The sequence below is a fragment of the Bidens hawaiensis genome, unplaced genomic scaffold, assembly GCF_021521415.1.
Source record: "Bidens hawaiensis isolate Kalapana, Puna unplaced genomic scaffold, B.hawaiensis_p1.1 tig00017951_1, whole genome shotgun sequence".
NCBI classification, from domain to species: Eukaryota; Viridiplantae; Streptophyta; class Magnoliopsida; order Asterales; family Asteraceae; genus Bidens; species Bidens hawaiensis.
In genome coordinates this window covers 108,160-180,248 of record NW_027492710.1, presented here as the reverse complement: position 1 = coordinate 180,248, position 72,089 = coordinate 108,160, and the positions used below count along the sequence as shown (strand labels likewise).

At 35.0% G+C, this 72,089-nt stretch overlaps 2 protein-coding genes and 4 pseudogenes across 8 annotated transcripts in view; all 6 read left to right on the top strand.

Moving 5' to 3' along the window:
- The first annotated feature begins 16,946 nt into the window (after nucleotides 1-16,946).
- Nucleotides 16,947-23,356, top strand: LOC143555059 (2-alkenal reductase (NADP(+)-dependent)-like). Its single transcript, XM_077044692.1, has 5 exons — nucleotides 16,947-17,305; nucleotides 21,859-22,036; nucleotides 22,113-22,279; nucleotides 22,395-22,477; nucleotides 22,758-23,356. Exons 1-5 carry the CDS (start codon nucleotides 17,081-17,083, stop codon nucleotides 23,137-23,139), a joined length of 1,035 nt encoding a protein of 344 aa, XP_076900807.1. The 5' UTR covers nucleotides 16,947-17,080; the 3' UTR covers nucleotides 23,140-23,356.
- Nucleotides 23,357-24,993: 1,637 nt separating this feature from the next.
- On the top strand, nucleotides 24,994-28,575 carry LOC143555044 (2-alkenal reductase (NADP(+)-dependent)-like; annotated as a pseudogene). Its single transcript, XR_013139137.1, has 6 exons — nucleotides 24,994-25,072; nucleotides 25,584-25,727; nucleotides 26,579-26,753; nucleotides 27,421-27,587; nucleotides 27,698-27,780; nucleotides 27,941-28,575. The product of XR_013139137.1 is annotated as a 2-alkenal reductase (NADP(+)-dependent)-like (transcript).
- Nucleotides 28,576-36,540: 7,965 nt separating this feature from the next.
- Nucleotides 36,541-41,602, top strand: LOC143555061 (2-alkenal reductase (NADP(+)-dependent)-like; annotated as a pseudogene). The gene is made up of 5 exons (XR_013139143.1): nucleotides 36,541-36,750; nucleotides 38,756-38,933; nucleotides 39,898-40,064; nucleotides 40,169-40,251; nucleotides 41,137-41,602. The product of XR_013139143.1 is annotated as a 2-alkenal reductase (NADP(+)-dependent)-like (transcript).
- Nucleotides 41,603-48,915: 7,313 nt separating this feature from the next.
- On the top strand, nucleotides 48,916-52,463 carry LOC143555058 (2-alkenal reductase (NADP(+)-dependent)-like; annotated as a pseudogene). The gene is made up of 5 exons (XR_013139142.1): nucleotides 48,916-49,227; nucleotides 50,173-50,350; nucleotides 51,049-51,215; nucleotides 51,349-51,431; nucleotides 52,049-52,463. The product of XR_013139142.1 is annotated as a 2-alkenal reductase (NADP(+)-dependent)-like (transcript).
- Nucleotides 52,464-64,655: 12,192 nt separating this feature from the next.
- Nucleotides 64,656-69,312, top strand: LOC143555057 (integrin-linked protein kinase 1-like; annotated as a pseudogene). The gene is made up of 12 exons (XR_013139141.1): nucleotides 64,656-65,093; nucleotides 65,172-65,246; nucleotides 65,329-65,452; nucleotides 65,532-65,619; nucleotides 66,507-66,627; nucleotides 66,725-66,804; nucleotides 66,935-66,997; nucleotides 67,095-67,213; nucleotides 67,704-67,789; nucleotides 67,876-68,000; nucleotides 68,802-68,933; nucleotides 69,017-69,312. The product of XR_013139141.1 is annotated as an integrin-linked protein kinase 1-like (transcript).
- Nucleotides 69,313-70,795: 1,483 nt separating this feature from the next.
- Nucleotides 70,796-72,089, top strand: part of LOC143555056 (uncharacterized) — a 5,973-nt gene continuing 4,679 nt past the window's right edge. For 2 of the 3 annotated variants that reach the window (XM_077044691.1, XM_077044689.1), the window contains exons 1-2: nucleotides 70,796-70,925; nucleotides 71,041-71,077. The gene's annotated coding sequence lies outside the window, so the exon portion shown is untranslated. Of the gene's footprint in view, nucleotides 70,926-71,040; nucleotides 71,078-71,992 lie in introns of those variants that run through there. The other variant, XM_077044690.1, reaches the window with a different exon arrangement.

The window sequence follows — 72,089 nt, the reverse complement described above, 5'->3', positions numbered from 1 at the left end:
AACAATCTTCCCCTGAATGTAGTTCTCATAGGAAGCAATAAAAGAAGCATAGAGACCAAACTGCTCTTCAGCAGACTTGACACTCATAGGCATCTTGGAGTAGTTGTTGCTGGGAATACTTGGAGAGCAACTACTCTTGCTTACCTGGGGTTGAGAACCACTCGATCCACCTGCTACATAGCAAACATCACCATTTGTGTTGACTGACACATGCCCCTCATGTGATGAATTTGCGTCCGACTCTCCCTTCGAGTAGTAGGCAGCAGATTCAGTCTTCGATCCTGAGCTAGTGTTGACTTTAGCTCCATACATACCTGGATCTTGAACCTGATCCATAGGTGTCTCTTTTCTGACCATGTTAAGCTCAAAGGTTCTGAGCTTGTTGACTGCCGTTTCTAGATCATATGTGGGAAAGTCTTTGTCTTCCCTCATCAGCACAGTGTACATCTCCCATTTTGGTGGGAGAGCATCTAGAAGCTTCTCAACTATTTCTTCTTCTCGGTAGGAAATTGAATAGTTGCTCAATTCAGTCATCAGATGGTAATATCGAGTGATAATATCATCTAAAGATTCATTCTTCAAATACTTGAAGACTGAGAACTGGGTTTTGAGCAATTTTATCTTTGAAGCACGGATTCCTACATTCCCTTCAAATCTGTTCTCAAGAGCTTCCCAAAGCTCTCTTGCTGACGTATACTTTCTAAACGTATGAAGGATCTCTTGTGGAAGAGCCATAGTAATAGCAGCATGAGCCTTGCTCTCGGCCTCATACATCTTTTTCTCTTCTTCTTCCATTTTGCTATACTTTTTGATTTGATCACGACCTTCATACTCCATAACTGGTGGAATATAACCATCCTGGATGCATACCCACATCTTCGCATCCTGGTATTTGACATATTGTATGAACCGATCCTTCCACGCAACGAAATCGGTTCCCTTCAGCAACCTTGGGGCCTTAGTAGCTGACCCTGCTTCTACTTCCATCTTTACTAACTCAGAGATGTTAATTGACGACATCTTTCTCGAAAACAAAGAATGTAATATACTAAAATTCGAAACAATAAAATAATAAATGTCGATTGTTAGAAAATTGATAAACCGATGAACCGTTAATAAACGAAAAATCATGATGTACATATAAATTATATTTAATATAAAATATTAAATAATAAATTGATATGATAATCTATTTGAATAAATATTAAGTAGATTGTTGGTGTATATATATATTTTTGAAGGGGTTTTCAAAATATAAATATATGTATTTAAATAAATTATAAAACAAATGAATTTGAGACCTGCACCATGTCATCTACGTTATTGTATGTTCGGAACAAATTCTTTGAGTTATCCTAATCCAAATCTAAGCGATTAAACCGAAAATTTGGTTCCTTATCACTTGTTTAAATATCATATATCGCTTCTCTCTTTTTCAAAAAAAAAAAAACAGAGAGAATCCTACATCACCTCTGCTCATTCACGCAACCTCTGGCACCGCTCAAATGCCCATACCACATTCCTCACTGCCGCCAGTCACAACCACTAAATCCGCCGCGTACCGTCGTTGTTTCTAACCACCTGATGTCTTGTTCCGCTTTTTAGCCGCCATCACGCATCCGTATTCTCTCACCGCTCTCGCTCGATCTTTGATACGTTCGGTTCGGCTATATATTTATATATATTGAGCCAGCGCTGTTGGTTTGGAAGGAAGGCCGCGCGATTCGCTGGTGCCGAAACTAGTCACCGCAGCCCTTGCAACCCGCCAGAGAAGTCGCCGACACCGCTGGTAGTCACGCACCACCGCTTGCCTCCGCTCTCTGTGTTTCCGCATTAAGCCGCTATGTACCGCCACCGTGAATCCCCCACCTTGAAGGTAACAGCCTACTCTTTGATAAATCGTTCGTTTGGTTGAATATGGTTCTTAAAATTTTGATCGATTAGTTTCCGGCGACTAAGATGTTAAATTGGAATTCGATTTTGTTGAAGAAAATGTTTTTGTCATTCAAGAGTTTTGTCAGTTTCCGTGCTTCACGGCATGCTTGCTTATAAGAATATACAAAATATGTTAAGTGTTTAAAAGTCAAGCTCTTGACGTCGGACTAAATGCTTCATAAATAAAATATAATATTTAAATATAAAAAGTATGAGGAAACTCTATGTTCATGATCAATTTGATAGTCTTTGTATAACCATAAAAGTTTATTATTTAATAACTATAATAAATATACAAAAAGGAAAGAAAGTCCATGTTGTAGGAAACCTAATAGTCACCCAATCATACAACTGAATTTAGTTATGTATGGTTTATGTGAACCGTAATTAAATTGTAGGTTCTCTTTGCTGTTAAAGACAAATTGAGTTGTTTTGTCTTTCAAACTAAGGTACGGATTCTGGTTTCTGTCACTCATAGTATAAATTATATTCTGTTACTTCGTAGTACGGTTTCCTGTTTTTGCTATTCTTAGTATTAATTATATTCTGTTACTTGGTAGTACGGAATCTGTTTCGTTTACTCTTAGTATTATATATTCCGTTACTTCGTAGTACGGATTCTGTTTCTTGTTACTTCGTAGTACGGTTTCTGTTTTTGTTACTCTTAGTATTAATTATAGTCTGTTACTTTGTTGTACGGATTCTGATTTCTGTCACTCATAGTATAAATTATATTCTGTTACTTCGTAGTACGGTTTCCTGTTTTTGCTATTCTTAGTATTAATTATATTCTGTTACTTGGTAGTACGGAATCTGTTTCGTTTACTCTTAGTATTATATATTCCGTTACTTCGTAGTACGGATTCTGTTTCTTGTTACTTCGTAGTACGGTTTCTGTTTTTGTTACTCTTAGTATTAATTATAGTCTGTTACTTTGTTGTACGGATTCTGGTTTCTGTCACTCATAGTATAAATTATATTCTGTTACTTCGTAGTCCGGTTTCCTGTTTTTGCTATTCTTAGTATTAATTATATTCTGTTACTTGGTAGTACGGAATCTGTTTCGTTTACTCTTAGTATTATATATTCCGTTACTTCGTAGTACGGATTCTGTTTCTTGTTACTTCGTAGTACGGTTTCTGTTTTTGTTACTCTTAGTATTAATTATAGTCTGTTACTTTGTTGTACGGATTCTGGTTTCTGTCACTCATAGTATAAATTATATTCTGTTACTTCGTAGTACGGTTTCCTGTTTTTGCTATTCTTAGTATTAATTATATTCTGTTACTTGGTAGTACGGAATCTGTTTCGTTTACTCTTAGTATTATATATTCCGTTACTTCGTAGTACGGATTCTGTTTCTTGTTACTTCGTAGTACGGTTTCTGTTTTTGTTACTCTTAGTATTAGTTATAGTTTGTTACTTTGTTGTACGGATTCTGGTTTCTGTCACTCATAGTATAAATTATATTCTGTTACTTCGTAGTACGGTTTCCTGTTTTTGCTATTCTTAGTATTAATTATATTCTGTTACTTGGTAGTACGGAATCTGTTTCGTTTACTCTTAGTATTATATATTCCGTTACTTCGTAGTACGGATTCTGTTTCTTGTTACTTCGTAGTACGGTTTCTGTTTTTGTTACTCATAGTATTATATTTTGTTCCTTCATAGTACGGATTCTATTTCTTGTTACTTCGTAGTACGGTTTCTGTTTTTGTTACTCTTAGTATTAATTATATTCTGTTACTTGGTAGTACGGTTTCCGTTTTTGTTACTCATAGTATTATATTTTGTTCCTTCGTAGTACGGATTCTATTTCTTGTTACTTCGTAGTACGGTTTCTGTTTTTGTTACTCTTAGTATTAATTATATTCTGTTACTTGGTAGTACGGTTTCCGTTTTTGTTACTCATAGTATTATATTTTGTTCCTTCGTAGTACGGATTCTATTTCTTGTTACTTCGTAGTACGGTTTCTGTTTTTGTTCACTTTTAGTATTGACTCTATTCCGTTACTTTGTAGTACGGATTTTCGTTACGCGTCGGTTATATTTTGAGTTCAGTTATTTTATATAATATATTTTAGTTATACGACTTTAGTTCAGTACTCTGTTACCCGAGCATTTCTGACTTGTCGTTGGGGCGTCAACGACATGGCACTTATCGTGACAGTGCGTAATCAAAGTTCACGGCGTCTCTGAAAGTACTCATGTAGTACCTTGGCCACTTAGAGGCGTATAGATCGATCTTAGCTCCGACTCCTGACTCCTGACTCCTGACATGGCACTTATCGTGACAGTGCGTAATCAAAGTTCACGGCGTCTCTGAAAGTACTCATGTAGTACCTTGGCCACTTAGAGGCGTATAGATCGATCTTAGCTCCGACTTCTGACTCCTGACTCCTGACTCCTGACTTCTGTTTGAGATGGAACAATGTGTGCACGCCACCCACACCGTCTCTTTGGTGCATGGACTAGCTAGCTGTGTACCCCTCTGTTTAGGCTCTGGGTGCTTCCGTATTACACGACCTATTTATTTTAACATCATCGTCGTGTATTTTAGTAATTATATTTTGTTTCGCTATATTTCTGGTCCGTTTTGATATGTGTATATGCATTTGATTAAATTTGAGTATATTCAGATTACGTCCCGATAGTGTATCGGATTATGTTTCGCATTTAATTATAGTTCAGTTAAATGTTACACGTTATATGTTACACGTCACACATTATATGTTACAAGTTATATGTTTCTGGCTCTGGGTGTTTTTGTTATAGTTCTGATATATTTCCGCATGCGTTTGACCATGTTCTGGCCCAGTGTCGGATCATACATCCGAATTTTATTAAGTATATGTTTAGGTAAAAAGGGTTGGTTTCGAGTTTGAATTGAAGTTCGTATATTTATTCTCTTACGTCTGTCCTTACCTATACTATTGTTCTTTCCGTTACTGGGCAATTTTTGGCTCAGCCGTGTTTTCTTGTTTTGTTTTTCTTATTTTGTTTTCAGGTAATCGGGATTCTGGGAATTTAGTGATGAGAGATTAAAAAATGAAGTTCAAGCTTCTAAAAGTTAATTCATTTTGTTTAATAATATGACGTAGGTTGCATTAATTTTTGTTGTATTTTGGATTGTGGCGTTGATTTGATATCTGTAATAGTAACACGTCAGCCCGCTCCGGGTTGGGGTGTTACAAAGAAACCCGAAAAAAATCAAAAAATCAAAAAATTTTCTGAAAAGTACTGTAGGCGAAGTTACGGATAACTTCGCTTAAGCCTTAACTTCGCCGCTGATTAACTTCGCTGAAGAACTTCGCAGATGATTAACTTCGCTTAAGGTAAGCGAACTTAGGAGGTAGGCGGAGTTGTAGAGAACTTCGCTGAGTTAGGCGAACTTGAGAAGGTAGGCGAAGTTGTGGATAACTTCGCTTAACCTTATATCTTCGCCGAAACCCTACGTATCCTGACGGCAACTTCGCCTGATGAACACGGACGTTTTTGCAGATCTGAAATCTGGATTTTACGAGGTTTTTGACGGTGCAAAGGCTTGAATACGATGGTAGGAGGTAAGATTGACTCAAAAACACAGAAAACACGTACCACGAATAGTCGAAACGGGACGATTTCTACACCCGCGTGAATATCCCGAACCACACAATCGAGCAAATGCTCTGATACCAATTGTAGGTTCCCTGGATGGATCGCACGAGATATCTCGATCTACTAAGGTGCGGAATCCCTGCGTAGATCGTTACGAGCGTAGAAAACGAATCAAACAAACACACGAATAAACGAACACACGTTATGTATTATAACTCAAACACGTGATGTAATATCACTGTTACAGACTCTCGTCCTCACGTTACAATGAACTCGATGAACAACGAACACTAAAACAAATTAACCACAAACAGCCGTAACCTAGGACTATTTATACACGACAACTTCGCCTGGCATGTTCAGGCGAAGTTGTCCATAACTTCGCTTGACTAACAAGTTCGCCTAGGCGAACTTGTTAACAACTTCGCTTAAGACGTATATAAAACATAATTAACATTACAGACTCGATTACAGACACTAGACTATGAACTAGTGACATTATGCACCAACACTTTTAATTCTAGTTTATGAGGTTCAATTGCTTCGGTTTCATTTACGCGCTTTTGGTTTGATTTATTAACTGAGCAAGGTAGAAACATAAAAAATGGAATGATGAGCTGAATTGGGTGTTCTCGGCCAAATTTGAGGGTTCTCGGCCAACCCATGTCCTCGGACAGATACGGGATCTCGGTCAACGAGAGTTCTCGGTGATCTGGGTTCTCGGTGACTGGGGTTCTTAGTCAACATGAGATCTCGGTCAAACCTGAGTTCTTGGTCAGATCAGTTTTCCCGGCCATCTCTGTTCTCTGTTTGGATTTGGGCCTAAGTCCAGTTGGGCCCAGATACCATATTGGACAGTTGAGCCTGAATCAGCTAAGCCCATATCTAATTTAAGATAAACTAGCCCATTGCCATGAACTAAACAAACAAGCCCAACTTAGGAAGCCCGTTGGTAAACCAAAATACCAACTTAATTAATTATACGATTAAATAACATATATACATATTTAACAGTTAGCCGGGCTCAGTTAAGGAAGGGGATAACGATTAACGGCGAACACAATAGGATCCATGTGAGTTTCTAGCCCCATTCCTTGTTATGTTTTCGGGGCTGTGTGCATACTCGATGTGATAGTTAATACACTTACCTTAAATGGTAAGTGTATTCCATGTATGATTTATGTGATAGATATTATGTTATGTATGTGAATGAAAGCTTGTCGATACGTGAACGATCTTCGGATATCGCACGCATTGACAAGGGAGGTATGTATATGAAAGATGGATGTGTATGATATACATACATATATATATATATATGTGTGTGTGTGTGTGTGTGTACGACATATGAATATGTATGAATGATTAAAGAAAATATATGCATGTTACGGGTATGTAAAGATAGTATGTACGAAGATGAAGAAATAAGGGATCAGGCCCTAATAATATCTGAGATAGAGAAGAAATGGATCAGACCCTAATAATATCTGAGATAGAGAAGAAAAAAGGGATTAGACACTAATAATATCTGAGATAGACAAGAAAGGGATTAGACCCTAATAATATGTGAGATAGACATGGAAAGAGGGATCAGACCCTAATAATATCTGAGATAGAAAAGGAAAGAGGGATGAGACCCTAATAATATCTGAGATAGAAAAGGACAATAACTATATAGTATGAAAGTAATACATTATGAACGTATGTATGAAATTATGCATTTAAAGTAAATTAGTAAAGTAATTATTATGTATTTTCGGATGCATAATGGAAGGTAAGTATATGTATTGTATGATGTATGATTAACTAGAACTCACTCAGCGTAGCTGATTTTTAGTATGCACGCATGCGAGTAGGATGCGACAGCTGGCGTGAGCAGGACACATGGAAGAAGAATAAAAGCCTGGCATCTGAAGACCTGCTATGTTTTATAAGTTATGTTTTGATTTTGAAAGACAATAAAAATGTTTTAAGACATGTTTATAATTTGATGTGAAATGTTTTATGAAAGTGTTATATTCCACGTAAGGTTTTAATTAACTCTGATATTAAAAACTGTGTTTATGAGTAAATCCAACGTTCAATGTGAGGCACCGGAATCGAAGCCTTACATCGTAAGAATAAATAATGTTGATGATATTTTTCATATGTATAATCTTTTACATATTTCTTGCTATTTGAACAATTAATTATGTGCATACTCATCATGAGTTTTGTCACATAATTTTTTTCTCATTTTACACACATGTGTCTGTATCATATGCAAATTAAGATTTTGTTATCAATTGTTTCACCACAACCCATATTAGATATTCACGATGAATACTTTTTTTGAGATATCATAATCACAAGTATAATTTATTAAGTGTATGTATATTGATGCACAGAGATTTCATCTTTAAACATGATGCAATCAGTCCTTATGCTTTACTAACAGAATAATATGATCAGATTTACAAATATCACAATATATGTTGATGATATTACCATAACTCCTAAATAGATCGAAAAGAAATCAGGTTATTAACGAAATAATATTGAATGAAAGATGAGATAACAAATTTATAAGTCGGTATGCATATTGAGCATGAATCACTTAATATAGATAATCACTCTTATCATCTATTATCAAAGGAGTAGAAACTTTTGGTCCATAAGCACCATAGTAAAATGTCGTTAGTGCATTAATGTTCTTGCTAGCTATACACAACTAGATAATTCATATACTTAGTTCACGGGCAAGTTATAACTTGTGTTTATTGAAAAGACACTATAATGAGGTAAAATAAACATTTCAATATCCTTGAGGTACAAAGATATGGAGTTATATTCTAACAACATGTTAGAAACAAGTTTGTTACAAGATCGTGGATCTTGTGGCATTTGTTTATGATAGGAAACACCAAGAACTTAGATATAATTGATACAACATTGTTCAGTATAAAGAAGCACATCAGACAATTAATCGAAAACTTGACATGTCTATTCATAAACTCATTGACTAATAAGATTTGTGATACTATAATAGATGTAGACACATGTCACTCAAATGATACACATTAAAATGAAGGGGGGTATTATATGTGTTGTCTTGTTGTTTCCTTCGTTAAGTTTTGTCTCACCAAGATTATTACTTACGTTTTTAATGAGAGAACACGACTAATCAGAAGTACCACGTACCATGATGGGAAAAGACATGCATCAATCTTTTTTCCCTTAGGTTTGGATTTTGTCCTACTAGGTTTTATAGACAAGTTTTTAACGGATGTCACATCCAAATGAAATAATTTGACAGCCTAACACATGAAATGTAATTAATTGTAGTTATCATCAATGTATGCGTAACATGTATCCTATTAATAGATGTACCTTGATTTGTGGTTGTATTAATCCTTATCAAGCATTGATTAATCTTGATTAACCACCCATTAATTCCGGTTAATCCCTATCAATCGTTAGTTCTCACCCCGCCGTCTGACTAATGATGTCATCTTCTCTTAGTGGGTGTCGGAGTTGTATCATATGTTATGTTTTTGATGTTCATTAAACATATATTTTTCTTTATTCATTATTCTCATTCTATTTAGGGGTGAGCAAGAAACGCTTCGGAACCGCCAGAAACACTGAACTGACGTATCAAAACTGCCAAAGTGTGTTACCTTGTAGTTTTCGCTTCTTAGTTTTTGTATTAAATGGTTCCCGGTTTGGTTTCCGGGTAAAACTAACGTGGAACAGAAGAACCATACTATTCAAATTTTGAATTTTAATCCTTCTTTTTTTAATGAGTTTTTCATGTTCACGAGCCATAATGAAGAGATAGACGGTTTGTTAATAAGCACCGATGACCTCCTAATTAAAACCATGGTCTAATCTTCTCTTCCAACTGTTTGATTGCAAGTTTTTAGTTCTTGCAATTTCCAATCGTACGCGAGTCTTCAATTCTTGCGTAGTTACTTCGATTGATGTTCGATCCACAGGCGTAATAACATAACTGACAGAACTTTGTTCTGGTACATAACCGATTTTAACAGTTTTGGAACTAAACCGGTTTACTATAGCAGGGTCCGGTTCCAGTTTTATTTTCTCGTATTTTGCATTTGAGAATAGTTTCATTTGATGACTCGTTCAATCGTCATATCAATATAAAAGTTATAATTATAGAACAAAAAACTATCATTATATTGGAGATGAGTATTATATGGAATTCGAAACCAGAACCTAAACGTGATTAATTCATGGGTAGGAATATGATCCATAGACGGCGGGGTAACGTGACCTTTAAACATGGAATTGATGTACATTATTCTTCCGATTTTAAAGCCATAACTTTAGGACAACATATATGTCTTCACATTTACTTGGATTCTTTTTTATTTTATTTTAAGTTTACACTAGAATAGTACCCGTGTTACACACGGGTTGACATTAGATAAGTAAGAAAGTGTATATAAACAACCATAAGATATCATAAAATTTACAACCAAAAAAGATATCATATATCTCTATATTGGAGATATAGAGAATAACATCGTTTACATAAGTAGTTACTAATTTCACAAACCTAATTTTATAACAAAAGTCATGAAAATATTAGATATTAACAGTTTTATACCAACATGATTATAGTTATTGATATTAACAGTTTTATGCCATCATGATCTTCTACAATGTCGATTCAACAAAACTTTTATCTCAATGTTGATTCAAACGATGAACTATATCTAAGACATTAATTGCACATCAATAACTATAATGTTTATTACTATAAGATAGTACCCGTGTTTATTTGCACATCAATTTAAAACATTTATTACAAACCATGTTTGAATTAAATATTACCATTTTGAAAAACATTTAGTACTAACTTCATTTTCTAAACCCAAATGTGCCCTTTCTTTTATAACATTTGCAAGTTTCAAGTGATCCAAATCTCTTAAAAGAAACAGATCTTTGGATTCCAATATTGATATAGGATAGTACCCATGTTACACACGCTGGAACATATTTAAAAACATAATATATATGTAACACCATATAAATTTAATGAAATGCAAATGTTGTATTTATAAATAAATTATACTTTTACATGAATTATAAGAGATCATAACCTATTTGAATCAAATACAAAAACATTCAAAGACTAACAAAGATAAATTAAAAGTTAAAATATTTTATAACTTATATCATTAGTACAATAATAAGCAAACAAACGAAATTAGTCTCCAAATCAATAAAACAATTCTACAATGTCGATTCAACAAAACTTTTATCTCAATGTTGAGTCAAAAGATGAACTTTATCTAAGACATCTATTACACATCAATAACTGTAATATTTATTACTCTAAGATAGTACCCGTGTTTATTTGCATATCAATTTAAATATTTATTACAAAACATGTTTGAATTAAATATTACCATCTTGAAAAACATTTATCACTAACTTCATTTTTCAAATCCAAATATGTCCTTTCTTTTATAACATTAGCAAGCTTCAAGTGATCCAAATCTCCTAAAAGAAACATATAATTGGATTTCAATATTGATTTAGGATAGTACTCGTGTTACACACAGTGGAACATATTTAAAAACATAATATATATGCAACATAATATAAACTTAATGAAATGCAAATGTTGTCCTAATAAATAAATGATATTTTTACATGAGTTATAAGACATTATAACTTATTTGAATCAAATACAAAAACATATAAAAACTAACAAAGACTATCTAAGACATTTATTACATATCAATAACTGTAATATTTATTATTCTAAGATAATACCCGTGTTTATTTGCATATCAATTTAAAACATTTATTACAAACCATGTTTGAATTAAATATTACCATCTTGAAAAAGTTATAGTTAGTAACCTACCATCTTGAAAAAGAAATTAACAAACCATGTTTGAATTAAAAGGTCTAACTTTTAATTTTAAAATGTCATATTTTGACTTTAAAATGTCAACTAATATATATGCATTTTTTTAAAAATCCCAAAATGTGTCCACTGACTTTTCTTTTCCTTGAAGCAAAGTTAATACAATTAATACAAATTAATTATTTGATTTCGGTCAAAACATAATTAAATTCCAATTTATTATTATTGATAAATACGCAATTATATGTATAAACATGCATAAATTATGTTTCACTTAAATACCATTAAAAATTTACGGTTACTATTTTAAAAACATTATTAGTAACTTTTAATAACATAATAATGGATTGTAAGAAAATATTAACTTGTACAAAAAATATACAAGATTAACTTATTTACTTGATGGTAAAAAAATATTCAAATCAACTTTAATATTAACTTAAAAATTTTTGAATACCAAATTAACTTAAATATTTTTGAATTGCTTATAATAATATAAGTCGAAACATTTAGAACTATATTTGAATTTGTTACGTTTGTTGTATTTAAAAAATTATACTTGCCTGATATTATTTTTATAACAAAAAGAATATGGTCAAATAGTAAATGAGGAAAGTTTTGGGACCCGTTTAAAAATTTAGATACAAAATTGAAATTGTAAAGTAAATTTTTAATAATTTCTAAATTTAACATAATCTGTGAAAATAAATTAAATACTGATAAATAAAAGGGAAAGTCAAAATAAGCATAAACATTATTTATAAATTCAAATTTAAATTAGTCAGACAATTAGTATGGACATTAATTAGGAAGTCAAATTCATTGATATGGTCAAAATAGTTCTATGTATGTGTAAATGTTATTGTATAATTAACATTGATATGGTCAAATAGTAAACGAGGAAACAAATGAACTTAATTTGTAAAATCAGTATATTAATTTAATAATTAAGGAAACAAATTGTGTATGAAATTTGAATGGAATAAGTTGTATTAAGCAACAAAATTAATAAATAGTTACTTGAGAAAATCAGTGTATATAAAATGGGAATTCTGTTATGACAATAAAGTGTATTTTAATTTGTTACGTTTGTTGTATTTAAAAAATTATATTTGCCTTAACTATTGATATTATTTTTTTAACAATAATAATATGGTCAAACAATTGATAAATAAAAGAGAAAGTCAAAATAAGCTTACACATTAATTATAAATTCAAATTTAAATTAATCAAATAATTAGTATAGACATTAATTAGGAAGACAAATTGAAATTTAAAATATAAAGTAGGAAAGTCAATGTATATAATAATGAGAATTCTGTTATGATCATAAAGTTGGAAAGTCAAAGAAAATAATTGAAATTAATGGAATAGTTAATTGTGTAATTTATTAAGGAGTCGAAAACAAAATATGCATCCAGGTTATAAAGTCTTGATCAATCGGGAAAGAATAATCTATACATGATTATTGACATAGGACATATAATGTACATATTATATTGAAATACACGATTATTTAAAAAAAATAATCTATACATGATAAAATAATAATAAAAAATGTTATGAAGTCTTGATCAATCGTGAAAGCCTGCATCTATGAGTCGGACAATAACCTGAAATAATAAAATCAAAAATTAATATTTGATATTATTTTTTTTTTTGAATTATAGTTAATAACCGGAAAAACGATATTGTGACAATGACAATCGTATGTAAGATTTTTGTGTAGAATTGAAGAAATGAAGATATGTTACTCTTGGCATTGACCTGAAATCAGAAAGTATAATATTATTTTTTATATTATTGAATATTTGATTTTTAATTTGTAACCGGAAAAATTGTTTGTCTTACCGAAAACAAAACAAATATGGTTTTTAACCATGCAATCTCAGATTTTGATACCGTCGATGGATGAATATAATTTTGATATAGAACATAACAACATGTCAAACAAAAAAACAGGAAAAATTAAAAAATACAAACAAATATAAAACAATCATTGTTATAAGTATAACGTATAACCGGAAAAACCTACCGTCAATACTCACCGGAAAAAACGTAAACACGTCGAAAAATTGTAGACATCGCCTTTCTTTAGTTAAAACCTAAACTGATATTATTAGAAGAAACATAAAAAGATACGAGGAAACAATAACCGGAAGAAAATATATTATTGCCAGAAATACATAGATCAACAATCGGAATTTAATATATAATAGAAACTTACCGGAAAACGATTAATAAAGATATAGATATGGAGTGACCGGAATATGGGAGAGGATGAAAGATGGTCCGGTTATTATTAGAGAAAGATAGAAAAACATGATTAGGGTGAAAAATTAAGAAATGTTATTTTTTAAATATATGTTAGATGATGAGTTGGCATAATTATGAAAGGAATGGGTGACATGGCATTGAGGTGACATTGATGTAGATGCCCTAAAATGTTGACAAGTGAAAATTGCATCTTGTTTTAATAGTATGTATGGATATGTATTGCTTGACACTGACACACATAAGATGGATTGATTTGTAAAATCATAAAATAACCGAACACTTCGATTACTAGAGCCATAACCTATTGGTCTCGGTTAAACGGTTATCTGTCTTCAAAAGTCATGCCGATTATATAAGAATGCAGTAAACTCACATTGCAAATAGTAATTCAGCGTAACATTCAGAATTAATTTTTCTTTTTTAAATACACCGTTTCTTAGGGGTGTGTACGGCTTGGTTTGGTTCAGTTACTTGTCTTAATCAAATTAACCAATTGGTTTTGGTTTAACTGGTTTGGTGTATTCGATTAATATTTTGGTTTTTGATTCAGTTTGGTTAATAACTGATAATCGATTTTTGGTTAATTCGATTATCGGTTAGTTTTAGTTCGGTTTCATTTGTTAACAATTTAATTATTACTCACTTCTGTCATTTCTCATCTCTTATTGTGATTATGTGTATTTGAATCTTAGAAATTCAAAAGAAAAATAATAAAATGCTAAGATACTGATTATTATTACTATTATTGTTAATTTATATTAATTCAAAAATAAAATATGTATAAACAAAGTAATAAACTTCCTTAGTTTAAAGTCATTTAACATATATAATGATAAAATTTTAAGCTTGATAAAATTTCAAAATAATAAAATTAGTATGATACACATGACAATACCTATCATAATTGTATTTTTATACATTTAAATTGGTAATGGGAGGAGAATGACGAAAAAATATTATTATTTTTATTGTTAACAAATAATTTAATGATGAAATGGATTGGGTTACATACAAGTAACCGAAGGCACGTGTTTTACGTAAACCCTTGTTTCTTGCAACCCCCATATCACGGCTTCACATGCCTTGTAATTTTCCTGGAAATTAATTTATTTATAACGTTGGCAGCTGAAATGTCACATAGCTTATCAAGTCACATATGTGCTTATCATCATATATTCATGTAACTTTTCAAGTATGTGACCCTTTCTTACATAAAAACAATACACATGTTTAAAGATTAGTTGGAAATTAATATTCATGGTTAATTTTAGGTAGTGTGGAAAAGGTACCAACTTAAAACTTAAATCATTCCTTGCGACTGGATATAATAAAATGGATGTTATATATACAGCTCAAATCATTACTTTTTTAAGAGCATTTGTATCTCTCTCTTTATAATCAATTTAGAAACATAAGGGCTGCATTTTTAAAGAACATAAGCAAACAATCACAAGGCCTTAGCCGCTGAACGGTAACAAGAATATAATGATACATCGAGGATGGGAATGGCGGTTATTGGCACATGCAAGGCAAACAATATCCGGATATTGCATTCATATAGCCGACTTGCATTGTATATATCTCTAGCAACATAATTAACCAACCAACAACCACTTCTACATTTTCTTACGAGTATGGTACTCGTGTTATTAAAAAAACCGTGTTCAACATATATGAAGAGAAGAATACGTACAGAGATTGAATGACAATAGGTTTTAATTAGGGAGGTTTTAATGAGTTAAAATCATGATTATAATGTGTTAAGAAATAAACACAAGTAATCCCAATAGTCAAATCTCATATCTATTTTATCATAAAGTGAAGTTTACATTTTATACATATCAATATGGAAATGAATGAGAGTAAATGTAGGCTATGGATACTTTAATAACAAGTATCGCACATTCTTTTATTTGTAGCAAACTTTCACACCCTTCAAACACCTTGATATCATTGGCATTGTTAGACCACAAGCTCTTTGATAGTAGGTGTCATGCTAATTATATTATTTTGATTTTCAATTTAAATATTTGTATCTTTTGTATACAAGAATTGATTATGATATCAGTCCATCACCTAATTACTACACTAGAAGGCTCTCCCATCTCTAAAGAAGAGAAAAAAGTTATGGCTTGCAATTACTTATATGATGGCATGGACAATATGCAAGACTATGAACACGTGGTCTTATTATTTGTAACTTGTCACTCTTATAAGATCACTAACATTCATAAACAGATTTGCGTGTGTGACCACGTGACACCACATGACATGTATTTGTGTTTCATAACTGAATTAACGGAGATAACATAGGTAACCTGGAAATGTCAGGTGTCACAATTAAGATTCAAACTGACTTTTACTCAATATAATGTACTTTTATGGGGATTAACTTTCAATCCCAAGGTCACGTGGAAGCATTGAAGAATTCTCTTTATATTTATGAAGTTTGAACACACCATTTAACCAAGAAATTACCATGTCGTCGGCAGTGGGAAAGTAGTGTATTGCTTCGTGGTAGTATTCCTTTGAACAGTTTCTCCGAACATGTTATTCGTATGGCCGCGTGCAATGCTTCCATTGCGATAATAAAACAATGGAAGTAGGAAGACCGCTAATAATATTGGACGAACACGCGACTACCATAGTGCTTTTAACCCACAATCTCCATTTATCCGGGAACTTCATATGTGATATGATCGAGTCTAAAAACAACAAGTGGTCCAGTCAAACGCTTTGTCAATGTCCACGCCTTGAAGTTAATAATTTGCTTATTCGTTATTTTACACCAACAGGCACCTTCATTAAGAATCAACACCCTTTTCATCATGTTTCTCCCGAACACGTAAGTGGATTGTTCTTCACTTATTATCAAACCCATCACCAATCTCGTACTATAGGCCAATACCTTAGAAATTATCTTTGGTACGCAACTAATCAGAATAATCGACCAACATTCTTTTATTTTTTGTGGGTCATGAACGGTAACGACACTTGAGTTACAAGTTACAACCATTACTAATATGTTCTCAAAACATAGCCCGTTATCCGGCTAAAATTGGTATGGCCACTTATAAAACTGTGAAAGAACGCCAAATTCTTATCCCCTCTGAAATTTAAAGGCTTGACGGCTTTTTTCCAGAGTCCATTTTAATAAAATTGTGTTTTAAAATTAAATAAATAAATGTAATTCGGTTTTTAAGAGGTTCGACCGGTGATTGAACCGGGCGGAATCAGGCTACAGAACGAACAATGAATCCTATTCGTATGTGGTCACAATACAAACATGTTTAATCCATGCCATCCACTCACATCATCAACCTCGACAACAAACACACTACTACATTCGCCGCTCAACCTAAAACCCAATAACATTTTCACACGCAAATGGAGGCAGTGAAGAACGCACAGATCGTGTTGAAGAATTACGTAAATGGGTTCCCCAAGGAGTCCGACATGCTCCTCGTTACTTCAGCCACCATTAACCTTAGGCTTCCGGAAGGTTCCAATGCTGTTCTCGTGAAGAACCTTTACCTGTCATGTGACCCGTACATGCGGATTCGGATGGCCAAAACTGAAGACAGTTACCTTCCATCCTTCACTTCTGGTTCGGTCGGTAACTCCATCTTTATTAATTAGGGTTTTGTTTGTCTCTTTGATTATACATTATGATATAGATTAGAGAAGAATAGGAATTAGGCGTTTATAATAGTCTTCTTATTATTATATTTATTATAAAATTGGTATTATTATTTTAAATGTTTTCATTAATCCAATTACTGCAAAGTTATCGAGATAATAATATTATTATAGTTTTACTATCATACCTGCCCTTTAAGTAAAACTAAAATAAAATTAGTTTTAAGGATAATTTAGTAATTGAAAAGATTTTCTCATTTAATCTCTTCAATTGGGAGGATGAATATATGTTCAAATTTTCTAGTATTTTCTATCCCCTCCCATTCTCTCAATCTCTGGAACATGATATTTTAACACTTTCTCCTCCTTTCCTTCCCCTCCCCTCTTTAAATGAGACTCGGGAACACACCGTAAAGTCAAGGGGCTACAGGACACTTATTATTATTATTATTATTATTATTATTATTATTTTACCACCCTCGAATCTTTCTAATGGACTACTGACTCATCAAATCGTGCTTGGGAAAACCCATACCGAAGACCAATGCCAGTGAACACTTGCTCGATAAAAGCTCGCGCCTCGAAGCTCGGGCTTGTGGCTCGCTCGATAAAATCTCGAATAAAACTAGCTAAAAAACTTGATTTGAAACAACCTGAACTGAGTTGGCTCATTTTTGTAACCAATCCAAAATCGTTTGTGGCTCGGCTCGGGTCATGGCTCGATCTTAGGCTCGTTTAACTTCAAAATCAAGCTCGAGCCTAGCTGAGCTTCCTCGTTTAATTTCGAGCTTGAGCTCGAAACCACCTTAGCTCGACTCGTAAACAGCCCTACTCGAAGGCACGACAGTGTTGTAAGGTAAAGCCCGTTCAGTTCAAAGGATCGAACTAGCTACCGCCCCCTATTCGCCTAGTCTCCGTCGTCACCATGTGCCGCCGAAACTAAATGATGGTGGTGTGGGAATCGAACCTAGGTAATTTGGAACACCAGGGCTCATCCTTACCAATCCACCGCCAGCTCATTGGCAAGGGGCTACATGACATACTAGAGTGAATGACAAAGTGCTATACAAGACCCACTTAAACAGTATCACACATCTGTTAAGATTTAAGACACTGTTACTTATTAGTTATTAACTTATTACACTTGTGTTCGCGGGTTTTCACTGGATATCGAGTATATCTGTTTGATTTACGGGTTGGAAATTACCGAAACCATATCTTAAACCCACCGAAAACTGACTTGAAATATCAACTTAAAGTATTGTAGTAAATTAAAAGAGAATCTGAAGTCTGAACCTTTGTGATGTAATTACTTTGTTGACACCAAATATATCTAACATGCATTTGAAAGACATCAATTTACTATATCAGCTTGTGTTTTGATGTAATGTATGTTAGGATTAAACGCACACACGAAACCGAACACGACACGAAAGCAATAAACGAACACGAGGATTTAACGTGGTTCGGTCTAAACTGACCTACGTCCACGGGTGGCAACTAGGTATATCTTTATTGAGTGACCAAATATTACAAGTACATAATGTTGTTTATATAGAGACTGAACTAGGGTTAGTAAATTATTATGCAAGAAATCTAAACTGGGCCGGGCTTGGGCCCGACCGCCCACACCCGTTTCCTCTTTTGACTTCATATAATAAACCGGGCCAACAAGGCCTACGAACCCAACAATCTCCCACTCGGAGGCCTTGAGTACTCTCGTCTGCACTCCTGATTGTACTTCTGTAATCTGAACATTAAACTTCTTCTAGTTGCCACCGCCTTCTCATCAATTAACCTGAAGGCCCGTTGAAGCTCCCCGGAGCTCCAACACGTCAGTCACGGCTAAAACTGCCCCTGACCCGTTCTCTGTCCCTACCGGCTCCCACTGAAACAAACTACCGGATCCTGAGATACTCTGAGAACAAACACTCTCCATATTCAGCAAGTAATTCACTGGAGAGACTTTTACAGCTGGAATACTGGTTTTCTTAATCCACTGTCGACCTGGAACTGTAACTGAAACACGACCTGTGCTCCCACTGTCACGATGTCCCCCAACTGATTTAACCTTCCTAGCTCGTTCATCCTGAATCTTCACTTTGGCTCTGGGTTTGTTACTTGCAAAACGAACCTTCTTCTGCCCACGAGATTCTGTGAACCGGACTTTGTCTTTCACCAAAACTGGATCCACTCCTTTCGGTGACATATCGACCATATACAACGAGCCCATTTTCTTGCCACGAGCAACCACGAGATTCCCTTTGACTACTTTCCACTGCCCATTCCCGAACTTAACATCGTGCCCTTGGTCATCCAACTGCCCAACTGATATCAAACGTTTCTTCAAACTTGGAATAACCCTCACGTCTTTCAAAGTCCAAGAAGTACCGGCTGAAGTTATCAAATCAACGTCTCCCATACCCGTAACCTCTAAAATATCATCATTCGCTAGTCGAACCTTTCCAAAATCCCCAAATTTAAGATTCTTCATCGTTTCACTACAGTGAGTGGCATGAAACGATGCACCAGAATCCATCACCCAAGCATCAACGCTACTCTCAACACTACAAACCAAAGCCTCATCACTACTGACCCCGTCATCTGTGTCGTCTTCTGTAACGTTCACCTCTTTCTTACCATTCGGACACTGATTCCTGAAGTGTCCTTTCTCTTTACAACCCCAACATTCAATATCCTTACGAGTCTTAGACTGACTCCTCTTCCTGCTCCCACTGCCTCGCTGTTTTCCCCTACCTCTACCTTCTGTGACTAGCATATTGCTTGATGATTCACCTGAACTTCTGCGTCTTGAATCTTCTCCCAGAATCAGATCTCGAATCCCATCGAAAGTAATATTTGTAGACGAACTACAAACTGCAGTCACTGTTTGCGACCAACTGTCGGGCAAAGAAGATAATAACAAGAGGCCTTGAACTTCATCCAAACTTAATGTCAACTGACACTAAGCGGGACAAGATCGAATTTAGATTATTGATATGAGTTGTAACTGACCCACCCTCTTTCATTCTTGTTGTCACTAGCTCTCGGATAAGATAGACTTTATTCGCTGCCGAAGGCTTCTCATACATGTTGGATAGTGCGTCCATCATACCACGGGCAGTGGTTTCTTTCATGATGTTAAACGCCACATCTTCCGACAACGACAAAGTAATACAAGCCCTAGCTTTCTTGTCTAACTTCTTCCAATCTGCTTCTGACAACTTTTCTGGTTTTTCATCCTCAAACACTACATCCAAGTCTTTCTGACAAAGTAGTGCCTCAATCTGCATCTTCCACCAACCGAACTTCTGTCCGTCAAACTTCTGTATCGAAACCTTTCCGTCTTCTGCCATAACAATGACTAAAACGAAAAACTGGATAAAAACAGAGACAGACACAACAATGGCACGAGCCTGAACTTAACGGCTGTTCAACTGAACTCTGTTAAACAATCAACCTATTTAACGCAGTGGAATATTGAACTGAAAATCAGAAACTGAAACTTTAAACTGAAACAATAAACCTGACAAACGCGGTTGGCACTGGTTTTGGTTTCTTTAACGCTTCTTCTAATTGACAACGGTTCTTCAACTAAAACAGGATCTTGATTGAACTGTTATTGGCTCGTTCTTTGCAACTACGATCTTGACCCAAATAATTTCTTTACGGGCTAAACTGCCCAAACTTTGGCCCACACAATCAAATTTGAGCTTACTGCTTCTTTGTTTCTCACGTGGCCCAAAAAAAAAAAAACAAAAACCAACTACCAAATCTAATTTAGTGGGCCCAAACAAACTAGGTCAAAGTCTCCTGCCTCTCTCCAAGAAAGAATTGTTGCTCTTTTCATGGCACGAACTCCAACTCCAAGAAAAATAAATAATACTAACTTTTCTTGATTCAAGTCAATCGCAAAATGCCAAAAAAAAATGAAAATAAATAACACGTCAACCGATCGAGACGGAGCCGCAGGTACACGGTGGTGATGCGTGAACGATTGCTTACGAAAATTAAACAGAACCTCAACTCAGATTGTCGGCACTGAAATAAGATCTCTAGCCGGCAATCCCGTTTCTCTTCTCGACGGCGGCGCAGAAAACCCAACCGGGCGGCGGCGAAACCCAACCTCCGATCTCTGGTGTGGCAGCGACGAACGAAACTGGTTCAACGTGTTCTTCGCGTGATCTGAACCTAAGCTCTGATACCACTTGTTAGGATTAAACGCACACACGAAACCGAACACGACACGAAAGCAATAAACGAACACGAGGATTTAACGTGGTTCGGTCTAAACTGACCTACGTCCACGGGTGGCAACTAGGTATATCTTTATTGAGTGACCAAATATTACAAGTACATAATGTTGTTTATATAGAGACTGAACTAGGGTTAGTAAATTATTATGCAAGAAATCTAAACTGGGCCGGGCTTGGGCCCGACCGCCCACACCCGTTTCCTCTTTTGACTTCATATAATAAACCGGGCCAACAAGGCCTACGAACCCAACAATGTATACCATCTTGCAGCCTATAACAGGATATGGAGTGTCCAAAGTTCTTGATTCCGGGCATTCAAACTTCAAAAAAGGTGACTTAGTTTGGGGATTCACCGGATGGGAGGAATACAGCATCATCAATACTCCCGAGGCTCTCTTTAAGATTGACGATACCGATGTGCCTCTTTCTTATTATACCGGAATTCTTGGTATGTTTACAGATTAAAGTGCGTTTAGTTTGTGTTTTATTGTTTGATTTTGTTTTTCTTTTGGATGGTTATTTAGGTATGCCTGGTATGACTGCTTATGTTGGTTTCTATGAAATTTGTGCTCCAAAGAAAGGAGAGTATGTCTTTGTTTCTGCAGCTGCGGGTGCAGTTGGTCAGCTCATTGGGCAGTTTGCAAAACTGTCGGGATGTTATGTTGTTGGGAGCGCGGGTACAAAGGAGAAGGTCGGTTCTTTGAAAGTTTTATCTTTGACTGCTAATTCATTGTTGCTTATTATGATATATTTTACCTTAGTTTTGAAGTTTGATTTGTTTGTGTATGCGTATTTCATCATTCAAGGTTGATTTGTTGAAGAATAAATACGGGTTTGATGAGGCTTTTAACTACAAGGAAGAGAAAGATCTAAATGCAGCTCTAAAGAGGTTAGCATCAGAATCACTTGGCAAAATGGTCGGTTCGAATTTACTAATTTTTGGTACATGTCGGGTCAGATTGAAGAACCTAACCACTTTTTGTCCAAATTTTATCATATAACCATTTAGAAAAATATTATTTAAAAAAATATAAACTAGTTTTTTGTTATGATTTAGGAAATTTTATGCCTTAAAAAACACACTTCGGGCCACATTCGATCCGTTTGACGTAGTTGGGCCGATAGTCAGATTAGTCTTCTGATATTATTATTTTGTATAATAATTTCAGGTACTTCCCCAATGGCATTGATATTTACTTTGAAAACGTCGGGGGGAAGATGTTGGAGGCAGTACTCTCGAACATGAGATTAAACGGTCGGATTTCAGTCTGCGGGATGATTTCACAATACAACAATCTAGAGCAAGGAGACGGGGTGCACAACTTGTTTTTGCTGGTCGCAAAACGTCTGCTCATGAAAGGTTTCATTGTGGGTGATTACTATCACATGCTTCCAAAGTATATGGAAATGGTCATGCCTTTGATAAAACAAGGAAAAATTTGTTATACTGAAGATGTTGCAGAAGGGCTCGAGAGTGCACCTGCAGCTTTGGTTGGACTGTTTACGGGTAGAAATGTTGGGAAGCAAGTGGTGGTCGTGGCTCGTGAATGAGTCGATGTCGTTAGGGGTTTAACTATATACGATTGGTGTGTTTTTAACATTGAACAAGCATATGTGTTGAATTTGAATGTGGTTTGATTTGGACGAGAATGTGATTGGAAAGAGTAAAGATATGGCAAGTAGTTGGTCAGTTAAATGATGGATGGAGGGTCCGAGCCCTTTATTATTTGCAAATTGCAGTCGTTAATGTTTAGACTCGGCCCGTCATCTTTAAAGGTGTAGACGAGTCGAGTCAACCTCAAACATTTAAACTTACGACAGGAATCAACTTGTTGATTCTTTGTGTTTTCAAATTCGAGTTTGGTTTATTTATTAGTTATTAAGTTTGTTATTATATAAATTTGTGACTTTGAACCTACCTCTATATATTATATATATGATGATTATAACATGTATTATGTAGCTTTCTTAATAGGAATATATATTAAGTTGTTAATCTTATCATAATTAGAAATAACAACTTTTATTATATAGTTGTATATTATCATTAAATAAAAGTTATTGTACTTATACAAATAATCAGTCTGTTTTGGCTTGTAAACTTTGTCAAGTTTGGTATATGAAACTTGGGACGTTTATTAAATAAGCTTAGTACACGGCAGGGAACTTGTTTAATCTGTGTCTTATTTCAAATTTTTAACGAGTCTATCTTGTGTAATTCATCCCTCGTTTACAAGTAGGATTCGGCAATAGACCACTTATGCAGCAATGGCAACATTGATAAATTTATTTTATTAATGATAAATTAAATTTATGAAGATTTGAAATTGGGTTTTTGTAGTGTTTGATTAGAATGCTTTCAACTTTTTAATTAGTTTATACGTTTTGAAGTCAAAATCACTACATTTGAAATATTCAGAGTACATACAAAAGTGATTGTAACATCACCGGCTTTAATTAAAAAAACTAACTTTTGACCGTTGGTATTGATTCTTGAAGCGGCAATCATTTTATTTTAAATAAAAGAGCAAATAGAAAATAACATTAGATAAAGAAAGAGGGAAAAGGAGATAGCTGAAGATTGAATAGTCAACTACTAATGTCTATAAATAAATCGAATATTCAGTAAACTGTTTGCAGTTTTACGTTTGTTTATATGTTCACTTATGCTTGTTTATCCTTGTTCAATTATATTTATTACGTTCGTGAACTATTTGTTCAGATTTTAAATGAACGAACATAAATAAACACAAAATGCTCATTTTTAAACAAACGGACATGAATCATGCTTGTTCGGTTCGTTTACATGCGGATCAATTACTTGATCAATATGAATACCGGTTCAAATAATAAATATATACAACCATCATTTTCAAAATAAATAATAATAAATTTATTTTCCTTATTCAACAATTACTGAATTAATTATTGAGTAGTTGTGATGTATGATAAGTATGAACCTTTGTACACATTTGCATTGAATGGTTGAACCTTAAAACCTGCTAATTAACATCTTTCTATCCAATCCAAAGAACAGTTTCACACACACAAATGGCACAAAACAGATCGTGTTGAAAGACTACGTAAATGGGTTCCCCAAGGAATCCGACATGCTCCTCGTGTTGGGTTTCAACGGTGGTTAGGAACGAAAACGGTCAAATGTCAAAACCGTTTTAGTTAATAATTTCGTTTAAATAGTTATTAATCAATATTAATAATCAAAGATATATAAGCGAACTATAAAAACGCAGCGGAACGATTAAACGATTAACCCGAACCGAAAACCCAAAACCCGGATCCGATTACAACTATTATACGAGTACGATTTAAACATAAATAATAATCAACCATAGATGAGTATTCGATATACCTCGGTTATACACAAACCGGAACAAGAAGAGCTAGATGACACAATTGATAACCAAAGAAGAATCCGGCGGCGGCGGCGGCGGAACTCCGGCAAGACGTATGGCGGCAGCATCAGGTGATTCGGCTCAGATCCGGCAGCTGCAAGGAACGGCGGACGGCAGCAAATAACAACAGCAAGCAGCAGCGGCTTCAGTTCACCGGAAAAACAAGTTCGCCGGAATTTCAAGTTCGCCGGAAAACCGCGAAGAAGGTTTTAACAGCACCGGAGTTAAGGTGGAACTGCGGCGGCCTAAAAAGCACTCGCCGGAAAAACCGGTGGCCGGAAAAAACGGCGCCGGATTTAATGGGCAGCTAGGGTTTCCTTTTGTTTTGTTAAGGTTATCATTAATAACATTATCTTATAATATATATAGTATTATAAGTAGGGTTTAAACAAGTTAAACCAATTCCCAATTAACAAAACAAAGCCTAGTCCATTATCCTGTCTATCTAATTAAATGTGTCGGGCCTAATTAACACTTAAATAGGCCTTATCTCGTCACCCCCGGTGTAACTCAGTCCGGGTCACATTCGGGTCCGTCGCGTTGACTTGACCCGAACCGACCGTTAATTCCAACACCTCGTCACTTCCGACACCATCAACCTCAACCTTCCAGAAGGTTCCAATGACGTTCTGGTGAAGAAATCTTTATCTGTCATGTGATCCGTACATACGTGGTCGAATGAGCAAAACTAAAGGAAGTTACATCGATGCCTTCACTCCTGGTTCGGTTGGTTACTTCATCTTAATTCATTTATTAGACGATTCGGGCTTTGGTTTTCGGTTATAATTAAACGACTTAGAGACCGAGCTTAATCCAGCTCGAGCATAAAAACAAGTTTTTTTAATAAACGAGCCCAAGTCTAAGAGTCACTTGTCGAACTCAGACAGCTTAGATGAGCCTTATTTATATAACTTCAATATTTATTAATATATGAAAATTTATGAGAAAAATAATTAAGTTATTTTATACTATGCCATACACAAAAATTATAATTATAATAATAAATTATTTAATTTACATTTTGTTTATATTTATATGAAATTATTTCTATATATATATAACATAAACTGTAAATATATATAACGTAATTAATAAATAGTGAGCTGAGCTCGATCTCTAGAATAAAGCTCGAAACGTGAAAAACTACTCAAGAACCGAGCTCATGGTCTAGACGAGTGTGGGCTCTACTCGGCTTGTTTACACCCCGTAGTTTAAATTTCCACTCAAAATTATTTGTTCCTAATATTAGTCTAAGTCAATTGATTTTCTAAAGTAAACGCTTGAGAATAATTAATTTTCAATTTGCACTTTAGTAGCCCATTAAAGATAAATTGAATTCGGGTATTCACGGTTGTGTTCGTTTATGTTAGTTTTGTGTTCAATGGTCATTTAGAATGTTAACGAACGAACATAAATGAATACGGACATGTTTATTTCCTTAATAAAGGAACACGGGCAAGAACATTTGTGTGTTTTAAGTATGTGTTTGTTTGTTTTGTTCGGTTAAAGTTAAACAAATAAACCTTGTTCGTGTTTGTTAGATTTGTTTACTAATGGAACCCATTGTTATCTTGCAGCCTATAGAGGGACTTGGAGTTGCGAAAGTCCTCGAATCCGGACATTCAAACTTCAAGAAAGGTGACTTAGTTTGGGGAGGAACCAGATGGGAGGAATACAGTGTAAACGCACCCGAAACTCTGTTCAAGATTGAACATATTGATGTGCCTCTGTCCTATTACACAGGAATTCTTGGTATGTTTTCTGTTGAATTGATTTTGGTTTCGATGTTCGTGTTTGCGCGCACATATATAGACAGAAACTTACATTAAATAATGTATACCAATAGGGTGTAAACGAGCCTAGCCATTCCCGCTAGGCATGTAAACGAACACGAACAGGGGCATGTTCGTGTTTGCTCATTTAACTTTAACTGAGCATGAACATCATGAACACGAACATATAATCGAACAAATTTTGAGGTTCATGTTCGTTCATTAAGAAAATTGGCATGTTCATGTTTGTTCGTTTAAAGCGTACACGAACTTATTTTTAGGCTAGTTCGATAAGTGAAGTTCGGGCTCAAGTTCGATAAGTGAAGCTCAGGCTCGTTTATAAACAAACTTATTTTTAGGCTAGCTAGTGACCCGAACTTGAACAACTCACGAACATGTTAGTTTTCGTGACAAGTACGCACTAGTATTTAGAAGAGGGTTCTTCATGTGTCTTACCTTTCTCATACAGGACGGTAATGACATTGAGTGTACTTTTAAAGCATACAACCAATCGGTTTATTTAACACTTTTGATTATAACTGAATAATATAACTTTTGTAATCATGTCCAAAACTATATTATATAAAAGTACTGAACAAATACTGTTTCGCCTCAACCTCACCCGTAACCATTTGGATTGTTTCTAGGTATGCCTGGTATGACCGCTTATGCTGGCTTCTACGAGGTTTGTTCTCCAAAGAAAGGAGAGTATGTCTTTGTTTCAGCAGCTTCCGGTGCAGTTGGTCAACTCGTTGGTCAGTTTGCAAAGTTGTTAGGATGTTATGTCGTCGGGAGCGCTGGTACAAAAGAAAAGGTTAGTGTGTTCTCAACTTTTGTACCATAGTTTCTACTTATACAATTCATGGGCATACATTTAATATTTTGTATCCAAATCATTTATGTATATTTGTTTCATCACCGAAGGTTGATCTATTGAAGAACAAATTTGGATTTGATGAGGCTTTTAGCTATAAGGAAGAACAAGATCTAGATGCAGCTCTAAAGAGGTTAGCCTGATACATAGACATAGTTGTCACTCGAGATAAGATAAAAATAAAATGGTCACATGCAGCCTCCTAACACGTTTTATAAAGTGATATAATTTTGTATTCGTAGTTGACAGATTAGCGTTTTGAGATGCTTAGTTTTTAAAAGTTAACGTGTTAGGTACTTTCCCGATGGGATTGATATTTACTTTGAGAACGTTGGAGGAAAGATGTTGGATGCAGTACTCCCGAATATGAGATTAAATGGTCGGATTTCAGTATGTGGGATGATTTCTCAGTACAATCAAGAGCAAGGGGACGGGGTGCGCAACCTATTTCACATAATAACAAAAAGTGTGCTCATGAAAGGGTTCATTGTGACTCATTACTATCACATGTATCCAAAGTATATGGAAATGGTTATGCCTTTGATCAAACAAGGGAAGATTTGTTACATTGAAGACATTGCAGAAGGACTCGAGAGTGCACCCGCGGCTTTGGTTGGGCTCTTTTCTGGCAGAAATGTCGGAAAGCAAGTTGTGGTTGTGGCTCGTGAATGAGGCAAGTCGAGTTCTTTAGGATTTCGCTTTGGAGTCTATATACACATACATAGATATATATATTATCCATATACATATGCATACTCTTAAGATGTGACGCGTTATTATAATATTATGAACACGTGTTGGTTTTTGTATTTTCGGTTTGATTTGGTCAAGAACGATAGGATTGGAAACCATCGATGTGTTGAAGAATAATCGTTAAGAAAAAGTACGACGACTGAATGAGCATTTTGTGTAATGAGTTGAATAGATTGAGGTAAATTTGGTTTTAAACGGGCCGGGTTGACCCGCTTTAAAACATTACTTGTAGACTTTAGACTATCTATATTAATCCTAGTTGGTGTTGAAAGAAATTTGATTTTTGTTTTTCATAATCATTCCGGTTCCGGTATCAGTTTAATTAGAGTTGCAATACATAGCAAATTGTTGTTTTTTATGGTTAAGTAAACTCTGATGTAGCAACGGAATGGTAACGTATCTCCCTTTTCTGGGACGATTTTAAGTTTTAACCACCCTCCTTAATTTGGACGCTCTTATACAAAATACATTTAGACTTTGTATACTTGATTATTAGTGTTTTCACGACTAGACTAGCTAGTCAGACTAGAACTCGTTAACACTTGCCCGGTTATACATCTTTGAGCCACTTGTAGTTTGACTGACTAATCATGACAATTATCAGTTGAACCCGCCCTGGTTGGACCGGAAAATCAAAAGAGGTTGCAACTTGCAAAACTTCACTTTTGAAATCAGGATATATGACAAGTAGGCATAAAACAGAAACATGAAAGAAATAAATACAACTAGAAAGGTGTCTGCGCGATGCAGCGGGAAACTGGAAACACATACTTTGATAATTATGTAACAAGTTTTTGGGTGTTTATTATTTCGTTTAAAACTGTGAGATCATTCACCAGTTTGGTTTCACGATTGAAAACGGAGGTGCCGTACATATTGAAATGTTAATTATTTACTTATTTAGTATTAGATATGATATATATTAGACATAGTTAAAATATAGTTAACCACAGTTTTATTTAATACGAGCAAACTCGTCTATTACAACTTTAATTTAGTCAAATTTCTAGGGTTTTTTTTTATATTTTTTGTTCTTGTTATTATTTCGCCTTCTATTTATTCTAATAAGGTTTATTATTTATATGACCAAAGTTATCTTTGCTCATAGTATGATTCTCTTAATAATGTATTAGTTGATGATTAGTTTAAAGTGAAGGTATATGCAGATTAATAATTCTTGTTTTAAATTTTAAACTCAATTTTTTTATCGAAGTACAAACTAAATCAGAACCTAATCGTTGGTAACGGTTCGGTTTAGTTGGGTTTTATTTAGAAACAGTTTAGATTCGGTTTTCGACGACAAAAAAACGTGTAAAGTTGACTCATTGTTAAATTAAAAAACCATCAAAAGCAAACCGCACACACTTTTGCATAATTTTTTTTACTTTGAAAAATATAGCAATATGATACTCAAATTAAAGATAATAAAATGCTCGTTTTTATGATGTCATTTATTTTAAAAAAATATTAACGTACGAAAAGTTATGACCGTTTAAAAATCGTGGGGTAGTTGGGTTAAAAATGAAAATAAAATAATATATATGTAAAAGACTAAGGACCAATTGTGTAATTTTAAAGGATGAATTTTGTAATTATTTGAAGACATTGCAAATGAACGTGAGATTTGATGTTAGAATGACATTTGTGCCCCTAATTAATGTTGTACCTCATGCATTAAATGTTATAAATTACTTAAAAAAAACGTCTTAATTTGCCCATCATTAGTATATTATATATAGTATAGATAAACGGATTTTGACTACCCCAGAAAAATAAGAAAGGATATAGTCATTGCCCATTGGTACAATGTTTTTTTTCTTTTCCAACTTTTTTTTTGAACGGCCAACTAAGTAACGTCGGGTACCCCGTACGCGGCCTCCATTGGCTAAAGGTAGCCCGAGCCGGCCACTAGTCCGGACGGACGGAGAGCGGTCCACCTGTTGAGGGATTCACCGGATAAAACCCGACCCCCATGCCCGCCAAACGGCACGACAGCGAGGAGCCAGTAAAACCGGGTGAGATCAGGACTCGAACCCTGGCAAGCCAGGGTCATCCCTCATATCTCCCATATAAGTTGGTGGTAGTAAGGTTTGATCCTCCTACCTCTCACTTATTTTTTTTTCTTTTCCAACTGACTACAAAAAAGTTAAGTTTGCTTTTTCTTAAAAAAAAACACCTTGCTTTTATACAAAAAAAAATGAACAAATTTTAGTGATTAAAGTGGACCCTCTCGATCCTTCCTTAGTTTCGCCCTCGAATGCAGTAGTTTTACATAAAATATCTTTATCTTGTATATGTTTCTATTACTAAATTTGTTTCAACCTTAAATTGGTTATAATAATATATAACTGGATTAAATTTATATATATCCTTACAAACATTAGCAATATCATATATGCCCGAACAAAACTTAAAATATCATATATGTTCTTACAAAGTAATTAAAATATCATATACGCCCTTATAAAAAAAAGTTAAAAGTATCATGTATATCCCTATTCATTAATAACAATTTAATAAATGACTATTTTAGCGTTACTTTTATAAAAGTTTTAACGTTCATATACGCCCATTTTTTAACGAATAGACTATTATACCCATTTCTATTACATAATGTGTTTATACCATATGTTATTATTTTAATTTTGATAGACGTCTCTCATCTTTGACGACAACCAAATCGCCTCTTCTCACTTCTTCAAAATTGCGAACTCGTAGAAGGTTTATCGCATCGAATGGTCTATGTTGTAAACATTTTATCGCATTTAATCGAATAAGAGTAATATGCTGATTTTTACGTTGTTTCTGAAGAATTAGGTACATGTGATATATTATTAACTTCGTAAGAGCTTATACAATACTAGTTTGAGACCCGTGTACTACACGAGTAGTTTTGAAAATACAATATTTAATAAGTAATCAGTATACAAGAAATAATAAACCCGTTAAACACTATTAATATAGTCATTGTACAATAGTTTTTAAAACAATTTTAAAGTAAAAGATAATTATAAATATCAAATATTTGAAAAAGAATATAGGAAGTAAATAATAAATTAGCAAATTTTGAAGAATAAATTGTAAGAATGGTAACTATTATTTTACTATTATAAGTTTGTTAAAATGGATGAGGTTTGATGTAGAAGTGAAAAGTGAAAAGTGAAAAACTTATAGTCTTTTATTAGAGTACTAGTTTTTATCCCCCGTATTATGGGGGTTGTTTTATATTGTTTATTCTAATATTTATTATTTTTTGAATCTATAACTTTTTTATTGTATGAAAGTTAATAATATATTTGTGTTTGATGATAAATTGTTTCACAAATAAATAAGATGTTATAACATGGTCTAAAAGCTATATGGTTTTGATGAGACCCAAGACCCATTTATTTTTTTTACTATAAAATTGGTTTTTTAATTATAAATAATATTTATGAAATTTAATAATATACTTATGGTTTGATGAGACCCAAGACCTGTTTATTTATTTTTACTATCAAATTGGTTTTTTTAATTTAAATAATATATATCTTTTTTAAAATAAATAAGATATTAATTTATATTATATCCTATTATATAGGATTTTCACATCAATAATTTGGTGAGAATAATTTTAATTTAATGAGATGTTATAACCTGTTTAAGGAATATCTGGATTTGGTAATACCCATACCCATGAATTAGGGTCAAATGCATGAGAAGCCTCCATTTAAAAATCAAGCAATCTGGTGACTCCAAAAAAAGAGGGAGCGACCACATCATGACACGTAGGATGTTTATGTCTTTGTTTATATATATTATAGATATATATTTTTAGTTTTACATAGATATATGATATTTTTTAATATTGGTAAAAGTATATATTAAGTTGGCCTTTATGAAATGTTGTGTATGCCTCATCCTTTATCCTATTGGCTCCATGTTTCACCCAAGGATTTCTCACACAAACTGTCAATCATTTCCTTCTTACCTTCTACATATCATCACCATATTTATAAGATTACAATTTTGGGTGAGTTACTGCTTTGTGTGTTGTAAACTTTGCAGTGGTAGTTGTACTTTGTTGTCATGAGTGAGTTTGTGCTTCATTTGTTGTAAGGTAGGCAATTGGTCATGTACTCTATTTTATTATTGTACATACTGCTTTCCCTTTCACATGTGAATATGATATCACTTTACACGTGTTTCAGGCATATTCAAAACATGAAAAAGTGGGTTATTCACAAACACGCGTTGTTCATCTACGTTGCCACCATCTCTCATGGCAGAACACCCACTTCATTGTTGTATCAATAAACCAGCAAATGGTTTCTAAAAACCATTAAAATCTATCACTATAAAGCAGCAAAACTATCTCTACCATTCTAAAATCTATTTCACAGATGGTCGGATTAGGCCTTTACAACAAACTTCCGACGTAGTGATGTGTAGTTCCCAATGATTGGTAGAGCTCTACCGCTGAGCCGAACCTCCGGAGACCTTCAAATAGCTCTAAAAGACAACGATATGGAGTGACAAATTAATAATGGGGCTGACAGCGACATCAATCGACAATGAACCAGCTATGATCGGATGAGGTGTTGCAAATCCGTAGAAGCGGTCACCGGTCGCCAATAATCCAAAACCTTCGAGACTCAAAGGCTTCGAACGCCTAGCCTTTGCCTCCAAGAATGCCGGCTAGGTTCCGGCGACCCTTTTGAGCTTCCGGTGAAGCTCCGACGAGCAGAATCTATAATATGGCGTGTCCCGATTTCGTTTTTCAAGATCCATAATTTCTGATGAATTTAATATAGGGTAGAAAGAGAGGATAGAAATGTTATTGTATGAGATATATGTGTGTAATATGCATTGTTACAGTAATCTTATGGCATGTGTTTTTTTATTTTAATTTTTAAATTAAGGTGACCTAGGAAAGGTGCACCAATATATGTAATATCAGTTAAAACTGTAAACATTTGTTTTTTTAGGTTGTATTACATGTGCATAAGGCTGAGGGGTGGGGGGGGCGCAAGAGGGGGCGCGAGTGGGGGCGCCAGCCAATAATATTGTGACGTGTGGCAGAGAGAGAAACTTGATAAGATGGGTGTTGGTTGTGGTGCTCGCGCCCCGGGACATGGTGTGGAGGGGCGCGAGCGGTTTTTTTTTTTATTTTTTTATAAATGTATTAAAAAACGTATTATTAAAAAAACTCATAAATTATTTAAAAAAACACACATTAATTAAAAAAACACATTAATATCTAAAAAAAATTAAAGTACTAAAAAAACATTATTCTTATTCTTCGGCTTGGTCTTCTTCGATCAACCTCTTCCGGATACGTTCCTTTTGTTTTTCCATCAACATTTGGTCGACCGGATTTAGGTTACTGAAGTCTCTTGTAAGGAATTCCACATATCTCATTCTTTTTTTTTTTCCTTTTTGTCATTAGAGACCACCTCCATGGTTTTGTTGAATTTATTGAGGGATTCAACAAGATCGTTGATGTTTACGGCTTCCCCCTCAGCCGGTTTTTTGCCCCTGGCGTCCCTTCCCAGTGGCCGCCTCCTCGGCGGTGAAGACGTTTCCTCCCCCGCAACGTTTAGGTCGACCATAAATCGTCGTAACTGTAATCTGAATCTAGGTTTGGGTACCAATTTCCAGCCATGTTTTTAAAAAAAGGTTTGGAAGATGGGGTGATTTTGGGTTTTGGGTGTGGTATGTGATATTGGTATGTGATATTGGTGTTGGTTTGGGTTTGATATAGGTTTAATAGAGAGAAAAAATTGTATGTTATTATATAGAGAAAAAAAATCGGGTTTGATATAGGTTTGATATTGGTATGTTATTATATAGAGAAAAAAAAAATTTTTTTTTAATAAAAAACGAGCCCAACGGCTCTATTCACGCAACCCAAGAACCCTTCACGCCATTCCCAGCCGCTAGCCCATCCGCGCCTGTCTCTTTTTCCTCGCTCGCGCCCCTCTCGCGCCTCGGTGGTGTGGTGCTCGCCCCCCGGGGCGCGAGCGGAAGGGCTTTCGCGCCCCTTCTCGCGCTCCGCACCCCTCAGCCTAATGATTGCCATTTGCTTTGTTTGTTTTTGATAGATCCATTAGTTTGTTGCTACAGTGTGGCTGATGTCACTATGTTAGTTATTTTGACCGTAATTAGACCATGTGTACTCGTAAAGCTTCACATCCAGGGGTTATGCGCCACGTGGCGCCTAGTCAGAGTTATGGTTTTGTACAAAAACAGGCTATAGTCATAACTCTCCACATCCAGGGGTTATGCGCCACGTGGCGAACAGTCACTTTTACACTTTTTGTTTTTTTTTTTTTAATTTTTAATAAGAATAATCAAATAACAATAATATTTTATTAAATAAATATTAGTCGTCCTCGTCCTCCTCATCATCCTCATCATCGTTGTCGTTGTCTTCATCGTCGTCGTCCTCGTCCTCCTCATCGTTTTCACCAGGCAGAGGCCGATACATCCAAAGATGTTTGACCAAATCCTCCTTTAGTGCGTTATATATCTCTCTTGACCGCACGGAATCCGAGTTTTCGAGTCATTGTTCCATACTTGCCGGAGTCCGTGGTGGATCCGGGTCCGGTATGAAAGTTGGACATATTGCTCTTCCCTCGTCCTCGATGATCATGTTATGCATTATGATACACGCATACATAGCACATCTCATTCTTTCTAAAGACCACAGACGACAAGGATTTTTAACATAATGCCATCGTTGTTGAAGAACACCAAAACACCTCTCGATATCCTTTCTCGCAGACTCTTGCACTTTCTTAAAATACTGTCTTTTTTCATCCATCGGGTCTCTGAATGTTTTAACAATTATCGCGAACCTGGATAAATTCCATTACCCAAATAGTACCCATGATCGTAGAAGTTATCGTTAGCCCAATTGCACTCGTAACGGAACTCATATACTGTGTCGCGAGCATAATCGCACTCGTAACCGCCCGTTCCTCCTCCACGTCCTCGGCTTGTTGGTCGGGCCCGAAAAACTGTTTATATATAGATGGAGGATCCATATATAGTGAATTTGGTGTAAAGGAATTTTTATAGAGTTGAAAGAGAATTTTTATAAATTTAATGAGGTTTGATTGAGGATGAAATGGTTTAATATATAGGAAATAATTTTATTTTTTTAATTTTCCAACGGTCAATTTTGCAACGGTCAAACATTGGATTTTGTGTCATTCTAGCGTTGTATATAAAACGCTGCCAAATTTGAAATCAACATAACGCAGGGGGGCGGTGTACCCCCCGCGTTTTCGTCCTTCACGCTACACACAACGCACCCATTACGGGTGGTCTTATCTATTTGTAGTGTGTACAGTTTTGTTCGGATGTTGGAGGTTAGTGTCTATAATGCTTAACACGTATAGTCACATCTAGAGTTCACTATTTTTTTAACATGTTTTTGTTACATTAGTAACAGTGGGATACTTTTAGTTTCTTTTAATACAAGTTATTGGCACTTGAACTTGAACTTCCTGTAAAACTCGCACGACGCGCGGGTTCAAAAAAACTAGTTCTATATTTATTTTTGGTAACCAAATTATTTATTATAATAAACTATTTGGTTTTTCTATCACGATGATACTTCTCGATGGTTTATTATTTTCATAATAAAAAATAATAATTTTATATTCTTTATTCAACTACTCTCTTTTCATATTAACATGTAAAAAGTTAACATTAAGTATTGCTTCCACTGAATTCACCACACTACTGGTGGAGAGACTTGGGTTCTTTAATGAATATCCAATTTTAATCCTCACTTGTCACTTTTGATAGATTATGTTAATGATTGATTTAAGCTAGGCTTTGAGAGGTTGTCAGTTCGAATCTCGAGTCCACCCATGTTTTAGTCCTACCGTGTGTTACGTCAAAAAGAATACAATAACTTAACAGTTAACACACAAGAAATTCGTCGTTTGAAAAAATAAAAAATAAAATGGCATTGCTTCCATCGAGTGATTACTTTGTTTTTGTATTATAAAAATTGGCCACTAACCAAAAAGAACAAAAGTAGTTGGTTACTTTCGACAAATACAAAGTAGCAGCAGCTGGTCAGGACTCATGTGCCAACTGTGTACTTAAAAACTCCATACTGCTCGTCGTTCATCTTTCTACTCACAAATGGCACAAGTGAAGAACAAGCAGATCGTGTTGAAGGACTACGTAAATGGGTTCCCCAAGGAATCCGACATGCTCCTCGTCACTTCCGCCACCATTAACCTCAACCTTCCAGAAGGTTCCAATGCCGTCCTCGTGAAGAATCTTTATCTGTCATGTGATCCGTACATGCGTGGGAGAATGAGAAATTGATTCCTTCACCCCGGGTTCGGTCAGTGACTTCACATTCATCGGTTTATTCAATAAATTGTTTATAAAACGAATTAATTAAAGATTATTTCTTTGGGTTACGATTTTCAATAATTTGTTTATACTAGGAACATTATAAATTTGTGTATTTAAAGTAGGGGTGACAATCTTGACCCAAACCATTTCAAATGAGTCAATTTGGGTTCTTTCAAAAACCATACGGGTTGGTTTAGGTCATAGATTTTATCAAGATGGTCAAAATGCGTCACTTGAAATTCCACTTTTTTATTTTCGGGTCAAAATGGGTGGATGTGGGTTAGTGTATTAAGGAAAGTGGCAAAACGAGTTTTCGGTTTCTTTTTGGTCGATTTCGGATTCGTTTTCGGTTTTTTGTTTTGTTTTGGCCGGTTGTTCAGTTTCGTGTCTGTTCATTTTCAGTTTTTTAGTTTCATTTTGATCGATATTTCCGGTTTCGATCAATTCGGTTAAGATTTGGATTTTTCTTTCGTTTTCGTCGACTTTTCGCTTTCGGTTCATTTCTTTTTTTTTAATAGGACAACGGAGGAAACGTTTAATTTTTTTAATTTTTTTGTTTTTGATTTATATTTTGAGTTATTATATTTTTAGTAATTTTTTTGAGGGGTTTTTATTAAAAATAATTCAAAAAAATTAATAAAAAAATCATAACTCAAAAACAAAAAAAGTAAAAAAAAAACTAATACGTTTCCTCCGTTGTCCTCGTTAAAAAAAAAAAAAAAACCCTACCCGAAGCTTCTTTTGACCCATTCCAACCTTGACCCGTTCCGACCCGAACCAAAACAACCATTTTTTTAATTGACCCGGTCCGACCCTAACCCGTTCCGACCCATGACCCGTTTCGATCCAACCCAACCCATTTGCCACCCCTAATTTAAAGTGTAAAAATGAGAAATAAACTGCATATTGATTTTGATTAGGTTAGTTTATGTCCATCCGGATTTGTGGGTGAATTGATGATTATTATTCTTGAATTAATATGTAATCGTTTGTGTTCGCTAGTGTCGTTTTTGTTTGTTTGCCAGTTAGGGTCGTTTATGTTCGTTTTTTCCATTAATGTCTGTTAGTATCCGTTAGTGTTCGTTTGCCCATTAGTGTCTATTTGTCTTTGTCCGGATTTGTGGGCGAATTTGTGTGAATTAATATGTAATCGTTTGTGTTCGCTAGTGTCGTTTCTGTTTGTTTGCTAGTATGTCTGTTAGTATTCTTTAGTGTAAGTTTGTGTTTGTTTGTCCATTAGCGTCCTTTAGTTTAATTTAGTGTTTGTTTGTCCATTAGTGTTTGCTTGTACATGTGTTCATTAGCGTGCATTTACAATATTATTAACGAACGAACACGAACGAACGAACAAAAACACGCTCAATTCCTTAATGAAGGAACACGGACACGAATTTTCATTCGGTAGAGAGATCATGAACCGTGCATTTGTTCGAGAAAAGGTTAATGGACGTACATGAACAAGGTCTCGTCAGATTCGGTTCGTTTACAGCCCTACTGCTAGCCCATTTTGGATTGTAAAACCAAGTCTTTTTTATAAACTACATTGATTGATCTTGGAGTCAAAATATTACTACGCATAATCCGTTGAACATGGCTAGGTAGCTACACAACCTCAGGCGCAAGGAACCCAAAAGTATCGAATGCAAAAGGAATAACACGTGTTGGTTTTTAATGCACACTTTAAATGTATATTTACATAATCATAACTATTTTATACGAAATTATGATAAAAATAATTATCTAATATATATTACATTATATTATATATGAAATTAAAATTATAAAGTATAAATATGATCATAAGTGCATATGAATTAGTTGATGAATAATAAACAACCCGAGGTCAAGCTTTGGAAATAGAGCTCGACTTGGCTCGGTTTCTTAAGATGATTCATCCACTTGGTACAGTACATGTGCTAATTGAAATATTATTAAAGAACATAATGTGCTTTTTCTGCTAGTGTTTTGATGTAAATTTTACCATTTTGCAGCCTATAGAGGGATTTGGAGTAGCTAAAGTTATTGATTCTGGGCATTCAAACTTTAAGAAAGGTGACCTAGTTTCGGGAATTACTGGATGGGAGGAATACAGCATTATTAAAGCACCCGAGTCTTTAGTCAAGATTGAAGATGCCGATGTGCCTTTATCTTATTATACAGGAATTCTTGGTATGTATTATGTTTAATTTGATATTATGCGGAGTCCTAGATGGTCTGGTTTATGGCATCTAACACAATAATTATTGTATCTGACATTATCATAGTTAGACATGTAAGTAAAACCAAAGTAGTTATTATATCTAATGATGTATTCCCCAAACTGTTAACCTTCATGGCAAGTGCACACTTAGGGTTGTAAACATGCCAAGTCACTCGTAAGCAACTCAAGATAGGCTCGTTAAAAGCTTGAAATGAGCTCGAGTATGAGCCTCACTTGGCTCACGAGCCTAAACATGCCTATTATTTATTCAATATATTAAACATATATTTACATAATAATAAATTAATAATTATTGTATAAAAAATAATGATAATAGTTACTAAATAATATATTATGTTATATATAAAAATTACAATCACAAATACATAAAATATATATCAATTATAATATAAAAATATAAAAGATATCTACTAATGTATGTAAACTAATGTTTACTGAGCCAAGCTTGAACCAAAAGCTCGAGCTCCTGTAGGTTAAACGAGCCGAGCTTGAGCCTAATTGAGCTCCAGCTTGGCTCGGCTCGTTTTCACCTCCTAGGTGCAACAGTAATTAGACAAAATTAAGAGGATTTTTCATGTGTCTTCCTTTTACTTAAAGTGAGTCTGATTCGGGTTATGTTTCCTCTTGACATGTCAAACCGGTAGAATGAAGAAAAAATAGCTAAAAAGTACATGTCATACAAGTCAAAAGTCGCACAAAGTGTACTTTTAATGCTTACAATCTCTTAATTATGTTACTTAAAGTTTAGATTACAACTGAAATAACAGTCTTTGTAATCATGCATCACACTAATGATTTATAAAATGCGTTGGACAAATAGTGCTTCAGGTCAATCCGGCCCGTTAGCCCAATTTGCCACCTCTACGGCTCTACTTTCAGTTCCTCGTGATTTTTATCTTGGATTGTTTTTAGGTATGCCTGGTATCACCTCTTACGTCGGTTTCTATGAGATTTGTGCTCCAAAGAAAGGAGAGTATGTCTTTGTTTCAGCAGCTTCAGGAGCAGTTGGTCAGCTCGTTGGTCAGTTTGCAAAGTTGTCAGGATGCTATGTTGTTGGAAGTGCTGGTTCAAAAGAAAAGGTCTGCGTGTTTTAAACGTTTACCATAGTTTCTTCTAATTCCTTGCTACAAATTTGATGATTTTTTTTTGTCTAAACCATTTTTGTATTATATCATCATTAAAGGTTGATCTGTTGAAGAATAAATTTGGATATGATGAGGCGTTTAACTATAAGGAAGAGCAAGACTTAGATGCAGCTCTAAAGAGGTTAGCCTGAAACATAGTTGTCACTTGTCACACAATGATGATAATAATAATAATGAAAAAGTTAAAAAGAGAAAACAGCCAAACCTTAGAATGGCCCGCAGATTGTAATGTAATTATTGAAATAATATAACTATTCTCTTTGTATCTAACACTTAATCTTCATAAAAAAATCTTTAAAAAAGTTATGGACGAATTGTGTTCCGGGCCAACTCAACAAACACTTTTGACCTGTTATAAAGAGCTGATCCGTGCCCAAGCTCGAGCTCAGCTCTTTTATAGATCCATTTCCAAAGCCCGAACCGGCTCGTTTATCATGTATTGATTTTTTATAACTATATTTATATATCAATCAATCAATCAATCATGCCCAGTAAAATCCCACCGACAGCAAAGCTATAAGTAGGGTCTGGGGAGGGTGGGATGTAGGCACACCGTACCTCTATCCAAAGGAATAAAGAGGTGGCTTCCAGAGAGACCCTCGGCTCTAAGTACATGTGTATGAAGCAAAATAAAGGAAATCAAAGTTTAACAGTTATATAAAAACTACTACTAATTATAATAAATTAATAATAAGATCACAGTTTAACAGCTATATAAAAGCTAATAATAATTATAATAATAATAATAATATTATAATTATAACTTTATATATAAAATAATATATATTATTCTGTTTTTATCATAGTTTTATACATAACAATCATTGTTATATAAATATATTAAATAGAGGTTATATAAATAATAGGGTCGCAAGCCTAGTCAAGGTCAAGCTAGTTTATTAAATGAGCTCCAATATAAGCTCGAGCTTGTTTAGACTCAACTTGATTCAAACATAATTAATGTATATGCTCATTAAATGACTATTTTGCCCTTAACACGTGGCAGGTACTTTCCCAATGGAATCGATGTTTACTTTGAGAATGTCGGGGGAAAGATGTTGGACGCAGTACTCTCAAATATGAGTTTTAATGGTCGGATTTCAGCTTGCGGGATGATTTCACAATACAATCTAGAGCAAGGGGAGGGGGGTGCGCAACCTAACGCACATAGTAACAAAAAGTCTGCGCATGCAAGGGTTCATTGTGAGAAATTACTTTCACATGCTTCCAAAGTATATGGAAATGGTTATGCCTTTGATCAAACAAGGAAAGGTTAGTTACATTGAAGATGTTGCTGAAGGGCTCGAGAGTGCACACGCGGCTTTGATCGGGCTCTTCTCTGGCAGAAACGTCGGGAAGCAAGTGGTGGTTGTGGCCCGTGAATGAGTGGACATTTTGTATGCTATATACAGCATGCATACCTTTTATGAACATGTGTGGACTGTTTGTATTCTTGTTTTACTAATTTGGTCAAGAATGAGTCGACACTTTCATTTCCATTTAAAATATAAACGATCAACCATGATTTCGTGTTAATTTCCCTCAATTTATAATGTAAATTATTTGTTTTCACTAGTTTCTTCTCTTTCAAATGAAACTAAAAACAATTTTCCGCATACATATAAAAGTTTAGCTAGTAATTTTACCCATGTGTTGCGGCAGTTTGATTCACACGTCGCGACTCTGTATTCGAAAACTAGGTTAATGATCCGTGTTCAACACTGGTTGAAATAAATAAATTTATTCAAACAACTACACAAAGTGTAATACGAAAAATATGTTCAAGATTTTATTTAAAGATGTATCATATTGTAGAATAAATTGCACATTACACAAATATAAAAATAACAATTACATGTTAGAAGTTTCACAAATCCCTCAATATTTATTTGTATACAACATTTGTAGTTTAATTTATAAGTTTACCCCCTCATTAAAAAAAGTCATAGTTTCACTCGGTGTCTGTTTTAACTATGAATAACGCAACATACAAACCCAGACTAAAAACATGTTATATAAGAAACAAAAAACCCTTGGTTGTAGGTTAAGAAATGTTCGAGTCACTGCGCTAACATAAAAATTTACATACAATGCATAGGCTGTAGGGTAAATCTGGATAAAATTAGCAAGTAATGCTGACTTTTGTTATTCAAGTCATGAGAGTAAATAAACAGAGAGTTTTAAAAAGAAAACTAATTGGTCTATGGACAAAAGGGACACAAATTGGCAAAATTGCATACTTGTTCTTTTAATAACAAAATGTTACCATTGGTTAATATTAGAAGGACTAAGTGCAATCCCAAAACGATGCATTGCATAATTTCCTGAAGCAAGTTAAGAAACTCAAGGTATAAACCTGAAAGAATATCCTCCAATAGCACTTAAAGAACTTTCATTGTGTTCAATAATTATTCACAATCTAAAACCAAAAATCATGAATGGCACCACCATTTAATAAAAAAAGTTAAAAGCTTGTACACAAAGAAGATACAAGATTCCAGGATATACTTGTCATGCCCATATTATTTAAGATCATGCGGATAGTCTAGCGTTTCCGCATCAGTGTTTGGTTAACCTGAATGTGAAAAATGACATGTTATATCTCTAAATGGGTATAACAGGTCAAATGTTTCTGAAATAAAATAAAGGGAGAAGTTTGGGTTATGTTATATCTCTAAACGGGTCAAACGAATGAAAGTTGACCAAAATGAATTTTTTTTACGCATAAAACCCCTCTAACAATTGAAACAAAATATTAGATACACCCATTTTTCCACCTCTATATTTTGTTAATAATATTTAAGTTGATAAAAATAATAATAACTGAAAAGCTAATCATGCAATATATCAGGTTAACAAATCAGTTGATGATAAATTCATGCAAGTACCTTGAAATTAGGCACTCGTATTACTTGGATAACTGTGATTATCAGCGCGATGCCCTGGTTAAAAATGAACATAAAGTGAGTTGTTTTTTTGTACTTGTGTGTATCATTTATGTACACTAAAAAGCCAAAAAAGTAATTAAATAAGAAAAAGTGATCTTACAAGTATATACTGATCAATCCAGGCAGAGGAAATTATGCCCGACACTTACCACACAACATCAAATGCTTACATGATAGAGAGACACCCATGGTCAAATATGACACAACACCTAAAAATGGAACCTTGATGAATGTATGTGAAGAATGTACAAACCATCCAAAACGACAAGATTTGTTGTTAGTTTAGACTATAGACTTATTTGGTCATGATCTATTATTAATTAATAATACTGTCAACAGAGTCACCATTATCTTATCTGTTAATGTTAATCTATTATAGCTACCACAACCTCCATTGATACTATAACTAATAATAGCTTTACATGTTTGTCATTAAAATTAACTTTGTGTGAATGATTTGAAATAAGTAATAGTTTCCCTTTAAACCACTTTTTACATGTTCGATTAAGTAACAAAATTCCAGTATTCCACTAAACAACATATCATCATAATAGGACATGTGTCACAACATCTTATTGTTTGCTATAATCAATTTAGGATTACTTGTAAGAAATCATAATACCGTTTTTAAAATTATATATTCAATGTGATTAGCTCGTCTTAGATATATTCTCAAAGTTAATTAAGATAATGAAGGTACTGATATATTATACAAGTTTATAATAGAAAATCAAATAAAAGTGAATAGTAAAATAACAATAAGCTCTACCATATAATTTATCAAGGATAGTAAGTTGTACCTCATCCAACTTTGTGAGTTAGCAACGCACCGATAATTTCTTAAACATATCATGCCTAAAACATGTATCCTAAACAAATGAAAGCAAAACATTAGCTTGAAACGTGCTTTGCACAAATAACCTAACCCGCTATTAAACGGGCTGCAATCTCAAAAGAAAAAATTATAATCATTAAAAATCACCTTTTGAGTAATTGCTTTTATCTGGTTGGATAAGGTCACTTAAGTTTTGAATACAAGTTTCAATGACATAAGGAACATTGGCTATCAGGTTCTTGATATAGTCTTCAAATAAATAGTCTGCAAGGGAATTGATCATATTGTTAATCCAATCAACTAATGTTATGTACATAAACAGCCTCAAAAATATGTGATACAGGGTTATGCACTTAAAAGAAAACAATCAGAAGATTTCAAGTTTGTGCAGTAGCTTTCTGATCTGTGAAAAGAATAAATGATACACAACCAGTTCAATTTTGTTTGAATTTAAGAAGCATGGGACTAATGTAAATCCGCTTCTTGTTTGTCAGTTTAAAATCAAGAGGCCCAGATCTAAGGCTGAGGGGTGTGGGGCGCTAACCTGGGCGCGAGAGCCCCTCCGCTCGCGCCCCCAGGCGCTAACCCCACACCACCGGGGCGCGAACGGGGCGCGAGCGCGAGCCCCCAGGCAGGCGTGAGTGTGGTCGCGGGAGAAGAGAGAGAAAGAGCCGTTGAGCTCGAGAGAAAGAGCCGTTGGAGCTCATTATTTTTTTAAAAAAAAACCTTAAAACCTCTATATAATACCCCAAATTACTCCCATTTCAACCATATCAAAACACAATTTCACCTTACAAACCCTTATATAATATCCCAAACTCCTATATAATACCCAAAAATGTCTGGAAATTGGTACCCAAACCTAGATTCAGATTATATTGACGACGATTTATGGTCGTCACCAGACCAACCGATGTTTTATTCGGGGCCGCAAGAAACATCCGGCTTTCAACCATCCAACATACAACCGTCTCCTAACTTTGTTGTTCCAGAGACACAAGAATCACACGGTGATGCTACGGGAGCAAGAAGACGCGTCCACCGGAAAAAACAACTTGCAACGGACGGGCCGGGACCGGCTTCGACTCCGAGGACGAAACGGAAAACCACTCCGTGGTCATCGGATGAGAAGGAAGCCTTGTGTCGGGCTTGGATAGTCATTTCTGAGGATCGGCGTTGCGGTAATTGTTTTAACGTTTTTAAAAATGATTTTTAATAAAAAAGTTAAATAAAAAAGTTAACTGGAAATCTAATTTAATTATTCATTTTGCAGCCGACTACCAAAAAAGCAAGGTTTTTTGGACAAAGGTTAGGGAGACGTTCTATACGCTCGTTGGGAGTACAGAGCGAAACGCCGATATGATTTCGGGTCGGTGGTCCGAAATCAGAAAATTTGTCGGCTTGTTTACTAATCTTTTCAACAGGAACGCCGGTCGTATGAGACCAAGTGGCAGTGATGATTTGGCGGTTTACAATTTCACTGTCGAAGAGTGGAGGCAGGAGTGTTTGCGGAGGTATGGGATGGTGAAGACGTGGGACGATTTAAAGTTGTGGGAAAGGTTGAAAAGGTGTTCCAAGTGGGTTGAGCTGGTGGCGCCGGACCTTGATGCGGAAGTAGGGCCGAAACGGACTAAAACTAGTTCGTCTGGAGCGTATAGCACTTCCGCCGGGTCGGATTGCCGCGTTGGATTCGACCTAAACATTGCGGGGGAGGAAACGTCTTCACCGCCGAGGAGGCGGCCATTGGGAAGGGACGCCAAGGGGAAAAAACCGGCTGAGGGGGGAGCCGTAAACATCGTCGATCTTGTTGAATCCCTCAATAAATTCAACAAAACCATGGAGGTGGTCTCTAATGACAAAAAGGAAAAAAGTCGAATGAGAGATTTGGACTTCCTTACAAGAGACTTCAGTAACCTAAATCCGATCGATCAAATGCTGATGGAAAAGCAAAAGGAACGTATCCGAAAGAGGTTGATCGAAGAAGACCAAGCCGAAGAATAAGAATAATGTTTTTTTAGTACTTTAATTTTTATTTTATTTTTAGATATTAATGTGTTTTTTTTTTAATGTGTGTTTTTTTTAATAATTTATGAGTTTTTTTAATAATACGTTTTTTGAATATATTTATAAAAAAATAAAAAAAAATCCGCTGAAGCCCCTCCACACCAGGGCCAGGGGCTCCAGCGGGGGCTCCAACACCCCCCTTATCCAGTTTCTCTCTCTGCCACACGTCACAATATTATTGGCTGGAGCCCCCACTCGCGCCCCCGTTAGAGCCCCCACGCCCCTCAGCCTAAGGCAATGAAAAATTAAATATCTTATTCAGTTATTCATTTATGTTTATAGCCATTATCTGTCAAATACTATTGTAAATTTGTAGTTTCAACTGAATGGTTGTTAATACATGATAATGCCTGAGATATGAAGAGCCATATAAGGAAGCTGCAAATCGCTATCGCATAACTTGAAATTGAAAAATTAATAAATAGCCGCACATAAGAAATTAACGAATTTGCCCAGAAAAACACAGGGGTGGGTGGCCCTTTTCAAAGTATATTTATAAACGATTTGTAAATTCTGAAAAATGCCGCTGGAGAATAGGAATGTTGGTAGAATTAATCACCCGTGGAAAATATAGTATAGGCGGGAAAATAAATTTCAGGATGATTGATTTGGTTTTCCTCTTTATTATAGAGGTCAGATCAGATACATTCAAATTTAGATCGTTGTAAAGTGAGCATAACTATTAAAGCGTATATACAAAAGTAAAATTATATCATTTTTGAACTCACTTAGTTTTGTATAAAATAAATATTAATGCATAAACATGACCGCTTCGCAATAACTATTATCCTTATCCTCTTAGTTCGCTCTTTCTTAGCGCTTCGCAATAACTATTATCCTTATCCTCTTGGTTCGCTCTTTCTTAGCATAATTGTTCATCAGCTCCCTGAGCTTGAGGAAGTTCCGTTTAACACCCTTCGACGTCATATCTAATCTTCCACCGGAATGAAAAATCACTCATTGGAGGAAAATGTTCCCCTTCCAGACGAGGGTGGTGTTTGGAACTCAAAGGATTACTCTTTTCAGCTATAAAAAGATAATATTTGAGAACAATGGAGCTAAAGCTACCAGAATTGTTATTCTAAGTAGCGCTAGTCCCACGGTGGGCGCCACTTGTTGCTACAACGAATATAGCAAACAATGAGAGTATGGCGCTTTAAGAGTGTGATCTTATCGAAGCTTCGTAACCTGCTAAGAATCAAATAAAACACGATCGGTTAGTTTCACCGTAAGAGGGGGGCCTCCTACGATCAACCTCCGAGGTGAGAATCAGTGATATGATACAAAAGAGATTCTAGGAGTATGAATAGAGAGTTTAGAGAGAATAGAGTGAATGAGAATGAATAATACATTTGGTGGAGTGTCATATTTATAGAAAGTTTAGAAGCTTTTTCGGGGAAGCTGAAGCTTCTTTAGTAGAAAATGTTAATTCTCCTTTCAACTCATGCAGACCGGACATATGCCATTTCCATGTAACATGCGCTTAGCTTTTATTTTGTCTTGCAGTTGCTTTTACTTTATGGCAGGTGTTAACTTTTGGGCAGCTATGATTTTTTCTGAAATTACTGTAGCATGAGCTTCTAGTCAACTTAGGAAACTTCATGGCAAGTGTCGAGCTTTCCCATATGGCAGCTTGCGCTTGCTGCTCTTTTTATTCCTAAGCTTCCTAGCGTTTGAGCTGCTTCTCTATTATTAACCATGTGGGTGGGTAAGGGTATCCACGTTATCAACTCCAATGATGGAATTCTCAAAACCCAGGCAACCTTGTACGTGATTTTCAAAAAAATTGAATAAACATGACAATGGGTTTATAAAACTAAATCAACAATCGAAATGTAATGTTGGTTTCATAACATCAATAACTCAAACTTTAAATATTTTTATTTTTTGCTAGAAATCACGCATCCCGTTCTCAAATACAAATATCTTTCTAGTGCCCAAAAACGTAACAAGAAAGAGCTACCCGGGGGGGGGGGGGGGTTGCTGACAGAGGGCCGCGTATACACAAGTTTTTTATTTTCTTAAAACTACATCCGAGCATTCATATTGTGGTTTTTTGATATATGACTGATGAGTTTATGTTATGAGGATACCTAAATTTTATCTCGCATGATGCCTCATTTTTCTTTTTTTATTATTTCCAAGGATGGCCTTGTCCATGTGGTTTATTATTTTCGTAATAAAAAGTAATAATTTTATTTTCTTTATTCAACTACTCTATTTTCGTATTAACATGTAAAAAAAGTTAACATTAAGCATTGCTTCCCTTGAATCTATCACTTCTAGTAGGTGTAAAAAAAACCGGTTTGGAACCGATTTAACGGAAATCAAACTAAACCGGTTCGTTTCTCAAACCGGTTCTACCAAACCAGTTCTTAAACCGAACCAAACCGCCGGTGCGTATAGCGGGTTGGGTTTTCTTCAATAAAACCGGTTTAAAACCGACCTGAACCGGTCTGGATTAGGTTGGGTAGTTCTATGCTTAAACCGATTTCTAAAACGAACGGGTTTGACCCAAACCGGTTTGGAATATACAAAAACCAAACCGGTTTGATTTTAAAAAGGGTTCGGTTTGTTAAAAAGACTTATTTGTATATCTCTAGGTAGGAAGGCTTGGGTACTCCGATGAAAACCCAAGTTTGATCTCCACTTGTCACTTTTGGTAGATTATGGTAATGAAGGATTTTAGTTAGATTTTGTGATGTTGTCAGTACGAATCCGAACCCACCCGAATTTTAGTCTCACCGTGCATTACGCCAGAGAGTTATGCTCTTATGACGTCACGACTGTCAAGTGACAGCCGACGCTATTGTTTCCCAGAGAACATCCTAGCCAAACTTTGAAGCGACCTAAGCACATAACCTGGTTAAAGTTGGACAACGAGATTTATATAAAAAACCTCGTTGGTTACTTTCGACAAACTCACAGTAGTTGGTCATGTGCCAACTATGTACTTAAACAACCTCGTCGTTCACGGTAGTTGTAGTTCCAGAGTGCTCTTCATCTTTCTACTCAGCACACACAAATGGCACAAGCGAAGAACAAGCAGATCGTGTTGAAGGACTACGTTAATGGGTTCCCCAAGGAATCCGACATGCTCCTCGTCACTTCCGCCACCATTAACCTTAAGCTTCCAGAAGGTTCCAATGACGTTCTGGTGAAGAATCTTTATCTGTCTTGTGATCCGTAAATGCGTGGTAGAATGAGAAAATCTGAAGGAGGTTACATGGATTCCTTCACCCCTGGTTCGGTCAGTAACTTTATATATATATATATATATATATATATATATATATATATATATATATATATATATATATATATATATATATTCATCGATACTTTTCAATAATTTAGTTTATTAAACGAGCCCAGTATTTATATAATGTTATTAACTCTTTAAATAAATATTTAAATAATCACAACTACTATATACATTTTCTTTAACAGCGAATTCATCTTCGTAGAGATAAGCATTTTGTCCCAAATACCCGTAACACGTACCCGTACGTACGGGTACGTTTGGTATTTTGTACTTGTTTGGTTTGGAATATACAGGGGTTTAATTGGGATTCTTCATATTTGATATATAAATAAATTCTCCAACCATTTTATAATTGAACAACAACCAAACGCTTCTGACTCGAACAAACAAACAAATAATGTAAAGTCGGCGACCGGATTAGGGTTCTTCAATACTATCTTATCATTAAATCGACAATCAATTTGGCACTTGTACTAATTTGGGACCCCTCACGTACCTGTACAAGTACTGGTACACTGACTAATTCAGGTTGTTTGTTACTCGTATTGGTACCGGTTTCAAGATCATCGTAAATTTGGAAATATAAAAAAGCTAAGTGGTACAAAAACGGGTTCCAATACCTGTACCCGTACCATACCGAAAAATTTGATACGGGTATTGGTACATGTTTTTATTGACGTTTAGTATGGGTAAGTCGGGTACATGTACGGATACAATACAGGTGTTGTACCAAGCTCATCCCTACACCTTTGTCATTGGAAGGTACTTTTGACTCAAATCAGAGTGACGATGGCATTATATATAAAATTATGATAAAAATAACTATTTAGTATATATTATATTATATATAAAACTAATATTGTGCTATTTGAAATATTAATAATGTGCAATATCAGGTTGTGTTTTGATGTAAGTTATACCATTTTGCAGCCTATAGAGGGACTTGGAGTAGCTAAAGTTGTTGATTCTGGACATACGAACTTTAAGAAAGGTGACCTGGTTTGGGGAATGACTACATGGGAGGAATACAGCATTATCAAGGCACCCGAGTCTCTATTCAAGATTGAAGATACCGACGTGCCTCTATCTTATTATACAGGAATTCTTGGTATGCTTTCTATTTAAATTGATTTTATGTAGAGTTCTGGATGGTCTAGCTTATGGCATCTAACACAATAATTATTGTATCTGGCATTATCATATTTAGACATGTAAGTAGGACCAAAGTAGTTATTATATCCAATAATGTATTCCCCAAACCGTTAACCTACACGACAAGTGCACACTTAGGGTTGTAAACATGCCAAGCAACTCAAGATAGGCTCGTTAAAGGCTCGAATTGAGCTCGAGCCTGAGCCTCACTTATCGACTGAAGCTGGCTCGTGAGCCTAAACATGCCTATTGTTTATTTAATATATTAAACATATATTTACATAATAATAATATTGTATAAAAATAATTATATAGTTTCTAAATAATATATTATATTATACATAAAAATTACAATCACAAATACATAAATATATATAAATAATAATAAAATAAATATGAAAAATATTTATTAATGTATATAAATTAATGTTTAATGTCATACAAGTCAAAAGTCACACAAATATCCTAATTATGTTATTTAAAGTTTAGATTACAACTGAAATAACAGTCTTTGTAATCATGCCTCACACTAATGATTTATAAAATGCGTTGGACAAATAGTGCTGCAGGTCAATCCGGCCCGTTAGCCCAATTTGCCACCTGTACGGCTCTACTTTCAGTTCCTTATGATTTTTATATTTGTATGGTTTCTAGGTATGCCTGGTATGACCGCTTATGTCGGCTTCTATGAAATTTGTGCTCCAAAGAAAGGAGAGTATGTCTTTGTTTCAGCAGCTTCTGGTGCAGTTGGTCAACTCGTTGGTCAGTTTGCAAAGTTATCAGGATGTTATGTTGTCGGGAGTGCTGGCTCAAAAGAAAAGGTCGGTGCGCTTTAAACTTTTACCATGGTTTCTACTAACTCCTTGACTCCTTCCTACAAATTTGATTCTAACGTCACAAACTTGATGATTTTTTTGCATCTAAATCATAACTGTACGTATATCATCACTGAAGGTTGATCTGTTGAAGAATAAATTTGGATATGATGAGGCGTTTAACTATAAGGAAGAGCAAGATCTAGATGCAGCTCTAAAGAGGTTAGCCTGAGACATACTTGTCACTCAAGATTAAATTAATCAACAACAGTTAAAAAGAAAACAGCCAAACCTTAGAATGGCCCGCAAATTGTATTACAACTATTGAAATAATATAAGCATTGTATTCATATCTAAACACTAAATCTTCATAAAAAAATCTTTGAAAAAGTTATGGACAAATTGTGTTCCGGGCCAACTCAATAAACACTCAACCAACATAAAGAGGGTCCCTTATTGAATTTTTATAACTATTTTCTTAGCTCGGCTCGTTTATGATCTATTTTCTTAGCTCGAGCCAGCTCGTTTATCATGTATTGAATTTTTATAACTATTTTTATATATATTTATGACTATAACTATACTTGTACATATTAAATAATACATATTATTCTGTTTTTATCATAGTTTAGTATATAACAATAATTATTTTATAAGTATATTAAATAAAGGTTATATAATTCATAGTATCGGAAGCCTACTCAAGCTCAGGCGCAAGCTCTTGCTTGTTTATTAAATGAGCTAGCTCCAATGTAAGCTCGAGCTTGTTTAGACTCGCCTTGATTCAAACATAACATATGTGTTCATTAAATGACTATTTTGCCCTTAACACGTGGCAGGTACTTTCCCAATGGAATCGATATTTACTTTGAGAATGTCGGGGGAAAGATGTTGGAGGCAGTACTCTCAAATATGAGATTTAATGGTCGGATTTCAGCTTGCGGGATGATTTCACAATACAATCTAGAGTAAGGGGAGGGGGGTGCGCAACCTAACGCACATAGTAACAAAAAGTCTGCGCATGCAAAAGTTCATTGTGAGAAATTACTTTCACATGCTTCCAAAGTATTTGGAAATGGTTGTGCCTTCGATCAAACAAGGAAAGGTTAGTTACATTGAAGATGTTGCTGAAGGGCTCGAGAGTGCACCCGCGGCTGTGATCGGGCTTTTTTCTGGCAGAAATGTCGGGAAGCAAGTGGTGGTTGTGGCCCGTGATTGAGTAGACATTTTGTATGCATACCTTTTATGAATATGTGTGGATAGGCATGTTCAAAACGGTTTGGGACAAGGAACCGGAACCGGTTCCTAACCGGTTCCTATATTCAAAACCCCCTTTTAAACCGGTTCCAGGCTCGAACCGGTTAGGGAACCGAACCGGTTCTCCCACCCTCGGACCCCTAACCTATCTAACCGGTTCTTACCGGTTCCTAACCCGGTTCCTGTACCGTAACCGGTTCCAACCGGTTACAGTGTAAAAAAATTTTTTTTTTTTCGTTTTTCGTTTGCGATTTGGATTCTAAACTACGATTCGTATTTGTATAACATGAAAAATAAAAAAAAACAATTAACATAAAAATAAACAATTAACTGATGAAGAAAAGACAACTACTGAAGATGTTTGCCACTGAAGACAACTACTGAAGGTTGCCACTGATAACAAGTTGACAACTACTGAAGGTTGCCACTGATGATAACTACTGAAGGTTGCCACTGATGACAACTACCGAAGGTTGCCACTGATCACAACTACTGAAGACTGCCACTCATCAGTGGGAAAGCTGCCACTGATGAGGAATACTCATCAGTGGGAACAGTCATCAGTTGAATCAGTGGGAAAGCTGCCACTGATGACAACTACTGAAGGTTGCCACTGATGAGGAATACTCATCAGTGGGAACATTCATCAGTTGCAGAGTTTGTTGTCACTGATGCAAAATATGAATCAGTGACACATCAGTTGCAGAGTTTCATCAGTTGGAACATCATCAGTTAAATATGTAACCATTGTACAATGTAAACTTGTTCATTGGATTTGCAATACAAGTGCATTTAGTTTTTTTTTCGTTTTTCGTTTGCGATTTGGATTCTAAACTACGATTCGTATTTGTATAGCATGAAAAATAAACAAAACAATTAACATAAAATTCATTTTATTTACTTTAAGAAGTTCAAAAAAAAAGGTTACATGTTTTAAAATCTTCAAAAACAAACTAACAAAACATTAAACTTATAAATATAAAGTTGTGACATATTATTTCTAGAAAAGCCTTCTTGTTCGTTGTAATTATTGAGCGGCGACTTCTTCCTCGGAATTACTTGTAGAAATGCCTTCTTGTTCGTCGTGCACTCGAACATCAAGTGGTGTTTCATCTTCGAGAGTGGTTACGTGTTGAATACGATCGATTGAGTCCAAGTGATCCTTTAAGCAAATGCACATCTCCACCGACTCCGAATTTAGTCTTGTTCTTCTCACCGATATTACCCTGCCACTAAGAGAAAAAGCGGATTCCGAAGCTACCGTAGAAGCTTGGACGGTTAGTAAATCACGGGCCATGGTGGCAAGAATCGGAAACTCGGTTTCCTTTACCTTCCACCAAGCCAAAACATCAAAAGTGCCATATTCCTCTTCGGATAAACCTGTAGAGTAATCATTTGCACTATACCTTCCTAGTTCGCTTGAAGGGGTGTTACCCCTTTGTTTTTTAGCCGTTACGTTGCGAACGGTGTTCATAAGGCTAATCATGGGATCTCGTACTCTAGTAGCACTTGAACTTGATGAAGACCCCCCCGGCATAGGCATGTGTATGTTTGACCCATATTTATTTAAATAAAAGTCATACATAAATTTAAAATTCAAGTTAAAATCATTTTTTGCCTCTGTTGAAAAGTTTGGGTCAACTTTATGTATATCTAAGGCTGAAAAAATTTCGTCTATCACACATTCAACCCCCGTAACATTTAACATTGGGTTTAAAGCGGCGGCGCAAGTAAAAACCGGTGGCAATTCAAGAAAGTATTTTTTTAATTTAAACTTCATTGGTAATATGATGTTTGAAAACATTGGACTTTTATTTTCAAATTCTTTAAGATTGTTAACGATTAAAAATAACTCCGAAAGAACCAAGGGACTTGTCGGATAATACGTTCCCGATAGTTTCATAGTTGATGTTTTAAAAACTTCAAGAAAAGTCGATAAGTCATTGATAATTTCCCATTTCTCATTTGAAAAGGGGATTGCCAAATCATTCTCGGCAAGACTAGAATGAAACATTTGTAAAGTTTCTCTTTGTTTCAAAGCACTTTGAAACATTATGCAAGTGGAATTCCATCGATGAGGTACATCCCAATTAGCTCCCAAAGCTTTTCTTCCCGTATCTTTACAAAATTTTCTATATTCCATTTGTCTTTTTTTACTTTTCTTAAAAACTTCATGTATCATTAGTCTAAAATCGTTTATAACCGATGTAACCTCATCCGAAGCAAGTCCGTCTTGCACGATTAAATTAATGATATGTGCAACACACCTTGAGTGAAAAAATACACCATTGCAAATCGGCGTATATTTTAATTTTAATTTATCAACCGCCGATGTATTATTCGACGCGTTATCAAATGCCATTGAAAATATTTTATTTTCTAGTTTATAAGTTTTGATAACATAATCTAAAATTTCAAACAAATTATCTCCCGTATGTGGATACTCAAAGAGTTCGAAAGCAATGGTGCGTTTCATCATTTCCCACGATGACGGGTCTACCCAATGAGCGGTGACACAAAGATAAGATTCGGGTAGACCATGTGGAGCCGACCAAACATCACTAGTTAAGTTTATTCCCGTATTTATATTTTCAAAATATGCAATTAGTACCTTTTTGTCATTCTTCCACAATTTTAAACAATAACGTTTAAGAGTATGACGACTTACGTGAGTGTATTGTGGTTGAAGCGTATATCGAATCATGGCGGTTAAGCGAGGGTTGTCGAAGTGGCTAAACGGAAAAGCTTCTTGAATCACAAACTTCGCCATACGATCTTGAACTCGATCAATTTGGTATGTAAATATTCCGCCTTCACTATCCATTTGCGTTTGTTGCGAATCGACGTTCTTTTTCAACGCCTTGCAATACGGTTTTTCGATGTGTTTCTTCAAATTTGAATTCGAAAGTGGGTTTAAATAAATCCCACAAAACTTGCACCGAGCCTTCAATGAATGGTCATCACTCAATTCAACCAAATCCCAATTGCACAAATCTCTTGATTACGATTATGAGGTACAATACGAACGAAACTTGGTTCGGCGTTGGAACCTTGACCAACCGATGATTGTGAGGCAGCCATAACAACAAATATGAATATAGAAGAAGAGAAAACAAGAGATTAGAGAACTCAAAACGTTGTAATAGCGTTTTTTGTATTTTTTTGCGTTCGGGTTTGCGTTTTGAGTGTTGTGATGAACTTATGACACAAAATACCTATTTATACTAGTAGTGGGGTGCTTGGGGGAGCCAAAAAAAACGGCTATTTTTGACCCCAACGGTCAAAAAACGGCCAAAAAAACGATTTCCAACGGCTATATTCGATCCAACGGCTAGAACCGGTTCCGGATGGTTCGGTTCCAGAACCGGTTCCGGTTCGGTTCCGGTTCCTACCCGCCCCCACTCAGAAATGCAAGAACCGGTCACGGATCATCGGGTTGAATCAGATAGGGTCCGGTTCCTACAAAAAACGGGTAGGAACCGGTTCGGGTCCGGTTCGGGTCCACCGGTTCCGGATGGTTCGGTTCCAGGAACCGGTTTCGTTGAACATCTCTATGTGTGGACTCACTGTTTGTATTTTTGTTTAATAAATTTGTCAAGAATGATGGGACTGAAAGCATTAAAAATGTTGGAAATAATTGGGTTCAATATTTGAAGTAAAATTAAAGCTCGTTAAAAATGGGTCGGGTTGGCATGAATAAAACGTTCTTTGTAAACTTGAGACTTTAAGAGTACTAAATCAAACTTAGTTAATGTAGAAGATATACTTAGTTTTATACTCGCTAGTTTGATATTGGTCTTGCTATGTTTACCGGAGTTAATAGTCGAGATTAACAGTATGTTTGTGACACTTTCATTGCCGTTTAAAATATAAACGATCAACCACGATTTCGTGTTAATTTCCCTCAATTTAATGTAAATAATTTATTTTCGCTAGTTTCTTCTTTCAAATGAAACTAAAAACAGTTTTTCGATTACACTTTAAAGATTAATATTTCCAACCGAAAATGAATTTCTTAAGTGATATATTTTGCATTTAGAGTGTAATTAATTATTGTTGTTTTACACGTACTCTTGGTTAGAGGTGCACAGACCGGTTTATTAATTTAAATTGGTTTCGGGTTAAACCGAACCGATTTCAAGTCAAAGTAGTCAAAACCGGTTAGAAACCGAACCGGGTTGAAGCTTTGAAAACTCAAAACTGATAAAACCAGTTGGGGTCAGTTCCAAACCGGTTTGCCTTAACAAAAGCTGTGAATTCAACACAAAGATGTGGAGTACATATGTAATGGCATATTTGTGTATTCATCTACCTATACTAATAAAACAAGGACATTATTCCACATGTCATTCAACTAGAATAGCCAACTAGGATGCTAACTAATATTATTGTCATTTATAAAATTACTAAGACCATGTGTAGTCATAAAGCCCCACCCCTGGGCGTTATGCTCCACGTGGCGCCCGGTCAGAGTTATGGTTTTTTACAAAAACAGGGTGTAGTAATAACTTTTCACCCCTGGGAGTTATGCGCCACATGGCTCCCGATTATTTTTACATTTTTTTTGTTTTTTTTTATATTTTTTATTAAGAATAATCAAATAACAATAATATTTTATTAAATAAATATTACTTTAAAATAAATAAAAAAAACTACTCGTCTCTATCATCTTCACCTTCGTCGTCTTCATCATCTTCGCCCTCGTTGTCGTCGTCGTCTTCATCATCGTCTTCTTGTTGCCCTCATTTTGATTCTCATTTTCACCAGGCAAATGCCGATTCATCCAAATATGTTGGACCAAATCCCCCTTTAGTGCGTTATGTATCTCTCTTGAACGCACGAAATCCGAGTTTTCGAGTCTTTGCTCCATACTTGCTGAGTTCGTGGTGGATCCGAGTCCGGTATGAAAGTTGGACATATTGCTCTTCCCTCGTCCTCGATGATCATGCTATGCATCATGAAACACGCATATATAGCACATTTCATTCTTTCTAAAGACCATAGACGACAAGAATTTTTATTAAAATGTCAGCGTTGTTGAAGAACCCCAAAACACCTCTCGATATCCTTTCTCGCAGACTCTTGTACTTTCTTAAAATACTGTCTTTTTTCTTCCAACGGGTCTCTGAATATTTTCACGATAATCGCATACTATGAATATTCCATCACCCAGATAGTACCCATAATGGTAGAAGTTATCGTTAGCCCAAAACGAAGCGACGGGAATGGTCCCAGATATATAACTCTACATCATAGACGACTGTTCTAAGACGGTTATGTCATTGTTGGAACCAGGAACACCAAAGAATGCCGACCAAATCCAAAGGTCGTATGAATCAATCGCTTGAAGGCTGACCGTTGGTCCATTTTGGTCACATCGTGTGTATTGACCTCGCCATGTAGTTGGACAATTAGCTCATTCCCAATGCATGCAATATACACTCCCTATCATGCCAGGTAAACCATGCACCACTGTATGGGCCTCGTAAAGACGTTGTAGATCGTTCTAGTTGAGCTATCTCAGATAATGTGGTCCATATAGTTTCATGAGTCAAGTTATTCTACAACGGGTAACAAAAATGAGAAGTGTGAGAAGCCATTAATAATTGACATGTGTCAAGTGGGGACCAAAAGAAAAAGGGTATAGAGGTAATTGTACACATTTTATCTCTCCACATGCAAGGCACATGTTAATACCCCTATCATTTTAAAACGTTTATAACTTTTTCATATGATATTTTTTTTAAAAAAAAAAATTCATCATAATAACAAGCGTTTTTTTATCTTTAATATGAGTATGATTTTTGTTATATAAAATTTAAAACAAAAATCACGTCATTGTGTCTTTTTGCACATCATTGTGTCTTTTCGCTTATCATTGTGTATTTTTTCGTCATTGTGTTTTTCGTCATTTTATCTTTTCGCACAACAATGTGTATTTTCACACACCATTGTGTCTTTTCGATTATCATTGTGTCTTTTTTCATCATTGTGTCTTTTCGCACACCATTGTGTCTTTTCGCTTATCATTGTATCTTTTTTCGTCATTGTGTCTTTTCGCACACCATTGTGTATTTTCGCTTATCATTGTGTCTTTTTTCGTCATTGTGTTTTTTCGCACACCATTGTGTCTTTTTTCTTCATTGTTTCTTTTCGCACACCATCGTGTCTTTTCGTTTATCATTGTGTCTTTTTTCTTCATTGTGTCTTTTCGCACACCATTGTGTCTTTTCGCTTATCATTGTGTCTTTTTGCACATCATTGTGTCTTTTCGAACACCATTGTGTCTTTAACTTAAAACGTAAAACACAATGGTGAATACGTATAACACAATGACCTAAAACGTAAGAAACAATGATGAATACGTATAACACAATGACCTAAAACGTAAGACACAATGGTGAATATATATAACACAATAACTTGAAACGTAAAACACAATGACACAATGAAAAACAAAAAAACACAATTAAAAACCCATTAATTTTTTTATATTTTTATATAAAAATATGATACTCATATTAAAGATAAAAAAACGCTTATTATTATGGTGAATTCTTTTTAAAAAAATAATGTCGTATGAAAAAGTTATGGGCATTTTAAAATGATGGGGGAATTGACATGTGTTTTGCATGTGGAGAGAGAAAGTCAACAAAGGTGAGTTATTACCTTCATGTCATTTGCATCAATTTTTATTTATTAAATTAATCCTAGTCATTCAAATATAAGATCAACGGACTAGATTCCTTCTCACTTTTCTCATTTTTGTTATCCTATGTATTTTAACTTTATCCATAGTTTCAATATTCATATATTTTACACTTTTATAAAATAACTGATTAAAGTAAAAAAGTGATAGAATTATTTAAAAAAAATGAAACGCACCGTAACAAAAATACTCCAAGGTGTCCCGAGTTGTTTTATCGACCATCTTTAAATACTCCTCGTTGATGTCGGCTGTGTTTCCGTAGGCGAGCACGCGTAGGGCTGATGTAACCTTTCGAATAGATGTGAATCCTAGCGCCCCTCGACCATCCAGCTTTTGTTTAAAGTAATCAAGCTCACTCTCCAAATCATTGGAGATGCGCATAAATAAATTTATAGACATCGGAAAGCAACGTCTAAAGGTCTTCGGGTTCTTGTATCTCGGCGAGTCACCGAAGTAATCCGCCATCAACCGGTTGTTGGCTTCGGTACTATCTCGTTCGATATATGCTCCTTTTTAAATGAGGGGTGGGGGAGAGCTAACAGAACTCATATAAGTTGTCGCAAGCACAATCGCACTCGTAACCGCCTCTTCCTCCGCGTCGTCTTCAGCTTGTCGGTCGGGCCCGAAAAACTGATTATATATAGAAGTAGGAGAATCCATTTATAGGGAAGTTGGTGTGAAAAAATATAGAGTAGAAAGAAATATTTATAAATTTGATGAGTTTTGATTGAGGATTAAGTTTGTTAATATATAGAAAATATTTTTTTTAATTTTATTTTTTTAAACGATCATATGACCGTTGGAGATAGAATATGATTTTTATTACTCTTTATTTTAGCGTTATGTGTAAAACGCCGGACAAAAAAAACAACCCAAAACGGCCGGAAAAGTGGGGGGGGGGGGGGGTGCCTCCGGCGTTATACTCCATAACGCGGCCAAAAATCCTTGACTACGGAAGGCCTAACAAAGTTATAAAAATTACTTTTAATGTTGTATACATGAGTTATATTTAAAGTTATATATATAACTTTGTTATTATAATTTTATAAATGGTAATAATATTAGTTGGCATCCTAGTTGGCTATTCTAGTTGAATGACATGTGGAATAATGGTCTTTTTTTATTAATATAAGTAGATTACAAGATTTTATTTATCATTATTTATATCTTGTGAATCCACAAGGTATGTATTGCATATATAATTAAATTTAACTTCTTTTTTCTTTTTAATCCCCGTAATGCAAGAACCATATCCTAGTAATTTCATTACGGCATGAACTAATTACAATATATTGATTTCCAATTTATATTATTTACTATTCTTCTTTACAATAAATTGATTTTCAAATTTGAGTGAGCCGTGAAATGAAATTGTCAATAAACTATAAGACTAAGTGTAGTGGGGCGACGAGTTGGGTGAAAATGGGCGGCATTTAAGAGGAACACCGCCCCCAACGATTTTTGGACGAAAAGGGGCGGGGCGATGTAAGGCCCCGCACCCGGTAGCCCTACTTTAACGTCGGATTTACTCATAAACGCAGTTCTTACAAATCAGAGTTTATTATAACTTTTCGCGGAATATAAAACATCAATCATTCGTTACAAAACATTAAATCTTTTCTTTAAAAACCAACTTAAAACATCATTGTTAAAACACCACCTCCTTCGTCTTCAGATGCCAGGCGTTCAGTCCATGCCATGTGCCATCCTCAAGCTAACTCTTTGGTCAAATCACCTGCGTGCATACTAAAAGTCAGCTACGCTGAGTGAGCTCTAGTTAATCAAGCAACTTGTCATACAACCACTACAGGCATTTATATACGTGTCCGAAGGCACATAGTAATTTTTGGTAATTCAGTTTTTGAATGTAAGTTCGGAGAGCATGCGGTTCATTGCAAGGAGATGCTTGGGTTCTAATATCGACATGATTGGGTGCAGGACGTTCTTTGGGACATCTTAAGGCGAGCTGGGATATCAGCTAAAAAGGAAGCCCCCGTAAACTTCCTTACAGTCCCCACAGAAGGGAGATCCACTCTACGATCGGCAGATTTGCTCGTCTGTGGTTGGGCCGGGGGAAAACACGCTTGTGTTGACCTCACAGGGGTATCTCCCTTAGCTGGTTTGAGAGATAATGGGTTTGTAGCTGGGCAAGCAATGAAAATGGCTAAAACGAAGAAGGTGGAGAAACATGCTAAAGCCTGCGAAGAGAACCAACATGTTTTTGTCCCTCTGGCTTTTGATACCTTTGGCTCCTTGGCACCGGAAGCTATCCGTTTCCTAACCAGGGTCCAACGGGTTGTGCATAGCAATGTGTCGACTCCAAAGGGGCAGGGGTATGTCTTTAGCAGGTTAGGGTTTGCAATTCAGAAATGGGTGGCGGCGCAGCTTGTTGCCCGCCTACCTGCTATGTTGATGTAATATCTATGTTTCTATATTAATAAGAACATTGAATTTAAAAAAAAATGTAAGTGGTTGGTGTTCGGAGATTATGATATCACATACTTTGGTACTAGTAAGGCGCAAATAGGGTAATCTCTTATCATTTCTTCTTCACCAGCGTTTTGTTACGATGGTGAAACCAAGAAATTTTATCTAAGAGGTCCAAATAACTTTATTTTTGGGGGCACACAAGTGTATGTAGATTATTTTTTAGCCAGTAGGTGTATTGTATATGAGAATACTTGCCGCCTTTGTATAACATTACTTTATACAAGGTTAAAATAATAATTTTGAATGACAGATAAAAAATAAAACGTAAAATGAAGTCATATTAAATTTTACCAACTAAGAAAGGAAAAATTATAAATAACATAGTTTCTCTCTCGTGGAGTAATGTGACAAAATTGTGCTTCGTAATTGCTCCCGTCAAATTAAAAATCAAATAAAATATTAATATAAAAGTTGTACGTATCGTCTTCTTCATTTCTCAAGGAACCATACCACTGCCGCCTTACAGTCATAGTCCTCGTCCTTGCCGGAAAAAATTCCAGAAACTCAAAAATTGTTATTTCTCATCTTGCGTAATCTATAAGCGAACTGTATGACCCATAATTATATACATGTAAAAACTTTTTTAAGAAAACCATGGGCCTCTTCGAGAGATGGGCCTCGGGCCTGAGTCATCCCTGCTCTTCCCCATGGCTGGCCCTGATCATAATTGTGTGTTTTGTTTATTTCGTCATTGTGTCTTTGATCTTACCATTGTGTTTTTTCGTTAATATTTTTTTATTTTTTTTTGAACGGGAATGATGGCGGAAACATTTTAGTTTTTTAATTTTTTTTTTCGTTTTTTAGTTATATTTGGAGTTATGTTTTTTTTAGTATTTTTTTTGAATTTATTTTTAAGGGGTTTTTTGTGTGGTCATAAATTCTTCTCACATTTCTTATTTGTGTCTCCATTTATATTTTAACTCTACCCCTCTTAAGATAATAATCAGTTGCTTGTCTCTCGTGCACATGTATTATAGAGAAAAAAAAACAGTGTACCAACGCTGATGCAATGGAACTTCGGTCAGTATGGTTTTAGTACCATATTACAAATTTGGACAACCATATTAAAAACTTGTGAGGTTGTTTGCATAGCTTAATAAAACTTGATTGTTATCATATTAAAAGGATACAATTATTTATACATGCTCTTCTCCCCCTCATTTTTACTTAACATGTTCTGTCTCTCGATTTACGTAATCCACGCCTTTGTTGTTTCTTCTTATTTATTTTTTTTGACATTTTATTATATTTTAATACTGTTATTTTTAACACACATTTTTAAAGTTTTTCTTATATTTTTGTAAATGATTTTTTTTTACTTTTTAAAATAACAAGAAAACATTTTTTTTCTTATTTAAATTAAACATTTTTATTATTTAAAAATAAGGGTTTTTGTTTCTATAATTGTTTTGTTTTTTAGATAGTGCCTTTTTCTAAACTAGTTTTTAGAGATAGTTTGTAATTTTATTTAAGATTCATATTTTTTATTATTAAAAAGGATTGTGTATTTACGCAATAAATTGCACAAATTATATTAAAATAAAATATATAATGTTATGTCATAATTAAAATTTTAACGTAGAAATAATGTCAGAGTCGAGTAACATATGTTAAATATAATTGTTTAAATAATTGAAAATTCAGAGGAGTGAGTATGACAAGGGAGGTAGTACGTTTAGCCTAACCCTAATCTTATTAAAAAGTTGTGGAGTTAATTGTATAATTAATCTAACTTAATGGTTGCCATATTAAAAGTTGTGCCATTAATGAATCTTAGGTTGCCATATTAAAAGGTTGTGGTATATCATATGCATGTAAAAATGTGTGTGAGAGTAATTGTAAAAGTAATTGAACTTTTTTTAAAAACAACTAAATATTTGTCTACTATGAGGTTTGCATCCTAAACCTTCTATTTCATACCCTAATTACCTTGATTGTTAGTTGAACTTGATGGTTACCATTTTAAAATGTTAAATTAATTGGGTAATTAAATGAAACTTGAGAACCATATGTAAGTGTGTAGATTGTGTGAATTTTGAATATTTAGGGACACAATATGTAAATTGTTTTGGCATGATTTTCATAGCATCACTTTATTATGTATTATGATTATGATATACTAATACTAAAGCAATATTTGACATGTAAGAATGAGAGACGAAGTGAAATAATCATTGTAATGAATGGAAAAACGAGATTGTATAACTAATCGCCTATTACACAAAGATTCCATTACCTCCAAAATCAAAACACATCAAACACACTTCCTATTTTCCACTCATTATTCTTTCATTAACCATATTATCTCTACACCACAACTTCACCACCAGCACCACCTTTGACATCGCAACCACCACGACAGACCACCATCGCCGTCATCGTTGTAGTCGGTGCCACCAATGACACCACCACCACCACCACCAATATCACTTTTTTAATTTCAATAAATTTTATTTATTTTAAGCCAAACATATATTTATCATTTGTATTTATTTCTATGATGTCAATAATCCATTACCACATTATTACAACTAATAATATAATTTGTTACTAATATGAATATATGATGCAAAATAATAATAAAACAAAACGGTGGCCGACAGTAATCTTAAAAAAGTATAAGGACGTAATATGAACATAAGCAACGACTTTCTCGGACAAACCGAGTGGCAGAGAGATTGACAGAAAACTGACACCCAATTTCATTTTCAATTCTCTTTTATTATTATTATTATTATTATTATTATATGTTTTTCATCACATCTAACACGGATTTCATCCATCATTAATTCACCTTCTCAATATCCCATTCAAACCCATAATATTAATAACTATCACCTCTTTCTTTATTCATTCCATTCGTTCGCAATCGGGAGCTCAAATTTCAGCTCTCGATTGAACCACCAACCAACATGCTTTAATCAATCCATCCATCCATCCATACTTACTATTTCAATTTCAATATTATTATTATACAACCAAACCTCATCATAATGGAACGAGCTGCAGCTCAATTGAAACGCGGGATCTCCCGTCAATTCTCGACGGGATCCATGAAACTCAGCGCTAAATTCAGCTTCAAGCGCCAGCGTTCCATGGATCCACGTTCGAATAACAACAACAACAACAACGCTAGGTTCCGATTCGGGAGGCAATCATCCCTTGACCCGCTACGTCGGTCGCCTCCAAAGGATGATTTAACCTTGCCCGGGAACCTAGACGCCACTATGCAATTGCTGTTTGACGCCTCCAAAGGAGACGTGCAAGGCGTTAAGGATTTGTTAGATGATGGGGTTGATGTTAACAGTATTGACCTTGATGGTCGTACCGCGTTGCATATTGCCGCCTGCGAAGGCCATGTGGATGTTGTCCAGCTGTTACTTTGCCGAAAGGCGAATATTGATGCTCGTGATCGTTGGGGCAGCACGGTGTGTATTGGGTTTAAATTTTAAATTGGTTTTTGAAATTTCAAACATATTGTCTTTAACAAATTGGTATTGTTACAGGCGGCTGCGGATGCTAAGTACTATGGGAATGTGGAAACGTATAATATCTTGAAGGCGCGTGGAGCCAAAATCCCGGTATATTGTGGTTGATGTTTTTTTTTAGTTTGTTGATGGTTTCTTTTTTGGATGTTGTGATGAATTTGTTTTGATTTTGTAGAAAACTAGAAAGACACCTATGGCGGTTGCGAATCCTCGTGAAGTACCGGAATATGAGCTTAATCCTCTCGAGCTTCAGATTCGCAAAAGTGATGGCATCTCAAGGTAATATTGCTTTTATTGTAATATAATTTGTGCATTTTATGGTTTATATAATTATTTCACGGAATCTAAAATCTTATATTAAGTTGTGTACATTTTGACAGGGAACGTATCAAATTGCGAAATGGAACGGGACAAAAGTGTCTGTGAAGATACTAGACAAAGATAGCTATTCTGACCCTGAAACCATGTATGTGGTTTAGATATCATTTATCCATATGCTAACTTTTGTATATGATCACTAGATGTAACGGGTTGGGTAACTTGTCAAAACGAGTAAGTTTAGGTGTGGATTAGGTAATGTGTCAAATCGAAACAATTTTTTCCCAAAAGAGTACAGTGTGTGATATATGATTATGAAAGTTTCTTTATTTTAATGACAAGTTTACTTCTCTTAGCGAAAATGATTTCCGGTGACTTTCTAACACGGTTGACTTGTTTCTTTTAAACGATCTCTTTCAATTTGACTGTCTATATTAAGTTTTACGAATCAATCCATTAACTTTTTATTTAAGATATGACCCATCAGTATATGATTTGACATAATCCGGTTCGATTCATTAGTATTTGACTTAAGGGAATCAAAACTGCTAACTCTGCACACATCTAGCCAAGTTTTGGCTATTTGATATATAGTTTTCTATTATTGTATATTTGTATCTGACTTTAGGGGTGGCAAGAATTGGCTGATTTGTGTTATTATTAATCTCTAATCGGTCAAATGAGAAAAATAATAAAAAACAAAATGGATAATATGGGTTGAAAGGGTCCAACATGTCAAAATCATCCGGATTGTATATATTTTTCATCCTAATTCTTTCATTTAATAACCAGATTATTATTGTCGTAATTTGTATTTTAATCACATTTAACGCATCAACTATTTATAGAAAAAAATGATAATAAAGTGTTAGCGGGTCAGTTTGAACAGTTTTGACCCATAATTAAATATAACATGTTTTGACCCATACTAGTGTTGATCTATTACTTAACCTGCACAACCACTATGTTATGGCTTCACAAGTATTACACTAATAACTAGCATTAAACTTTTTTTTATATTTATAATTATTGCAGAAACGCTTTCAAATACGAGTTGACTTTGTTGGAGAAGGTGCGCCATCCTAACGTGGTCCAGTTTGTTGGAGCCGTCACCCAAAATGTACCGATGATGATTGTTTCTGAGTATCACGCTGCAGTAAGTAAAAAAAAAGATAAATCATTATAACAATGATAATAATAATAATCAGAAAGAGTTAATACTTAAAAATCTTAAATTCATGTTGAATTTTCAGGGTGATCTTAGATCTTATCTTCAAAAGAAAGGACGTTTGTCACCATCTAAAGCTCTTAAATTTGCTCTTGATATTGCCAGGCAAGTAAAATTAAAAATATTAGCTAAAAAGGAAACGAGTCAAACAGTTTAGATATTCAGTAGCATAACTAATATAAGCGTATTATATTATGTGACACTTTTCACATCTGAGTTGAATTTGATTTGGCAGGGGAATGAATTATCTTCACGAATGTAAACCCGACCCGATTATTCACTGTGATTTAAGGCCAAAGTAAGGCAACTAATTTAAATTAGTTATTCTGTAACATAACTTGTATGGGTTTGAGTTTTGAGATTTTTTTAATAATTGAAATTTGGTAAGGTGCCAGAAATATTTTGCTGGATAGTGCGGGTCAGTTGAAGGTTGCGGGATTTGGGTTAATCAGACTGTCTAAAATTTCACCCGATAAAGTAAGATTAGCGCGACCCGTTAATATTGATCAATCAAGTAAGTCTTGGAAAAATATTAAAATTATTCTTTTCTTATGTTTGTACTTTTAAAAATGCTAGCCCTGCTTGCGGTGCGCACATATGATGTATATATGTGTGAACCCTCGGGTGGGCAAAAGTAAAATTGCACTAATTTTGACGTTATTTTACTAATCTCGTGAAAATAACGTTAAAAGTGACGGACGGTTAATCAGGCATCATGTAGTGGCGTTGATAGCTGAAAGATAAGGGTACATGCACCGATCAGCCGGTGTCCCGATGATTGAGTGCTATGTGCCTTATGTCCAAGGCTTGATGCAAAACTACTATCGAGCCGGGGGTCTCACCGGAAGCAGCCTCTCTATCCCTATGGGGTAGAGGTAAGGCTGCCTACATCTTACCCTCCTCAGACCCTACCATAGCTTTGCTATTGGTGGGATATACTGAGTACGATGTACTTTTAAAAATGCATGACATGTCATGCTATGTAATTTGTGTGTTGTTTGTAGATTTATATATGGCACCAGAGATTTATAAAGATGAACTGTTCGATAGAGGTGTGGATGTGTACTCGTTTGGCCTAATTCTTTACGAGGTAACTTTTTTATAATCATATTAATATAGATTATTTTATAACATATGGTTTATAATACTAATCTTAATTTTTTACAATGGTGTCAGATGATGGAGGGTGCCCAACCGTTTCACTCCAAGGCTCCCGAGGAGGCGGTTAAGCTGATGTGTGTAGATGTCCAGAGACCGTCGTTCAAGATAAAGTCTAAATATTATCCTCCCGACTTAAAAGAGTGAGTCGTTCTTCAGTCATTGCTTGTTTGGGTTGGGTTGACCCAAAACATTTATATAAAATTTTTATAGATGGTTAGTGTGTCGTTTATGGTTTAGAAGATTACATTGTTTATACAGCAATCTTACTTTTTGAATAAAAGGATTTATAAGGTTTTACGTGTTAACCTTGCTGTATGGAACTTTCTATCTGGTTGATTTGTTTCCTTTTCAAGTTGTTTCTTGCCCGCTAAGGTTAACACACAAGTCTAATAAACCATTTTATAAGTAAATGTGTCGGAACCTTCAAAGGGTGGTGCAGTGTAAACGAGCCGAGCTCTGGCTTATCCAGGCTCGAGCACGGCTCGTGAGTAGCATTTCAAGCTCGGGCTCGGTTTGTTTATTATTTATTAGTTAATATACTTACATTCAAAGTTATTTTTTTTATATTTTTAATTATAATTGTTACATAACATATCATATAATTTAGTATACTTATTCTTGCCATAAATTTATATATTATAATAGTTATAAACATATAGATTTAATATATAAAATGAAAATTATATAAATAATAAGCCCATTTAGGCTCGCGAGGCAGCTTGAGTTCGGGCTCGAGCTCGTTTAAGCTCTGCTCGATTCAAGCTTTAGCCGATCTCGAGTAGCTCATGAGCGGCTTGGCTCATTTACACCCCTAGTCTCAGGTTCAAATCTTGCTTTATTAGTTTTCCGATAATGGGTTTTTATGGCTACAGAAAAAAAAAAGGTAAACGCTTTAGAATTTCTTTGAGAGTTTTCTCATTTGTTTTCTTTTCTTTTTGTAGATTGATCGAGGAATGCTGGTATCCGGATTTGGCCATAAGGCCAAAGTTTTCAGAGGTCATCATCCGACTCGACAAAATTGTTGGAAACTGCACTAAACACGGATGGTGGAAAGACGCGTTTAAGCTACCATGGTACGTTTTTTTAACAAATTTTTACTATTGAACTCTGGGCGTGTAGCGTGTTGTGTTAATAAGATTATTAAATATATTTGCAGGAAGTAAATATGGTTTATGAATGGCATGAATGTTGAAGATGAAGTGGTTCAGAGAGGATCAGATGGTCTTGTATGGGTATAATACATTGGAGGGATAACTTAGAGTGAGGGGTATAAGTTTTTAATTTTCAGAGTTGCAGAAGTTGCATCATAAGGTGGAATCCAGTTGTTCTTGTTTCCTTTTTGTGAAAATTGTTTTCTTATATTTAAAGTTGATACTACCTTGTCATATGATATAATTTTAGTGTCTTGTTTTCGTGTTTTTTTTTAGTTTTCGTTATGTGTTTCAATGCGTTTTAATATAAAATACGAATTAGAAAGTTACTGAAATAGGCCGTCAAGTTTGTGTAAACGGTTCTTTTTTACTTTTAAAATAAGTAATAATAGTAAAAGCTGGTAACCTGTAGGAGGGTGACACATAACAAATATGAATAAAATGGTGTACACTTTGGTTCAACTATTATGAACTGAAATATGTGTGAGTAATTAATCAAGCAAATATAATCAAACTTTTAACATGAAGTTTGCAAGTAAGTGATGATTAGATTACAATCTCATGTGTTATAAATGGGAAAAGGTACAAACACATATACACTTCATGATAATGTTGAATCTTGAAAAATAGCAGGAGAACAAATACATATAAGCTTACTTGACACATCCTTAATCTGTCACATAATTTCTGAAATACTTTATCAAGGTCATGTATAATGTATCTGATTTTAGAAGCTTATATAATAGGAAAACATTTTAGTATTTATGATGCATCATTTCAAGACCGCCATACAAGGTACCTCAAGATGCGTTATATGGACATCACGACTCATTTATAAATAAGCCGAACCACTGATAAGTTACTCACACCAGTTCATTAGATACTCAATATAAACAAAAGCTTAAACGAGCCCGAGTTCGAGTCTCAAATAAAACTCGGGCACTCGAAATCTCAATAAGACACTTCAGGAAAAAAAAAACGAGCATGCATATTTATGCTATTAAAGCGTATAAAACAAACTAGAGTTTATGTTTTATAGGTTGCAAACCAACATAGCTTTTCATTGAAATGACACAATGTTTCATGAATCAATATGTCTGTTAGACTTTTTAAATTGTTAATGGCTTTTTTTAGTAAAACTTTCAATTACTAGGAACTTAGTTACTACTAATAATGTGTTTTGGTGGTAGTAACTTAGTTGCTACTAATGATTGCTCATGTGAATGGTAACTTAGTTACCACTGATGGTTGGTCTCTGTCCACAAGTGTCGTAGTTTCCGTAATTGGTTGGTCATAAACACTAACACAAGTTCATGTTGATCACACATTTACTATTGATCCCTCAGTTATCGCTTATGAATAAGTTTATACTAAAACTCTTAACTAAGGTAATCGATTTTCTACTATGCCACTCGAACCAACTCCCAACTCCCCTAAGGGGCTCTATCCCATGGACCTCACCAAGGCCGAAGCCATAAACCATATTAGTCTCAAATGAACGTTTACTCCACCCCTCTAACTTGTATCAAGATCCATCCAGATGTTATTTTGATTTTAAGTAAAGCTCGGTTACCTAACTTATTTGATGACACTAAAAACACATCCATTTCTAAATATTGTAATTCCCGTAACTTGAACCCGAAACTTTCATATCTTTAAAAGACTTTGTGCTTGTCACAAGGTCCCGAACCCGATGAATAAAGTAATAATAAGTTTGCACATTCAAAATCCAAACAATAGTAAGTTTCCCCGTTTGTTTGGTGTCTTGACCAGCAGGCAATAGAATAATATAAAACTTGTATTTTCTTTCTTCCATGTTTGTGTGTTGCACGCATGATTACAGTTTACGACTAAATCAACTGCCTGATTGATTGATTTAGCCATTGCGACTATTTCAGCCTTCTTCTTCTTTAGGTTACTTTTCACAATCTCCTCGTCTTTATTGAATCCATTATATATATATATATATAATCGTGTTTATATGTCTTTCCTAATATCATTTTCTTCCTCTAATTAATTTAATTTTTAGGTTGCAGTTCGCTCGTAATTGTTACGTCAGCATTGCTGTACGTTTTCTTCTCTTCTTATAACTAATAATAATAATAATGTTAATCGTTGATCTGTTTTCATTCGCTAGGTTTAATTTCGTTACGTGAAATTGCATTTGCGGCTTCTCATTAGTGTATTATAGTTTATAATTGTTAGGTCTCTTGCTAATTCAAGTGTGTACTGGTGTTTAGGGCTGTAAACGAATCGAATGTTTCGGTGCCAAGTTTGTTTCTGTCCGAACAAGGAATTTCGTTGGAATAACTAAATGAGCGGAGGCCTTGTTCGTTTAATAGTGTTCATTTACGTCTGTTTATGTTCGTTAATGTTTATTCATTAAGCATTTTTAATGTTTTATTAATGACTTTTTTTAGTCTTATCGTTTAGATTTAAGCAATATAATTAACTATAATAAAACATAAATATATGAGTAATATGTGATTAATTTATATGTAAATTAGCATAGGAATATGAATGCTAGAAAAAAAAACACCAACACAAACTTGGTAGCTAGACCAAACCGTTTGACGCTGTTTATTTTCGGTAAGCCAAATCAAATAAAACTTGTTTGTGTTCGTGAAACGTTCGTGAACTGGTTTATATCCTTTGGCCCTCCGTAACGGGGCGATAAATCTTTGGCACCCCCCCCCCTTCCGACAAAGGGGTGAAATGTGTGTGTGTGGGGGGGGGTGAATTCTTGTTGCCCTGCTTCACTTTTGTTTTATTATTATTATTATTATAATTGTTTGTGTGTGGTATATATATATGTATGTATGTATGTATGTATGTATATATATATTGGGCCACAACACCATTACACCCCTAAAATAAAAATTCACCCTTTGCTGACTGGGCGCCACATGACGCAAAACGCCCCGTTTTGTAGCCCCTCCACTACACACATCCTTAATGAACGAACACAAACAGTAAATTTTGTTTGGTTTGGTGTTCGTGAACCATTCGCGAACAGGTTTATATCCTTAATGAACGAACACGAGCAATAAATTTAGTTCGGTTTGGTTTTCGTGAAGC

Excerpts from the sequence above, each read along its gene's own strand:
- LOC143555059 (XM_077044692.1), top strand. The coding sequence starts at position 17,081 with ATGGAGGCAGTGAAGAACGCACAGATCGTGTTGAAGAATTACGTAAAT. Across the intron at positions 17,306-21,858 it reads CATCCTTCACTTCTGGTTCG|CCTATAACAGGATATGGAGT; the intron begins GTCGGTAACTCC and ends ACCATCTTGCAG. Across the intron at positions 22,037-22,112 it reads TTATTATACCGGAATTCTTG|GTATGCCTGGTATGACTGCT; the intron begins GTATGTTTACAG and ends ATGGTTATTTAG.